We start from the raw sequence: 72,089 nt of genomic DNA, 5'->3' as shown, positions 1-72,089 counted from the left end.
ACATGATGTTGAGAAACCTCTATCTTTTGATGAAGCACATAATTCAAACAATTGGATGGCTGCCATGCAATCTGAATATTATGCACATATAGAAAATGACACATGGACTTTATGTGATTTGATTCCCGGCAAAAAGGGCATTGGTACGAAGTGGGTTTACAAGTTGAAATGCAAGCCAGATGGTGAGATTGATCGCTATAAGGCTCGAATTGTTGCAAAGGGTTATGCACATAAAAAAGGCATAGATTATGAAGAGACTTTTGCTCCCACTTATTGTATGACTACTGTGCGTTTTCTATGTGCGTTGGCAACTCATTTTGGTTGGGATGTACATCAATCAGACATGGTTATTGCTTTCTTAAATGGTGATATATTTGAGAAAGTTTATGTAATGCAGCCTCTCGGTTTTGTCAAGAAAGGAAAAGAGGATAAAGTGTGCAAATGTAACAAAGCTTTGTCGTGCTTAGTATGAGAAGGCTGACACTCATTTGGTCAAACGATGTTTTTGGTGTGGGGCTATTGCATCATTGCCTGGGTATGCAGTTTAAGCAGTGTGATGGTGATATTGCCTTGTGTCAGAAAAGTTACATAGAGACATTGCTATGTAAGTTTGGACTTGAGGATTGCAAACCTATTGCCACTCCCATGGAAACAGGTTTAAAATTGAGTCTTCATGATGCTAGTGATCCTGCAGGTGTCACTTTTTACCAAACTACTGTTGGATTCCTCATTTATGTATGCAACTCGAGGCCAGATATTCAGTTTGTAGTCTCACAGGTTAGTAGATTCATGCATAGCCCAGGGTCTAAGCATTGGCAGGCTGTCAAGAGGATTTTTTGCTACTTAGTGGCACTTTACATCTTGGCTTGCTTTATCCCAAGGGGGGATCATTGCCACCAGATTTGCATGCTTTTTCAGAGTGACACACGAGTGTCCACAACTGGTTTTTGCTTCATGCTTGGCAACTCATGCGTATCATGGTTGAGCAAGAAGCAACCTACTGTGGCCACTTCCAGTTGTGAGGCTTAGTATAGGGCAATCTTCACATCTACGGTTGAATGTGTATGGCTCAGATTCCTTATGGCTGGGTGTTGGGCAGGACACTGCCAACACTATCTACACTGACAGTCAGAGCGCATTGGCAGTTGCGAGGAACCCAATTTTTCATACTCGCACAAAGTACATTGAGGTGCATTACCACTATGTCAGGGAGAGGCTCTCAACATGAGAGATCAACTTGGCTTATGTGCCAACACAGGACAACCCAGCAAATATTTTCACAAGGGCATTGTCTCGTGAGAAGTTCGAAACTTTTCGTAAATCTTTGGGCTTACTCCCCTTTTTGGACTGATCATGTTCTCAGGGCATGGCACTTCCCTTTACTCTATGTGCCAGCTCTCATTCACCGCATCACTTTAGGGGGGTTTAGTTACCATATACATGTGGTAGTGATGTGTGTGAGCACACTTAGGACCGTCGGGGCATTTTTTCCCTCACTAGGAGGTTTTTTCCCATGTGCATTGTATATACGCCCATCACTCTAGGGATAACTTATCTTTCCATTGCACACTAAGTAATACACTCTCTATTGTGTGCCTTGAGCTTCCTTCGTCTTCTCCAAGCTGTGTGTGTTTTCCTGCAACCCTAATTCCAACAGATTCTTCTTTGCCTTTTGGGCATTCATTTTCCCAATCGTCAAGTGCACCACAATTATAATGTCCCCCAAGTTTTTGTGGAGGCGGTTGCTACCTCACCATGTGTGTTCTAGGTCTTTGGTTTGCAATTAAGTAAATCAAAGTCACTTTATGTTGTACATAGTACAAGGGTTTGTACATAGGGATGGGTTGTGATTCGTACCGGTTTTCTTTAGCATTTTGCAAAGAACTAGCCTCTTCATACAAACTCACAGGGATTAATGCATGCTCTTTCACCAATCCCTTACTCTACATGAGATTAATTGGAATAGAATTTGCACTAGGCAATGGAGATTGATGTCCCAATACTGGTTGTAGTCCCTCCATTCCTCCCATTGGTCAAGGTCCTTATGTTGCATTGGGTGGATACCTAAACACACATTATCTAGGTGGATTCATAGGCACATATTGCATATTGCCATCATATTGTGGTCAATAATAGCACTCATGCGTCTTATGGTTAGTCCATTTGCCCTCTGTGGCACACTATTTGTTTTACCTAGGTGTTGTAGGTTGTACAACAGGAGGAACAAGAAGTTTTCCTTGTTGTGGAACTCTAGGTATTTTGTTTTGCAATTGTGTAGGCCTCTATGTGACTGTCTTCAGTATCTCTTCCAAACTAGAGTTTGTTACAAGAGAGACGATACTTACAGGTCCAACTAGAGTTGGTATTGTCGCAATTGTTCGCTCGGGCTACTGGTGTCAGAGTCTTCCTATTCTAGGGATTCATTTCACAATTGTCCCCAAGACTATTGCATCAAGTATGCAAGTCTCTAATGTACCATGTTTCATGATGTATAGGCTAGCATGTAAGTTTTTTTTTAAGATTCCCTCCAAAAAAAAAACTACCGACCTTTCTTACTCAAGGTGTTCTTTTCTAGGGCATCGATCTACATATTGTTCAAATCGATCAGTCCAAGCAAACATTCTTTCACCCAATTTTGGTTTGAAATTATAGATTTGAGCAATAGTAATGTGTCTGATTCCCGCTTTCAAAAATGTTGTAACAAATCTGCTAGCCAATACTGGTAGGACAGTGATTGTACAACTTTCCAAGTTTTGAAATTAGGTTAACGCTTTGCTTTCAAGAGTCAACCCAAAACTTTTGAATCGCGTGTGTGAAATTTGTACACTCTGCTCTGAGAAATTGTGTGAATGTGGCTCAGTGATTGTGGGCATCTCCATTACCATCGTACTTTTTATTCATTGCACGAAATCCGCTAGCCTCACCTACCTTTCTTGAGTTGGTCCTATCCTTCTTGCCATTGGTGGTATCCATGCAAGATCATCAAAAAGGGTTGTTGGACGGCGTGACTCAGTGAGCTCGTGCCTAGTCTTGACCTTATCGTGTTCATATTAGTAGCATTGTGGATCCCCTCTCATTTTGCATGATATCAAACAATCAATGTCGAGCATCCACATTCCCTTTTCTTGGCAAGTAATTTCTTATTGAATATCCCTAATATAGATTTGACTCAATATTCTTCAAGGTCATTGATGTAAACCAGTTATTGTACTTCTCTCAAAATCTAATTACATGCATAGCTCCTTCGTCCTTTTGATAGATGTACATTATCTTTCTAGCTTGAAGGGTTGTAGGTCTTGCAGTCTTTACTCATAATATTTTGTTGGAGTCCACATTTTCCTAAGAATAGACACCCATGTTTCCATTGTCTATATTCAATCTCCTCTTAATCCTTGAGTTGATCAGTTGTAGTCTAATAGCCCAATGGAAGGAGGAGATCTCCAAGCAATATGTGACTCCAATATGTGTGCATTTGTCGCACGTGTCAATGCAAGGGACTTGCCGATACACTGTGTGCGAGACACAAATGGCTCCAAGCACACAACTAGACTAATCTAACAAACTCAACAGAGCAAGGGTGTGTCACTCACCGCCCTATGCTCGCCTTCGTGGAGGATTCCTCGCCGCGAAGAAGAAGGAGCTATCGCCACTGCGCCGTGCTCCATTGCTTCACCGCCATCGTGCCATCGTCGTAATGGTCTCTCTCTCTCTCTCTCTCTCTCTCTCTCTCTCTCTCTCTCTCTCTCTCTCTCTCTCTCTCTCTCTCTGTCGCATACACACACACACACACACACACACACACACAAGGAGATGAAGAAGAAGAAGATGGAGATAGAGCAAGAGCACTCTTCAATTGCACAAATGAAAGAATACATGATTTTTAGGTTTAGGTGACTTTTATATGAGCTCGCTCCATTCACACTTGGGTGCCCATACTTAGCCAACTAACCCTTGAATGTTCCTATTAGAGTGCGTCTCTCATCGGCGATCACTCTTACCCTTTTCCTTTTGGATCGACAAGCCCGGCCCATGACTACTAGAAGTGGACGCCAGTGGTTAACATGACCCCCTTCCTGATGTAGATTCCGTCCTCGGAATATAATAGTGCAGCATCAGGATCCACGATAGAAGTACTTGTGTTAGAAGAAAAACAACATTGTGGAAGCTCAAAGGCAGCATATACATGTATGCAATAGGTGAGATGCATATATGATATCTAGGAAATGCAAAAACAAATTCATGAATTGTAACATTGCCAACTAGAACAAGCGTAGTACCTGAATAAAATGCAATTGAGTTAGGGTCTATTAGTTCAACTCTAAGAGAAGTACACAAGAGCTAGGGCTAAAGTAAGTACTAGATTGACCAATGTTAATTAAAAAATGTCAACTAAAGAGTAGTTAACCTTAGGAATGCTCGTCGGGGTCTAAGGACTAGTGGTCTTGTCACTTATACCACTTAAGTGTGATCCACATAAAATACAAGGAAGTTTGTGCTATTTGCTTTCTCTTTTCTTTCTCTTTTTTCTTTTTTTTTTCTTTTTTTGTTTTTGTCATAGTTGCTACAAGTAGCTGGGGGACTCGAGGTCTCAAATATCAGCAGCTGTGAGACTCAAGGTCTCAAATACCAGCTTGAGCATAAACTAGCCGGGAGACTCGAGGTCTCAAATACCAGCTTAACACATGGGCTTCCATAACACAAGTCACACTTAGGTGGAATAAACTAGAGAGAACTATATCCTCATAGCTTAAAACATTACTAAAGTTACTACAATTAATAGAATATGTAGGAATTAAAGTCAGCAATTAAGTGGCCTAATTTAGCCTAAGGTCCTGATACCTACTTAAAGCGAACTAATAGACCAAACTCAAAGCGAAGAACAAGGTACTAGAAGTTTGAAAAAATTATAGCATCTAAATTGGCAATGTCACAACTTCATAAATTTTATGCATGTTATAATTCATATGACAAGATGCAAACATGTAAATGTGGAAGCATAGATATAAAAAAGTAGTACACATAATATAATGGAGAACATCCGTTGTAACATGTAAACATCCATTGTTGTTGTCCTTCAAAAGCATCCTTATGTAGTCACAAACTGCACAATAGTCACCACCAAACATCCACCTTCCCGAGGCACATCAGTGGGAAAAGGTACCAACACTTATTGAACACAATTAAAAAACATAAGGAACCCTAACCTAATTATTTGCACTCCCCCTAGAGAGTCAAGGGAATAGGATATTGTAGAGATTGGGGGGGAACCCTAAGGCTACACCCCTATCCTGGTCGTCGACAAAACAAAGTCATTATCTGTGAGACCATATGTGCCATCCGTGTAATCATGTATATCTTCTTCTTCATCAGAGGCACCAATGTTTACTAAGAAGGTCACTAGACGCATATAGTCATCTTGGTCAAAAGGGTAGGCTTGTGCAATGGGAGAAATGCTCTCTACTAAGTATGGATTAGTCGTGGTCAAGAGATGTATTAGCCATTCTAACTCCTCGAAATTCCTCTCACATGCTAGTGTACCTACCAAATCCCATTCACAGGCAAGCATCGAAAAGACCATGTGAAACACTTGTGAAGAGTAACGAGGGTACCTCTCACTCAAGGCAGGAGTGGATGACTCTAACGTACTAGCCATATCTGTACACACAGATAGATGATGGTTAGAGTGAAAATATGACAAGGGTCGTGTTCTTATGCATAATGTGTTTTTATGATTTTGTGTTATGTATAGAACTTGTAAGTTTCCATACATTGTTTAGTGGCTCTTGCTCTTTTACTTTTTTATCTTGTTTTTGTGAGTATAAGGCTTTATATATACATTCCCTAGGATTGGGGATTGAGAGGTCAGGGAGGAAGGTTGAAAGGGAAGCAAGTGAATGATGGATGTCAGCAAACACTCCCCCCTTCCTTGGGTAGATCATACTTTTTGGAAGGATGTCATCACCTTTTGAAACCAATTGTTCCAAGCTGTTATGGGTGAAGGCTTTAAGCAATAGTTTTCGACCGCCCTATGCGTTTCATCTAGTTGCAAGGGTGGTAAGGTTCTCTCCCATGATTTTATTTGCAACGTTGTTGTAGGTGGTGAACTTACAATGTGAGGCGCAAACTCTTCCTTGTTTGTATGGATGTGTACAATGCTGGGTGGAGGTTATGTCAAAGCTTCTATCTCCGTATAGGAACTACATGAAGAGCAACAAGCTTCATTTGACTTTCCTGTTCTTGAGCTAGGTGGAACAAATCGTTCTTTCTTCGGTATCCACGATCTTCAATTTGTTTTGGAGCCACAGGATTGGGCTCACATGGGCCAGGTGTCAAGTAAGAGCACAATTTACGTTTTGGCACCCAGATCTGATCATTTCCTTCATAGTAGTCTTGGGCTTCCAATAGTTTTTCAGGAATCCAACGCAATGTTTCTTTACATTTCTTGGGGCGAGTGGGACGTCTCTTACCAGGCTCCCGTCTTTTAGCACTAGCTATGGTCGTTAAAGAAGCTTTAGGGACCCACTTGTATGTTTTCTTTGTTATATTGGGATGGGTCTTGTGTGTCTCAAGCTTTATTTCAACTACATCAGTTGAAGCTCTAGAGAGTTGGGCTATGGGGACATATGGTTCAACCTCTTGGACATGCAATGTTTTGGGTTTTATTTCCTTGAGAGGCAATATCTCAGGGACTACGGCTTGAGTGGCAGGGCTAAGAGTTGGTTTCTGTGTTGTGACACCCCCTATCCCCCAATCAATAGTGCATTTGGTGGCTATCATCCATGTGCGTCCTAGGTTTATATTACCCTCCATAGTTCCAATAGGCATGACCAAAAATTCTTGAGCTACAACCCCATTGTCATAACTGACAGAAGTGTGCCAGATTTCAAAAACCGTAGTTTTTTTCTTGTTGACACCCTTGACTTAGATAATACTCTCAGATAGAGGTGGCTTCCCTAACTGACACCACACCCCATATGATAGCAGATTATATTTAGCACCCATGTCCAATAAGGCGTTATATAGCACTTTTCCATAGGTGTTGTTTAGCTCAATAGGGTATCGTAGAGGTGTGTCAAAGTCCAACCAATCCTCGTTGGTTTCAATGTGGAATGCATGTGTAACTCCAAGGTTAGCCTCTCGTTTTCGTCTTATGCGTTGTTGTCACTCCTTAGCCTCAACTTGAGCTTGTATCTTCTTCAATTCTGTTTGTGCCTTGTTTGCCTTTTTTTTATGGATGGCACGTAGCTCCTCTTGGTTTAAAGGATCATAGTATCTTTTAAATTTGCTCCCATTGAGGAATCCAATGGTTTCAACTCCATCAAGAGTCTCCACACGAATGGTTCCTTGTGGGATGATCTCACATACTCTATATGGTCCTTTTCCCGCATATTTCACTTTTTCTTTTCGTTAAGCATTCCATACATAAGGACTTTATCACCAACATTGATATCTTTGTTCTTTAGATGACGGTCAAACCATTGCTTCCTCCTATCTTTCTCCACAAATGCATTTTGCACAGCTAATTGCCTCTCTTCATCTAGCCTTTCAAGGATATATAATCGCTCAACTAAGGGGTTACCATCCCAACCTTCTTGAGAAGCTACTCGAAGACTAGGAACGACAAACTCCCATGGCATAACCGCTTCTTGGCCATACACCATCTTAAACGGTGTGCAGTTAATGGCAACTTTGTACGCAGTACGATAAGCCCATAGAGCTGATGTAAGCTTTAAATCCCAATTTGTACGATGAGCTTCCACCGTTTTGGTCAAGATAGAGATTAAGGTCTTGTTGGTGCTCTCAGCTTGGCCATTTGCTTGTGGATAATAAAATGTGGACTTATGGCGAGCTATCATAAAGTTCGTAGTGAGTTCTTTTATTACTCCATTTATAAAATGAGTACCATTGTCACTCACAATCTCAAAGGGACAACCAAATCTTGTAATAATGTTCTCAAAGAGAAACTTGGCAATTGACCTCGTATCGGCCTCACGTGTCGCCCTGGCTTCCGCCCACTTTGTCACATAGTCAGTGGCAACGATAATATATCGAGATTGAGTGCTATGAGCTGCTGGACTAATTGGGCCTACAAAGTCCAAACCCCATTTTTCAAATGGTTGAGTCACTTTAACAGGATGTAAGGGCATCTTATCCTTTTGTTGTGTGATCTTGTAACGTTGGCATTCATCAAATCCTTTTGCAAAAAGTGATGTATCCTTGAATAAGGTAGGCCACCAATAGCATGATTGCAACACCTTTCTAGCTGTTAGTTCCCCTGAGAAATGTCCTCCGGCTATACCCATGTGGGCTTCTTGCAGTATGTATAAATACTCAGCCTCACGGGCACAATGTCTAAGAATATCATCCTTCCCTAGCCTGTAGAGAGTTCCTGCAATGAGAGAGTAAGGCTCACATTCTTTTAACAGTTTTCGAGCTATGTCCTTTACGAAGCTCTTTGGGTGGAAAACCATTAACTAGAAAGTTCACAATCTTCTCACTTCATTCAGGTATGGTTTCGACTAGGAATAGAGAAGTATTGGGCTATTCATCATCGACTCAAGTAGGGGCTTCACCATTGGGTATGCGAGACAAATGATCCGCCATGACATGTCTTTTACCAGGTCTTACCACAATGGTAAATTCAAACTCAGGGAGACTTAACAACCATCGTGTAATTCTTCCCATGGAATAAGGTTTATTTACTAGATACAACAAAGCTTGATGATCAACATAGAAAACAAACTTGTTGGCCAGAAGGTAGTAGCGAAATTTCTTCACTGCATAAATCATACCTAAACCTTCTCACTCTGTAGTGGTGTAGTTTCTCTCGGCATCATTCAATTGACGACTTGCAAAGCTAATGGGGTAGTCCAGTTTATGTTCTCCTGGTTGAGCTAGAACACACCCAATAGCAAAGTTCGATGCATCAATATGCACATGGAAAATTACATTCCAATCGGGCACTCATAGAATAGGAGCGCTAGTCAAGGTCTTTTTCAATGACTCATAAGCATGGTCACACTCCACGGTCCATTGGAACTCAATAAGAAGCTTGTACAAAGGACGAGCTATCTTGGCAAAGTGTAAAATAAACTATCGGTAATAACCAACATGGCCCATGAACCTTTGAACTCCTTTATGGTTTGTAGGTGTTGGCAATTCAACAATGGCTTTAATTTTACTCTCATATGTGGAAATCCCATTTTTGGACACTATATGCCCTAAAATGACTCCATGTTTAACCCAAAATTGGCATTTGAAAGGGTTTAAGGAGATGTGATACAATCTGCACTTCTCAAACACTTTTCGTAAGCATGATAGATGTTATTTTCAAGAGGAATAAACACAAAGATCATCTAAGAAAGCTTCACAAAACTCCCTCAAATATTCTCTAAAAGCAGTGTTTATTAATCTTTGAAAGGTAGCAGGGGCATTGGTTAAGCCAAAAGCCATAACACAAAGAGTACCCATCTAAAAAGCTATAAACTTCCTTCCCTGTAACTCTTTCAAGCACATGTTCTAAATATGGCAAGGGGTAATGGTCCCTCCTAGTGGCGGCATTGACCTTCTTGCGATCCACACACACTCTGAGTTTCCCATTCTTTTTTGGCACAATCACTATTAGGGACACCCATTCTGAGTGCTCAATATGGTATATGAATCCGCATTTCACAAGCTTTTCAATCTCTTCTTGAACGATTTTTGCATATTTAGGATTTATTGAGTAGGCTCGTTTGTTGAACTGGTTTAGCCATGCTATTCATGGGGATTGTGTGTTGCACCACGGAAGGTGGAACACCTTTCATATCATGATATGTCCAAGCAAATATATCCCTGAACTTCCTTGACAATTTCTTTAAGTACACATTCCTTAGTCTCTGTCAGATCTTAGGCAATGAAAACAGGTTTGGACTCTTCTCTTGGGTCTGCTAACTCTAGTTCCTTAACTATCATTGGACCGTTATAGACTCCATTCCTCCCATCGATAAGTTTTCTTTGAGCCTTTGTACACACAACCTTACGTTCCTCTGTGGTATAGGATTTGAAATGTTCAGGTGCATGATATAAGTTTGTGGGGTCTTGTTGTTCTGTGGACTGCGATTTCACTTTCGATTCCTTTTGTTGTTGAGCTAACTCTCGATTTTGTCGTCTCCTTACGGTACGGCTCAACTTTGTCTTCTCTGTAGCTTCTAGTTATGCGATGTCAATGGGTTGTGGGCTACACCACATAACGCTTTGAAGGTATTCACCCCAGTTATCTACCAACTTCCGATGAGCATCACATGTCCCTATATAATTAAGCCATTCTGCGGTAGATTTCTTTTCATTTATTCTAGCACGCACATTTTCTCGATATCGTCGCCTCTTATATCTCTTCCTCTTCTTGTCTAATTTTTTATTATGGCCAATCTCTAATGAAGAGTCACTAGATGAATTACTACTTGTGTCTTCTGCTCCCTTGGATAGATTGTCATCTAGGGTACCACTGGGCCCTGAATGGTTTGTCCCCACATTTGCACTAAGATTCAACTCAGATTCTTCGTCCTCAAAGTCAATTTCAATTGATGATTTTGACCCCAAATCGTGTGGGCTATAGTCTTGTGAGGCGCTACTGGTTCCAATGCCAGTCAAACCTTCATCTTGTAGGTCATCGGAAGCTATATGCATTGCTTCTAGCATATTTAAGGGTACGAGTGGTGGCATTTCATCCCCCTCAGATGTTACCCAGGTCATCCCCCTATTTCCCCAAGTGTCTATGGTTGCTGCTAGGTGGACCCAATCCACATTGTCCGACTCAATGCCATGTAGTACATCCATATAAGAAGAATATTCCCCAACATCAGTGTCTGCTTTACACGTGTAACAATACTGCAATGGGGCCGAGTGAACTATGGTGTCAGATCTATGATCAATTATAAACCTGTTTCCTATGGGATGTGCTTGACCAGTTACAAGATCCACTCGAATGACAAAATCTTGGAACTGCAGGTAGACATGATTCTTAGACCAGTCATGCACCATTTTTGCTTCCCTCATAAAAGGACATCCTATATCATCACCGATGACATAGTGTGCTCGGAGGAATCCATAACAATGAGGGTAATTCTTATTTTATGTCCAAAGACCTTGATCTTGAGATCTTCTAGCATCCCAATAAGTTTAACAATAGACCCATTGGCCATCTTCACTACTATGGTTGTGGTCGCAAGGTGAGGTCTTCCCATAGTTTCCCAACAATTTTTAGTCACAATGCTAACCCCAGCGCCACCATAAAGGATTCCCTTCACAGTTAATCCCTTAGTAGTGATTGGTATGGTCGCATTGGATTCATCACCCTCAAAGTATTGTCCCAACTTGCTAACATGTGTTTTTATAACAAGTTTCTCATCTAGGTTGGGTTGTGGATCTAAGTGTTCCTCCTCTATTGGCATCTTCCCAACTCCATTCATCTGTGTAAATTGTGGTAGCCCAAACTTCAGTTCTCCGTTGAGAAAGGCTCGAAGAGTTGAGACTAGCTCAGGGTCTTTATATAGTTTGGACATGATGGTGGTTCTAACTTTTGAAGACATGAAATCCATCAATTTGGCAATGTTTAAAGGCACCTTTTAGGCTTTAGTCCCTTGACGTGGGGAAGATGGGATCTCCATTTCTTCTATAGGATCAGGTAGTCCCTCTGTAAACATTCTTTCCATCAAGAAGTGAGTACGCCCACTTTCCCATGACTTTAAGTCACTTTCTTCTTGGATGACACTAGGTATGGCTAAGGGTCTATGGACTTGGTGAGCTTGTTGTTGCAGAGGGAACACTGTGTTTGTAATCTGGATCTGCCTAGGTGCTGGTTCTAGATCCCTTTGGGTATCTTCTACCAAACTCCTTAATTGCTTGACTCGCTCAATCTCCTCTATAGGGTTTGGATAAGTTCCTATCTTCTTCTTGGATCCTGGCCATTGTGGCTCATGAAGATCTTCCTTGTTGGTTTCTATTTTAGTGGTCATTTTGGTCTCCATGGTTTCTCCTGAATCAGAATCCTCTTCAGCGTCGTTCATATATACGAGGTCGTCACCAGTCCCTATGTTGGTCTTTGAACTGGGGTCTGACTTCGCTGCTTTTTGTGATCTCTTCCTTCGTGTTTTCTTCTTTTTTTGAGATTGGACAATTGATGCCGTGTCTCTTTCCTCAAGAATATAATTTTGTTTTTGGAGCATCGATCGTGTGAGTACGTTTACTGGTACCACAGGTGTACTTTGTGATGGCTCCTCGGTAACCTCAATCAAGTTTAATGACGTGATCTTCGGTGCATTTGGATTATTTGGACATTGGGCAATCAAATGATCTATGCCACATCGATTACACATGAGTATCGGCATTGTAGACGTGCTCGCTTGATTGGTTTGCATTAGTGTGGCGTTCTTTTGTAGCTTAATAGGACACTCGACCACACGATGTGGACCTCCACACTCATAGCATTGAAGAGGTGGTCTCTTGGCACTGTAATTGATATTTTGGCCTCTTGCAGCAAGAGCAGCTACTTGATAGACATGTTTGACTTGTCCCTAATAGTCCTCCATGTAGTATTGTGGACTTTCGTCAAGCGCATCCATCCCATAGGCAATATTAGGGTCTATATCTTCCTCACAACCTTCGAAACAAGCAATGGATGACTCACAAACCACTTGATTCACAAAAGTGATTCTTGGATGTGGTGGTTGCGGTCCTAGCACTGGAGGTGGTAATGGTGTTGTTTGAACAACATTTTGGGCCCTAGGGACCATGTGTTGTGACGTTTGTTCAAGAGGTGGAGCCGGCATCAATGCAGGCACTCGAGGTGTGTCTGTCCATACTAAAGTTGGTCTATTGGCCATTGCGCGCTTAAATACTATGCAATCCTTAGCTTGATGACCATACCTCCCACATGCATTGCAGTTCCCATTGAATTTTACCCTAAAAGTAGGGCATTCACTGGTACTATGCGGTCCATAGCATACTGAGCACCATTGTTGCTCCCTTCTTGGATACATATGATTGTTTTGCGGAGCACGATTGTCTCTACAACTCTCTTGAATGGCCTTGGTGACATCTGCTAAAGTCATCTCAGATATCTTTGGCTCCTTAGCAATAGGCTTTAGGGTCATTGGCTGATGCCCCGATGCTTGCGAACTAATAGATTTAGGCTCAACAGACACTCTTTCTCCTTGAATCATTAAATTATCCTCCAATTGGATCGCATTGGTGGTAACCGCTTCCCAGGTGGTGATACCTCTAATGACTAGGCCATTGTAGATATCCTCATGTCGTATTCCCCTAATGAATCTATCAAACAATTGATTATTATTGAAGCACTCATTTGGATTACAATGAGAATTCAAATGCTTCAAGCGACTAATAAAGTCTCTCACCGACTCTCCTTCCTCTCGTTGGGATTTCTGGAGCTGAGAGGCTACACCCCAAAGCACTCCCTCTCATATGTATTTTTTTAAGAACAGTCTCCTAAGAGTAGGGTAAATCGTTTTTTCTTCTACCCTTAGGGTTCTATACCAATCCCCAGCCTTCCCACTTAAGGTTAGGCTTAAAGCATTACTCTTATGCAGGTCATTGTGCTCTCCTAGAGAATTGCATATTTGTTCAAACACTTCGATATGCTTTCTCACATCCTGGTCTCCACTAAATTTTTGTGTGAGCTTGGCTATTTGTACTGCCTTACTTCTAGGTTCTCTATCAGGCGTATTACGCATATTCTCAGCAATAGATCGATCGTCGATATCTTGAGCAAATGTTGCCAAGTCGCCTAAGTGAGCAGGCACCGTGGGTAAAGGCATTCCAGAGACTACATGTGGAGTAGGTATCGGCATTGGTCTTAGCACATAGGAAGCCCGTGGGTTCCACGTTTGATACAATGTGGTGCCATATGGCGGCCAGAAGTTCATATGTGTGGCGCTAGGCATAGCAGACATTGGATGTGACATGCTAATGCTAGCCGCTATGGTCCCATGGAAATAAGAGCTTGGGTGTTGTGGTTTTGGAGCATAGGTTGTTGAAACAATGGGAGGGGTAAGGGCTACATGAGTGCGAGGACCCATAGGTGCATACGATTGATACACACTTGTAGGGGCTGTTGTCGGCATTGAGCTACCATATAGCGGTGCTTTACTAACGAATGAGGTCCATGGCGTGTTTCTTGGCATGCCCGTCATTGGAGTAGGCATGGTAGCCGTGGTGTCATCAAGAGAAAGATGAGCTAGACTTGGAAAAGTAAAGCTATCATTTGTGGGCTCAGATTGCAGTGAGACCCCTGGCGAAACAACATATGGAGGATCCATCGGACTTACCGAGGGAGTCTCCATTTGCGATAAGGTCAGTTGTTTAGCCTTCCCTGTATCCAAGAATCTCATGAGACCCGTTGAAGGCATGTGGATCCCCTTGTTCTGTCTCTCTAGCTCAATAACCCTATGGATGACCTCACAAACTCTTTGTTGTTGATCCTCCACACTAGTAGCACCCGTTGTGGATTGTAGGACATCTAACCAACCCACGTGATAGGTGTGACCTGTGTATAGGTTAGTTAGAGTTTCCGTTTGTAGTTCGTACTCACAGTTCTCATTTAGGAATGCTTCATCTAAGCTTGAGGTGCTAGGGGTGTCCTTTGAACTAGATGCAATGTGGCTCTCTATGGGTTGACCCTTAATGGTCGCTAATTCAGGAAGACTCGATTGCTCTCCTAGCAAAGATATTAACATAGGAGCTTTCGCTTTTAACTCTCTTCGTTGCTCCGCCTTGCGTAAGCTCTCGATTTCCTTTTCCCTAGCCGCAATGATACATCGCTCAACCTCTTGCACTTCGGCAAGGCTTCTACCATAAGGTAATATAACCTCAAAGGGGAATAGTTCTGAAGAGTCAGGGGGTGTAGTGAATGGAGTATTCACATGCACATTCTCTAAGGGCATAGGGTCTATGTTGGTCATGAATGGAGAATTTACTTCCCCAACCCCCTCATTTACATTGTTAGTTCCATGTTTGGAGCGAGTGGCTATACTAAAGGTTTCCTTCAAGCGGGTAAGAACGCTCGGCCCGGATTGCGGGCCCGTGGCATGCATGTCTTGGCTTGAGCTATCAGGATTAGGCATTGGGTAACCCTCCATAACGTCGTACTCAGAGGAAGAGTCACTAGATGCTATATTCGGGTCCTCAATGGTACTACCTTGGGTTCCTGTTGAAGGCCTAGAGCCTAAGGTAGAGGAATAATGAGTGCCCGCGTAAATGGAAACGCTCTCGATGTGCTTGTCCTCTAGCACACACCCAGAGCGTAGGTGCATGTGACCTCGACACTCTAGAGGTGTTGGTGAGTGCCTCTGGAGGCCGCTCACCTAGTTTTTTTTTTAGGTGTTTACAACCTATTATTTTTTTTGTATTTTTGGTTCCTTTTTTTAACCGAGCCATAGAATATGGCCTGCGATAGCTCAAAAACGAGCATCTTGGCTAGAGGGACGTGCCGTGCTTTACAGCCCCCGGTTCGGTTACGTACAGCCCTCAGAATCCTAAAACTAGTCTTTTCCTAGGTGAGGAGAGGGCTAGAATTAGTAAGTCCAAAGGGTGAGTGTGAAGGGGATGGTGGAGGACTTGAGGAACTTATCCCACATGCCCTCATTCCCTCTTGTGGAGGTAGGGTATAGATATAAGAGTGAGTTTAGTATATATCATAAGACTGAGGATTGAGGCCTGGGCCTGGGCTTGGGCTTGGGAAAATGATCCCGATCCAAATTTTTTGTAGAACACACTCACGCCTCACGCTTAAATATTTCCGGTTTTTTTGTTTTTGTTTTTGTTTTTTTTTGTGCCGCCGCGCGCACGGTTTCGTTGGCCTTTTTGGGCCACACACACAAAACTTTTTGCCTACTCTCCTCACTAACCTAACCTTATCTCTTCTACAGCTAACTACTCTGCTAACTAAGCTTAACTACTTTGCTAATTACTAACTGACAATGAACAGTGAATCTACCTACTCTACTAATTGTTTACTCATTCACTATCTAACACACTAACTATGCAAACAAATAAACAAGCTATCTATACTAACTCTGTAAAAAACTGTGCAAGCAGACATTGACAGAAAACACTCATTCACTACTAACACACTAACTACTAATTGTGCAAGCAGGCATTGATAAAAAACAGAGATTATGCAGGAAATAAAAACTTGCACAAAATAACTTCTTCTTCTTCCTCTTCCTTCCTAACTCAAAGACTCACAGAAGAAGCACAGAGTGTCTCTTGAGCTTAGTGCAAGGCGATTCCCCGACAATGGCGCCAAAAATGTGCACGTCTGTCGCACATGTCAATGCAAGGGACTTGTCGATACACTGTGTGCGAGCCACAAATGGCTCCAAGCACACAACTAGACTAATCTAGCAAGCTCAAGAGAGCAAGGGTGTGTCACTCACCGCCCTATGCTCACCTTCGTGGAGGATTCCTCGCCGCGAAGAAGAAGGATCTACCGCCGTTGCGCCGCGCTCCACCGCTTCATTGCCGTCGTGCCATCGTCGCAATGCTCGATCACACACTCTCTCTCTCTCTCTCTCTCACGCATACACACACACCACAAGGGGATGAAGAAGAAGAAGAAGATGGAGATGGAGCAAGAGCACTCTTCAATTGCACAAATGAAAGAATGCATGATTTTTAGGTTTAGGTGACTTTTATATGAGCTCGCACCATTCACACTTGGGCGCCCATACTTAGCCAACTAACCCTTGAATGTTCCTGTTAGAGTGCATTTCTCATCGGCGATCACTCTTACCCTTTTCCTATTGGACCAACAAGCCCGGCCCTTGACTACTAGAAGTGGACGCCAGTGGTTAACACAATATAATCAACAGGGTTTGTTTTCTCACAATTAATTTACTCACTCCTCAATCTGGATAAGGCTCAAGGTTTGACTGGCCCCTTGGCACACTTTTTAGCTATTAAGCACGCTTGATAAGCCATCCCCTAACTAAGTGAGAATTTGGTCAAGGTTTGGTCTCTCCCAGGTATGAATTATAAAATGCTCACCCGCCTTGATTTTCACAGTGCTTGGATTTCATATCTTAATTTTAGAACAAATTTTGCAAAATGTGGCAGTCTTCTAGCAGTTTTAACACTTTTTCATAGTTTTTTAATCCAAACAACTTGACAAGCTATCTCAAAATATCAATCGTAAACTGATGGTAACTCAAAACGATAAAAATATCAATTATGGGATGGAGTTCACTAATTAGCACACTTAATAGCAGGAATAGCCAAAATTGACATTTTTGCCATTTTAAGGTTAGCCATAGCTTATGCACACTCAATAAAACCCATATATGCAATGATACCAAACTTGGTTCAATTTTGACCACCATTCAATCTCCACATGTTCATTTTCGTTGAAACTTTGTATACTTCGTGTACACATGCGAACTATCAAGTGACACCCATTTTTTGAACTTCAAAAGTGCTACTTTTGCTAACACGCTGCTTAACAGTGATGCATTAGTTTTATGAAGCCAATTTACAAATTAACCTGAATACAATCCTTGTGATCGTTTGAGACATTCCATGAGTTTCAAATGTAGAGGGTATTGATTGAAGTTGGAGTCTACTATCAAGAGCACTTAATAGTGACATTACCTGATCTCTACAATTTTGCTCAATTTGTAGGTGTAGATGCACTATTGACTATTTTTTACTTACCCTATTCTTGCTGAAAGTAAAAGAACATTCAGAATGGAGAGAGTCCCAATGATTTTGTAATATCTACCTTTCCTACTTTGGTGTTGACCTTGCAAGTTTCAAGCATCAACCACAAGAATCACTTCTAATTAGGCTACAAGTACAAGGTCCTCGGCAAGCATTCCCACTATTAAGTATCCTACACAGTTAGTAGATCACTCCCGACCCATGTAAACTCAAGTAATTAAATACTATGGAGTAACATAGAGGAAGTAATAAACTCTAGTTGTGATTTTAAGGGTTTCCCTAGTCTAAGTTGCTTCGTCTTTGGCACCAAATGTCGCAGACTACCAAGCCTCACTCAATCATGTAGAGCATAGCGAGAACCATGAACAATCCATAGAATGTAGCTAATTTGACTAGTGCTTGGAGACTACAAGAGGTTGCAAAACTCTTGAAAAACCTAGTCATACTCTCTAATCTTAGTTGCCAATCTCAAATGCGTGTCAAGCATCAAAAGCTAGTCTCCTCACCGCAAGCCTAAAGTGATGACTTTCTCGAGCTAAGAGTCTTCGAATGTATCCAAGCTTACTACAAGAGTAGAAAAGACTCTAATAAGCATCCCTATGGATTCATATTTCAATTTTAACATCTTGCAAAAATCACACTTATTAGCAACAACTTAATTATAACAAGTTGGTTTCGACACCGAAAGCATGCCATAGCTCCATATAATAGAGTTCTATCTACATCTATGCTTGGAATTTGAAACAAATGTATAAATTGGACGCAATGAGCAAAAACAAGTCGTAGACAGACACACCTAAAAACAAGAAATCATCGTGAGAAACTTACGTTGACATAGAGGACTTTCACTTGTTATCGCACAACAAGTCTCGAAATTGCGACGTCACACCAAAAGAGGGAGATAAGAGCAAGAAAAGGAAGAAAGTAGACAAGAGAATAGTACACCCCCTTTCATTATCCAATATGCTTGGAGATTTTTCACAAAACTTGCCTTTTTAAACCTTAGCCAAAGGTTTTAACAAGACTTCACACTCAATTTCTAGGTAAAATTTGCCTTTTAAACCTTAGCCAAAGGTTTTAACAAGACTTCACACTCAATTTTTCACAAAACTTGCCTTCGTTGCTGCCTTCATCGAGGCTTACATTTGTTGCATACCAGGGAACTGATGGCAAACTGCAGGAGGGAGTTTCTTCTTGTGCAAAGTGGCGAAGGGCATGGCCTGCGGATACGCATAAAGAAGAGGCTTGTCGCCCCTGCAGAGAGAGAGAGAGAGAGAGAGAGAGAGAGAGAGAGAGAGAGAGAGAGAGAGAGAGAGAGAGAGAGAGAGAGAGAGAGACCCTGTCTTGCACCGACCCGGCTTCGCTTTCCCTGTCCTCCAACTGCCTCTGAGTTCGCTCATGCTCGCATGACGATCACCTACACCCTAGAGAAAGAGACAGAGGTGTCACCAACTCGCCTGGGCGCTGAACCCCAAACATCCTCAGATCTCTCTCGCTCCACCATGTGCCAACTACAAGCAATACGAACACCCACTCACTGCGCGAGGCAAAAAAATTTGTTTGCACGTTGGAACTTCCTCTTGACATACCCAATTTCCCTAACAAAAGAAAATAAGAAATTCTCACGCTTTTTCATTTCAACCTCCAAGGTATCACCAAGATACCTCTTAAAACAAGTGACAAAAAGATCGTAGGGACGTATTTGGGAGCTTTTAGCCTCATTCATCTCGAATGACTAGCCGGAAGAACAAAAAATTACATAGGTTTTGGACTTAAGAGGCTTTGCACTTCCACTAAAAAAAGGATATTTCACAAAGATGTCACATGGGTTGTTTTTTGATGGCCTAGTTAGCTCAGTAGCTAACAATTCATCCCTAAGAGGGCAATCTAATATGAAAGAGACCCAAGACCCTACGGGGGATAATAAAGGTTGGGTGGTGAGTTGCAAATCATGCCATTGACTTGTGGGCTTTGCGAGAAGGTAGTGGAAGGATTTGCAGAAGGGGAGTTTGAGCCATGGAAGCATGAGCAAGGAGGCAAGGAAAACGGAGCCCCATATAGTGCAACGAAAGGGAAAAAGTTGCTTACATCCACCTCAAAATGTCATGCAACAAATCCATGCCCTAGGAGGATTAAAATCGGGTCCTGGCCCTTATGTGCACCTGTTAGTCACACCCTCCCTAATACTCCCACTCAGCTATATGAAAAAAAGGGCAATGACAATCTTGTGGGACTTCCATGACCATTTTTACTATTGCAATTTTTGTCCTCTTCTCTAAAGCAATTCCATCTTTAAAAAAAAAGGTATGTTTATAGTGTGTTTTCAAGTACATAAAAATATATGGTAATGTAATCTAAGAAATGGCAAAGTTTGATCAATGCTCATTGTTTAAAGTTTAGCCAAATACTTTACGAGGAAAGCTTTAACTTAAGGCCAATTTTCTCATATCCTGGATGCTACAGATACACTATGAGTTGGCAAGCTGAGATGTTCCCATGCGCAATTCCCAATTAGGTTTGTCGGTCCTGGATTGGCCTCCTCAGGCAACACAAGCGACAAAGGGCTTTTTGAGGTTAAAATTAGTCGGGTTAGTGTAATCTTGTCCTTTTTCTCACAACATGGGAATAAAAAACATCGTGGTTGCGGTTCACAACGAAAACACGCGAACAAACGAGACCCTATGAGGCTGGTTTTTGTAAGCACATATTTGTCTACACCTATCAGTGGCGATCAACACGTAAACAGACCCTATCACTAAGGGCGTCATGAGTCATGACCTCAGGTATCTTTGGCGTGGTTTTAACAATTTGAGGCTTCAAGAGATTGTACGTAGGTAGGTCATCCATCGGGACTAAGTGGCACGGGCATGGGAGGGTGGGATCTACGGCCGGGGGATTGTGGGTCGTAGATTTGGAATACCTATGACCTCACCCATGAGAGGCGCATACCTTAAGCACTAGGCCATGCGCGCGTTTTGAAACGTGGAGGCCTTAATTTACTCAAAACATGTATGCACAATGGCAACCGCCAAAAGTAATCTAAGGTACCTTAGATTACTTTTTGTAAAAAAAAAATTCTAAGGTACCCTAGATTACATTCGGCGCTACCATTGGGACCTACGGTCCACAATGTCCCACCCTCTGATGTCCGTGCCACTTACTCCCGCCTAGGATTGCCTCGTCACTATATGGCACGGCTCTGACCAAGGGGAATCTAGGGCCCAAATTTGGGGACGCGAGACGGGTTTGATCTCAGCCGTCGGATCTCGCAGTGAACTGAGGGTGAACTAGGGCAAAGATGCCACCTGAGTTCACTCCTAGTTTATCTACCTCGCGAGGTGTGGATCGAACCTGGGACGTCTCAATTGCCACACGAATGTCTTACCACCACGTTAGCGCGCGTCGCTATTCATGTTGGCATGGCACATTATCATACTCTAGTTTAAGCGCCTCTAGTTCACACCCAATTCACCCACTTGAAGCTTACCCGCCCCTAGCCTAGTTCATCCTTAGTTCACCCAAAGTTCACTGCGTGATCCGACGACGACGGAGATTAAAACCGCCTCGCGCCCCCAAATTTGGGCCCAGAGCCGTGCCATATAGTTTTACCATCGTCTTCCATGCGAGCAGAAATGTAGATTCGAATGCTTAGGTGCTGACGCTGAAGCTCCCTTTGCTGCCTCCATAGCCCGAGACGTTCAGTGGTCCCGTGAAACCATCTTTCTTGCGTCCTGCCTTCCAGGCAAAACTATCATCCATGGATTCTTGAACTTTCCATAGCGGCCAGTTGCAGAAGCTTTCCGCATTCTTAAGCAGGGTAATGTCATTTAACAGTCTTTGCAGTGTTTACCCTCTGGGGAAAGAGACATCTTCATCCTCAAAACCTCACTTAGAAGAGTGTGTTACCTTGAAGAAGGGACCATGGACTGAGGAGGAGGATAAAATACTTCTAGCATATGTGAAGAGGCACGGTGAGGGCAACTGGAATTTTGTGAGGAAGTATTCTGGGCTTTTTCGTTGTGCGAAGAGCTGCCGCTTGCGCTGGATCAATCATCTTCGTCCAGATCTCAGAAGGGGGCCTTTGCAACCTCATGAAGAGCGCCTCCTCATTGAACAGCATGAGACCCTCAGGAACAGTTGGTCTCGCATTGCAGCTATGGTGAGTAAGTGTGCCAAGTTTACTGGGTGACCGGTCTCTGGTATTGTCCTTGGAAGTGTTTTTATAAAACTGTGGGCCATTGCATGATAGCACAACTGCAAGGTATGTTTTGTATTCTAGCCCGAGAGTGTCACAGTGTCAGATTGAAGTCTCTAAACTTACAGCATTTTTTTTTTCCACAATCATGGGTTACTCTAGTAGAGTGTTCTGTTATATCGAGGTTTGCCGTCCTTGCAGTAGTCTAGGGGATACTTTAGATCATGGTAGTGTGTGAAATAATCTATTTTACTTTGAGTTTTTGTGAAAACTATGGTGTCACTGTCTAATAATGCCTGTTATTGAATGATTATGTTCTAAAGATCAAGGACACATGTGAATCCCTTTCATCTATTGGCGTTACCATTGACTTGATGACAAGGTGGAAGCCTGCGTGAGGTTTAGGGCCAACGTCCAAGTAGTTTAAGACTTCTAATTTTATGCTACTACGCCTTGACTTTTTGATATTTGAAGGATTCAAACTTAGCTCAAAGCATGTTATTATCAAACTTCCTTATTTTCTCATTTGGTCTAGTTTTGATTGAATCAGTGATGCTTCTCTCTAAGATTTGTACATTGGTCATTTTGACGTGTCAATCCATTCGTGTTGTTTATGATAAGATGATCAGATGACTGTCCAAGATACTTAGTTCATGATGAACACATGGTTTTACCGTGGTCCGTTTTAAAGGTGTCAGCATTAGTGGCAAAGTTGTCTTGTGTGACAGTGGTAGCTATAGACTATAATATAGAAGTGGAAATTTGCACAAGTGTACAGTAAATGAGCCTTATTTTCAAACGATTGATCCAAGATATATTTTAACAGACGGCATGCCGATATTAGTCTGAAGAGAAGTTGTAACCAGCCATTTATGATGCATGCAATACTGTTTTCTATTATAGGTTTGCCTTATTTGACATCTCCATATGTCTTGTCTGCTTTCTGGTAGCTTCCTGGTCGAGCAGACAATGAGATAAAGACCTTCTGGAACATCCGCTGGAAGAGGCTTTTAAGGGCTCGTCTGCCTCTATACTCGCCTCCTGAAGCTGTAGAGGAGACAGTGGAAGATGTGGGAGAGGACATTTGCGCAACTTGTGGCCCATCAAACTGCAATCTGGCTAGCTTAAGAGCTGTTGGTAGCCCAAGCGACAATGGGTTTAATTTATTGAATTGGAGCTGCTCAGCAGTGAATGTAGCAGAAATGATAAAAATGCGCAAAAGAAATGTGTCTTCAGGCAAGAAATTGTCTGCAATTGATTTCTCTGATGTTACAGTGATGCAACCATTGTGTAAGCGTAGATGTGTAGAACCTCACGGTGGGATTATTTTGGATCCTGTGGATTCGTGTGATTCAAGTCCAAACACTGTCTGTGATAGCTTTCCAGGGTGTAAGGTTAGCTGTGGCATCGAGTGTGGCTACAGCGCTAGCAACACAACAAATAACTACTTCGCTACTATCAGGCTCGACAAAGGTTTGCCTGGCCTGAAAGTGGAGCTCCATTCAGTCCAACGGCATGAGTCTGCAGACAGCAGCTCTGCCCTCTCTAGTTCGCTTGCATCTGCACAAGTGCGGCAATATTCAGATTTTGAAACTTTGAACTTTATCTGTAACACACCTGTTAACAATAACGGTGGTGATTTGTTGGATGTTGTCTATCAGCCAAAGAAACCAGGGCATGAGCAGCTGACATCTGTTGTGGGGGATGAGTCCTTTGCAGTCCCTGTCATGGATGTCCCTGCCAGCGCTGTGGGTCCGCGTGCTGAGGATGCGACACAGACAGCAAATGACAACCTCCTCCCCCCCCTGAGTGGTTTCTCTCTGGTTCCTTTTGAAGATGACTTCAGTTCTGGTGCCCTGCAATCAGATTCTGGTTCCTACTTGTCAGTTGAGTTGCCAGCAGGTAAGATATCTTTCTCGTCTTCCTTGTTTGCTTAAACTTTCTTGAAACTGTTGCTCCTTAAACCATAAATTTTCTGCTCAGAGTGTTGTCTTTAGCTCTGATCCTTTGAAAGTTTTAGTCAATGCTTCGTCCTTGCATGTACACCTTTCCATCGCAGAATTTGTCTTACTTTTGATGAAAATGTAGGCGTCTGAAAAGGCATGGCTAGGGAAAGACAGTCAAAGAGATTTTATGGTCGGGAAAAATTACCGAAATGCCCCTGAAATTTGTCAAAATTCCCATAATACCCCTTTCCTAACATACCCTTATCTTATGTGGTTAAAACTTACCAAAATGCCCTCTAATTTTATCAAAATGCCCAAGCGATCTCTTATTTATCCTGTAAACATCTCTCAAGACATTATGCAACTCGTCATGGAAAGATTGGTTGTCCATCGTCAGATAATATTTGGAGTATGATTTGTGAACATAGTGTGGGCTCTCAAAATCAATTAGTCATTATTTGTAGACACAAATGATGCTATTTCTCAGCATATTGGTGAAAATGTTTGTCTAAGGCACTCAAGGATAGATCTCTATTAAAAGGTATGTGAATACTGAAATTTGAAGCAATCCATCATAAACCTGCAAACAACTCTTGGGCATCGATCAAGTGAGTAGCTATTGGTCCTGATTATAGGCTTTGTCTTCTGGTACACCCACTTTTGTTTCTTTGGGGGAGGTGAGTGAAAGGGAAGGGGCATTTTGTTACTTTTGTTTGAACATAAGGAACATTGTGAGCAGCTGATAATGTGTTAATCCTTTCTATCTATTTCATGCTATGCCCTATCAACTACCTTATTATTGTATTAACTTTTCTTGTTTAATGCTTCATTGTGGATGACTCTGCCTTGCATCTTTAGAGTTATGACAAAATCTCAGTATGCAGATCTGTGTGTTGATGTGTGCGTGCGTTCGTGTGTTGTGAGCATACATTGGTACATAGTTCTACATCCACTATTGGGCGTTTGTAAGTGGGGGATGTCACAGTTTTAGTCAATACTACCAGGAGTCTATACCTTGCACTTCCCTCTAAAGGTGAATTTGAGCTTAACCGGGATGCATCTAGGTGTATATAAATGGAGTGACCCATTGGTTTTGATTGTAGGTGATTGTGATGAAAGTTTTCCTTAGTACCTACTTATGGCTAGCCGGCTTGAGTATTTCAGATTTGTGTGAGAATAGTACTTGGACAATGCCCTTGCTCTACCAAGAGGACGTAATTGCGAGCACAAAGAGCATCCAATGTGGCCGATGGAGGGTACTGGGGACAGCCCTTGGGATCTTAGCTCTAGTGTGTGGAGCAACATGGCTGGTATTTCACAGGTTAGAACTCAGGTTTTGAAAAAGATAGTTGAAATTATTTTGTTCTTATATGTGGTTTGAAGTTCTTTTTAGGGAAAATCACAGAAATATGTCCGAAATTTTTGGAAATTCCAAAATAGCCCTCAATTTTAAAAATTCTCAAAATAGCATTCATATTTTGCACAAAATTCCCAAAATTCTATAAGTTTTTCCAAAATACTTTAGTTAATCTTGCAAACATCTCAAAAGACTCTTTTCTTTGCAACTCATCATAGGAATAGAGATTCTCTTTCTAATGAAGATAATAGAAGTAGTACTACTGAGGGCATTGTGGGTCTGAAATGGTTAAGTATTGGTGAACACAAATGCCTCCATTTGTGATTTAGTGGCAAAGATTTTTGTCTAGGACAATTAAAGATAGATCTCCTGTAACAGACTTGGACACCCAAGTCGAGAATCCGGTACAACACACGAGAAAATCACTTAAAATACTTCACAACTTTGAAATTTAAGTCGACTTGGCCTGACGTAGTTCCGTGTCCATCGGTGTTAGCCCCAAAACTTGGCGTTCCTTTCGGTATTTCTTTATTTGATTAATGCTTGAGCAAAGTACAACACTTGAGGGGTCCTCTGCTCTCAGACTCTGCGTCTAGATGCTCTGAAGAGTGAGGCCTCGAAGGGTCTATTTATTCTTACAAGGGTTGCCCCCAAAAGCTTCTAACTTAGAAGCAATTATAGTCCCAAAAGGATCTGGTCAAAAACCTGTCCATAAAGCAAGCAGCGCAATTTTTGAAATTTCGCACAATAGCCACGTTAGCATGTCAACGCAATATTCGAAAATATGTACTGTTGTCATGTGGCATCTGTCTGTATGAAATTCGGGCCTAGTTTGTACAGTATTCTACTTCGTCATTCTACTTTGTTTGCGGGTGGTCATGCCACATCATCGTTTTGTGACATACGTGCCTCTTGAAAGAATTGTAATCGCCCTCAATTACGCCTGCAAAATCAGACATAAGCCATGAACCAGTTTAGTAGACACTGACTCTTAAGTATCGACGCACTAAACGACACAAATTCAGCACTTGTACAAGGACGATAGTCACATCACAATCAGACTATATCACATAGAGTCTAGGACCGTGATTCTTGGCAACGTATTTAGCATCTCATCTAGATCCGCACCGAACTTCACTGATGTCGGATTTATTTATCCCATATTGGGATCATGTCCATAGATTTCGTTATGATCTAGGACCATGATTCCTGGCAACGTATTTAGTAATCGCATCTAGTTCCATCTTGAATCTCACTGATGTCGGATTAACTAATCCCATTTTGCGATCATGTCCATAGATTTCTCGAGATTGAAATGCTAGTCATTTTGTCAATCATTCCATCTGCACTCAAGCACTGTCATGTTCGAGTAATCATTTCCGGAGATCCCAATTTATAATACACTTAGTTCATATTGAACATAGTGGTTCAATCATTCAGTTCTAGCTGTGTGGCCATCTCATCCCGTAGAAACTCTTGATGCGCTCAGGACAGTTCCATTGAATCATTCATGATTCTTTTCGTTATCAGGTTCATTTAGGAGCTGTCATTGCTTCAAAATCATCTCATTCTCGATCATGTTATTTGTTTACAAGTAGTAAGATCTTCCATAAAACATTAGTTTTATACTTAAATCAAAATCATCTTTAAAAAGTCCTATTTCATTCATAAAATAATGCTAGTTCATCCACAATTTTCTATCTAATATTTGAGTATCTCCTCGTCCCGTTGAATTTTAAATATGTTTGTCATCCTTATTCTTGTGCCTTTTTGGGGCACCGTGCAAAGATATGTCCTTGTTCTCCACATTCAAAACACTTCCCCGCTTTGAAATATTCATCTCTCTATTCTTTAGTCAATCGAGATCGTGTCTCTCTCCGTCGTCTGCTTTCGTTTTGACTTGTCGAAGGTTCATGTGGTGTAAGGTGCAGCGGAAGTGAATGTTGAACTTTGCTCAAGATGAGTGCTCCGAACTGTGCTCAAGGGTTTGTAACAGACTTGGACACTCCAAGTCAAGAATCGACCGCGACAACACCAAATAACCACTTCAAAACAGTTCACAGTTCACAATAATTTACACTTGCCCGGTGGAGTTCCATGCTTAGAGATATTGGCCCCAAAGACTAGCGCCCCTTTCGGTATTTCTTTTTGAATTAATCTGAGTTCAAAGTACAAGAGTGGTTGAGTCTCACTCTCAGACTCTGCGTCTAGATGCTCTGCAGAGTGGGAGCCCAAACCACTTACTTATTTACAAGGGATGCCAAAAGCAGAGCCCCAAAAGCTTAAAATTAAAAGCCTAAAAATAAAGCGAAGGCTCTTTCTCTCACAAGCTCTCTTGAGCCAATCAAAATAAAGCAAAAGCTTCTTCTCTCTCTCCCATCCTTTGCATAGAAAAAAAGGATCGCTGCTGTTGCCCTGCCGTAATTAGCGCCGCAAAAAACGAGTTTCCGTACAATTGGCAGGATTTTCGCGTTTTTCGGGGCAGCCATGCCACGTCAACATTTCAGCCTGTAGCCATTTAGGGTTAGGACAGAGTTAGGGTTAGGGTTTCAGCAATCGGGCAATTAGGAGCAGCCACGTCATCACTTTGTGACATACCCCCCTCTTGAAAGCATTGTAATCGCCCTCGATTACACCTGCAAAACAGACAAAGGCCATAAACTATCTTAGCAGACATTGACTGTTAGTACCTACATACTAGGAACACACATCTAGCACATGTACCAATCGACAATCACATCACACGACATCATGCGACATTACAGGACATCACGTGACATTCAATATTCATTCGGATCTTAGATCATGATTTATCGGCAATGTAGCTAGCAATCGCATCTAGATCAAGTTGGGACCTCATCGATGTCTGATTGACTAACCCCTATTGCAACCATGTCTATTCGAGATCAAGTAGATCAAAATGCTGCAGCCATTTCGTCTATCAGTTCCTGCACTTAAAAAGAAGTCTAGAACAAATCAGTTTCATGTTCAGGATTTCCATTTCATAAAGCTATACAGTAGAATACTGTCAGCTCTTAGTATCCCTGAAGCTCAAAGAGACATCAGTGACTCTAGAATCAAAATTGAGGCATCTGTTGACAAAGGAGCTAAGTAACTCCCCTCTTGTGCATCCCACTGCACCAGATCTCCGGCCAAGCTGAATTCTGGGTTCCTTTTGGAGTAGACTATGCTAAACCAAAAGCTTTGAGGTAAAGTTTCACAATCTGAGGAGTATCTGCTAGGTCCTTCTCCTCCATCCACTTCGCATCCAATGCAGGATAGTTCTTGAACTTAACCAAGAACCGCCTTCGGACTTTACCTTTATTCTTCGTCTCCTTATGTGCCAAAATCTGTTCAGGAACAAGGATCTCCTCGTTTTCTTCCACTTCGAGTTGCTCATCAGGCTCCCCATCATCAGGCACATCACCTTTGAAAGGTTTCAAGAGACTCACATGAAATGCATTGTGAATCCTCCAAGTGTCAGGCAGTTTTAGTCGGAAGGAGACATCATTTATCTTTTCAGAGATCTGGAAAGGTCCACAGTATCGCATAGTAAGCTTTGGAAAAAGCCTCTCCTTTTCCTTTTTCTTTCTCAGGGGTGCCTTCTCAAAACGTAAGAGCACCCAATCATCCTCCTTCAATTTCAAATCGTGACGATGGTGATCCGCTGCCTTTTTCTCTCGTTCTTGAGATTTCTGCAAAGCCTCGTGGACCTTCGCAAAAGCCGTGTCTAAGTCGCGCTTATACTCGTCCGCTTCAAAAATCTTATCTTTTGTGCTTAGGAAGGGTGGATGTCACGTGACACATCCAACCGTATGTATCTGTGGACAAGCTACAGCATGACCAGGGTTCAATTCAGTCAAGTCAGTCTAGAATAGGACTTTTGTGAGTTTGTTCGCAGACCGTGCATGTCCAGACACTTAGATTAGATGCATATCCTCTGGTTGCACACAACATGACCATCGAATTCCCATCTGATCCCATCAGTAGCATTTTTACAGTGCATAGGCCTATTTTCCCTATTTTTGACATTTTTCACTTATTTTTGTTAGAAAGTAGGTAGGGCAATTTTGCTAAGTTAATATATAAGCAAACCAGAGTTAGCACCTTTCTGGCAGAAGAGGCAGCAGGAGCACTCGCTCAACAGGCAACTTCTCAGCAGAACCCCAAGCCCTAGCGTTTTTGCTTCACAACATAAAGCTAGCGTTTTTGGATCAGATCAGCCCTGGCGTTTTGGTGCACAGCAGATCAGCCCGGGCGCCATCACGACACAGCAGATGAGCCTAGCATTTTGCATTTGCAAAACAACCGGCGACAGATTTGCAGATTTTCAGCCCTAGCGTTTTTGCATCTGCATCACACCTTAGCGTTTTGCAGATTCTCCGCGACGGAACTTCAAGAAACCCCAGCGTTTTCAGTTTTCAGCCCTTAGACATCGCAGATCAAGTCCCGAACCTCGCAGATCTCACCTTCCCGCAGCAGTTCCTCGCTGCACGGTCAGTTTCCGCAAAATTTTCAGTTTCAGCCAGGAAAACGCAGATTTCAGCATCTGTGTTTTCAGCGCGTCGTCTTCGCATCGTTGCCATCGACATCGTCATCGACATAGAGTGAGAAGCAGATAAAGATTTGCAGATTTCAGTCCTTAGCGTTTTTAGATTTTAGCCCGTCTCGTCGTCGTTCTCGTCGTCGACATCGTCAGCAAGTCCAAGCATTGTAGAGATTTGTGCAATCATAAGTAGACCGCTCTCGCCATAGAGAGTGGGGCCTTCAGAGGAGGGTTTTACAACGTCTCTGGTGTCGTATTCTCTTCTCTCTCTATCTCTCAGTCTCATACACTTGCACGCACAGTGTCCATTCACTATGTTTGTGATCATTGCACTCTCTCATTAAGAACGGAAGGCTCTCCCTTCCATAAGAACAAAAGGAACCTTGAGCACAGTTCGGAGCACTCATCTTGAGCAAAGTTCAACATTCATTCCGTTACACCTTACAGTGGAACCTTCGCACCACCTTCAACAATCTCAAATGGCGCCTTCCTCGTCGAAGAGTGTATCGTGTTATTGTAGGCAAATTCCACCAAAGGTAAGTACTTTTGTGGGTGGAACGATGACGAGAACTGCAACCGCGTGTCAATGTTCTCCCAAATTGCCTTCCAAAACACACTCGTAAATCTGGGTCCCTGTCGGAGACAATCGTCTCAGGCATGCCATGTAATCTGAAGATCTGGGCCACAAATAGTCTCGCTAAGTGATTCGGCTTGACTGTTTTCGTCACTGGAATGAAATGAGCTTGTTTGCTAAATCTGTCAATAACAGTCAAGATACCATCGTGACCACTCTGTGTTCTCGAGAGATCAAAAATGATATTTATTGCAATAGTTTCCCAGGGGCGGGTGGGTATGCGCAAATGCTGTAACAAACCCTGTGCTTTATGTCTGTCAAACTTGACCTTCTGGCATACCAAGCAACTACGCACAAACTCTGCCACATCCTTCTTGAGTCTCGGCCAAAAGAAGTATCTGTCTACCCCTTTCATGGTGGTAGCAATGCCGCGAATACCCGTAAAAGGTGGACAATGGGCATTCGGTCATAACCTTTTCCCTCAACGGCTGTGTAACGCACAACATGGCTTTTCTCATCAAGTAGCCATCCCAAATGGAATATCCCCTACCGTCTTCCCATTCCGTATCCGTGTGAAAACGTCTGCAAAATCTGTATCTGTGGCATACTGGTCGACCATATCCTCGAAGCTCCTATGATGTATCGCGGAAATAGCGAGAACCAATGGCTTCCGAGACAAAGCATCTGCCACCACACTCTTCTGTCTCTGCGCATGGACAATTTGGAAGTGAAACTGTGACGAAATGTTCACCCACCGCATCTGCTTTTCCGATAGCTGCTTCTGTGACAAGAAGTAGCGCAAACTCTGATGGTCTGTAAAGACTGTAAAATCCGCTAGTAGGTAATGTCACCACTGAGTAAGAGCATGGATAACCGCCAAAAGCTCTTTCTTATAAATCTGTGTTGTCATTTCCGGCCTTGAGAACAATCGGCTCCCGTAAGCAATGACATGGCCTTCCTGCATTAAGACCGCACCCAGACTACGACCACAAGCATCACAATATACTTCAAATGACTTCTGCAAGTCCGGCAAAGTCAAAACTGGTTCCGTAGTCAATTTCTCTTTCAATGTCTGAAAGGCAGTCACCTCTGTGGGTCCGCACGAGAAAGGGACTCCTTTCTGTGTTAAGATATGCAAAGGGGAAGCAACCTCTGCAAACTTTTGAATGAACTGCCTGTAGTACGAACACAGTCCCAAGAAGCTTCTAACTTTATGGACATTCTTCAAATCGGGCCAATCACGAACAGTCTCTATCTTGGCCGGATCCATTTGCACTCACGTTGCTTATACAATGTGTCCCAAAAAGTGTACCTCTGGTAGGAAAAATTCACTTTTCTTTGCATTAATCACTAACTTGTGATCTTGTAATGCCTGAAAGAGCTGAAGCAGATGATCTCTGCGTTCTGTCTCATTATTGGAGAAAACAATGATATCGTCAAAGAAAGTGCCAACAAATAGCCTGTACTCTCGAAAAATCCTGTCCATCATTCGGTTAAATGTCGCAGGAGCATTGGTTAAGCCAAAAGGCATCACCAAAAACTCAAATAACCCAAAAGTCGTTCGAAAAGCTGTCTTGTAGACGTCTCCCAGCGCGATTCTGATTTGATGTGTAAGGTGCAGCGGAAGTGAATGTTAAAACTTTGCTCAAGATGAGTGCTCCGAACTGTGCTCAAGGGTTTCTTTTACTTACGGAAGGGAGAGCCTTCCGTTTCTTAAGTGAGAGAGTGCAATGGACACAAACAAAGTGGATGAACACTGTGAGTGAAGGTGCTGAGACTGAGAGATAGAGATAAGAGAATACGACACCAGAATGTTGTCAAACCCTCCTCTGAAGGCCCCACTTTCTATGGCGAGAGCGGTCTACTCATGATTGCACAAATCTCTACAATGCTTGGACTTGCCGATGATGTCGACGACGAGACGGGCTGAAGTCTGAAAATGCTAACGGCTGAAATCTGCAAATATTTATCTGCTAAATCTTGACTCTATTTTGGTGACGATGTCGATGACGACGATGCAACAACGACGCATTGAAAATGCAGATGCTGAAAACGCAAAATCTGCAAACTACGATGGATCTGACCGTGCGGCGAGGAACTGTTGCGGGAAGGTGAGATCTGCGATGTCTGACTGCTGAAAACTGAAAACGTTGACCTTATGGGGACTCCGTCGCGAAGATTTGTAAAAACGTTGTATGGTCTTGCATATGCAAAAACGCTAGGACTGAAAATTGTCCTGCTGCTGCCAGTTGTCTTGCAAATGCAAAACGCTAGGCTTCTTAGTCTGTCTTGCTGCTGCCGGGGCTGATCTGCTGTGCACAAAACACCAGGCTGCATGTGGATGAAAATGCTAGGTCCTTGCAGATGCAAAAACGCTAGCTCTGCTGATGTGGGGGGTCTTGCTAAGAAGTTGCTTGTTGAGCAAGGTGCTCATCTGCCAGAAAGTACTAACTTTGGTTTGCTTATATATTATCTTAGCAAAATTGCCCTACCTAGTTCCCAACAAAAGTCACTTAATAAATAAGTGAAAAATGTCAAAAATAGGGAAAATAGGTTTAATGCACTGGAAAATTTCCTGATGGATTCTGATGGGAATACTAATGATCATGCTGTGTGCAACCAGAGGATATGCATCTAATCCAAGTGATTGGTCATGCACGGTCTGCGAACAGACTCACAAAAGTGCCAGATCACTTCCTATCTTAGACTGACTTGATTGACTGAACCCTGGTCATACTGTAGCTTGTCCACGGACACACAGGGTTGGATGTGTCACATGACATGATGATATCCACTCTTCAAATCAATCTTGCTAAAGCACGAGGATCCTTGTAATCTGTCGAGTATATCATCGATCCTAGGAATCGGAAATCTGTTCTTGATGGTGATTTTGTTGAGAGCTCTATAATCGATGCACATTCTCCAAGATCTGTCTTTCTTCAAAACCAACAACACTGGAGAGCAATACAGTGAAGTACTAGGCTGGACAAGACCCTTTTCCAAGAGGTCTTTCACTTGGTTTATAATCTCTTTATTCTGTGCTCGGCTCACACCGTAAGGTGGCCGATTCGGTGGTGTGCTTCTAGGTATCAGATCAATGGTATGATCTTCAGGACGAGCAGGTGGTAACTCGCCTGGTAGGCCCTCTAAGAAGCAATCGGCGTGAGAGTGGAGAAAATCTTGGCGTTCTTTATCAAGTTTAGATATATTTGTCCTATCCTCATCACTCAATTCTTTCATAAAGATCGCGTAAACAAAGAGACTGGATTTCATTAATTTAGAAATGGCCGAAGACGATACAATAGGGACAGACTCGCCCTTCAGTTTAATGTCAAGTACAATGGTTCTGCCCTTCTCTGTAGTCAATGTCGCTTTCCTCGCCCGATAATCGACCACGGCGTTGTTCTTGTGGTACCAGGGAATTCCCAAGAGAACATCACAACCTTCCAAAGGCATTATGTAAAAGTCCTCATGCCCCAAATACCCCTGACAATGCAACCCAAGTTTGCCAATGACAGGTGTAATGGCTACGTCCTTGCCGGGTGCTGCTAGAACAGCCTCCGCAAGTGGTCCCATCGGATCGGGAGTGATCTCGAGTAGCGTCGCCAATTCCGGTGAAATGAAGTTGGCCTTGGCTCCTCCATCAAAGAAGATCAAGGCCTCTTGGTCTTTCACTTTGCCCCAAGCTCAGCAAAGTTCTTTACTCTCGTCCATGATGTTGGGATCGGTACCCACAGAATCTGGAACCAGTCCTGTTTTCATCTTGCCTTTTCTTCCACGTTCCTCAATTGCTCTCTAACTCTCAGGCCTTTCGTCGTCCTTGTCATTCTGTTCTTTCTGTGCCTTTTTAGGGCACTTCACGGAGATATGTCCATGTTCCCCGCATCCAAAGCACTTCCCCTCCTTGATGAAGCGAGCTCTCTCCTGAGCAGTAAGCTTGGGTCGTGCATCCTTCTTTTCTGGGTTACTCTTTCTCTTTCTACTTTCATTCGCTGAAGTCTGTTCGGCTCGTTGTGTCATGACCACATGGGTGGGGTATGTCAGACTGCCAGAGTAAATGGCAAAACCCGGTTTCGCACGACTCATCAACTCTTGAATAGAAGCCGACTTCTGTTCCAAGTAGTGATCTTGGATCTCTGTAGGTAGACCCAAGGTAAACCGCTCAATCTGTTCTCTGAACGAGATTTTATAAAGAGCTCCAAAATTACTTGCAATAAGCGTCCACTATATCTTTCTTGGTCATCCGAAGATGGTTCCAAGCAGCTCGTATATCGCGTTCATACTCTTGAGTCAGCGAAGAAGAAATAAAGAGCTTCTTAAATTTCAGCCATTTAACTGGTGCAGTCTTGTTTAAAAGAAGCGTGGACCACCAAGTTAGAGCATTTCCCTTAAAATAAGAGGTAGCTCTTTGAATCTGAGTGCTTTGAGTAGCGTCCTCCGCGAAAGCGATGTCAAACTGTTGTCTTGTATAAAAGACAAAGCCTTCGAAGCATCTTCATATCCTGAAAAAGTGTCAAATTTAATTGTCTGTCCACCTTCCTTAAACTCTCGGACTTTCTTGCTTTTATCTCCTAGAAAGTCATACTGGTTGGCTTTATAAAAATTCTTCTTGTTTGCATAAAAGTTGCCGTCATCAGAGTGTGAACTGTCCGTAGACAAGTCCTCTGTAGAACTGTCACTCATTGGGTGAGATTTAGACTTCTTTGCCTTTTTCTTGCCCTTTCCGAAGCGTTGTTTGTTGCTTCGCTTTTTGCCTTTTCTGTCTTCTTCGCTCGAGTCAGAAGAGCTAGAAGAACTGTCAGAAGAAGAAGAAGAAGAAGAAGAACTGGGTACTCCTTCAAATCGAACACGCTTCTTCTGTTTCTTTGCCTTGTCAAAAGTCGACTGGCGACCCAAATATCCCGGGAAGTCAGTGCCTTTCTTCTGCTTTTTGCCGTGCTTTTTAGCTTTGTTCTGCGCGTCAAAAAGCTGAGCAATCCGTGCATCAACCACCTCTTCTAATTCCTTCTCTGAATATTTCTTGTGAATAGAAGGTTTCTTGAGAGCGGGTTTCGGGGGTGGTGTTGTGGTTTTCTGCCATTGCTCGTGCACTTCCTGAAAAGAAGTCTCGCTCATATATTTTGCAAATTTTGGGTCCTTCGCAAAATTGAGCATCATCTTTGTTGCATCGCCGAGCAATTGACGATGCTCCATCTCTCGTCGCTCCCCCTGAGTAGGCCAAGGCGGGCCATACTCTCTGCCGGAATCTTCGCTGTAATCCCTTGCCGCATCTCCGGATGCAGAGGGAGTCGACTGATCCTTGCGTGAAGCCATAGGTGCCGTGGAAAAAAAATTGGTATCGGATTTCCCTTAGAAGAGAAATCGGCTGTGCTTTGATACCACTGTAACAAACTTGGACACTCCAAGTCAAGAATCGATCGCGACAGGACCATATAACCACTTCAAATCAGTTCACAGTCACAATAAACACGAGTTTCGTGCGTAGAGATATTGGCCCCAAAGACTGGCGTCCCTTTCGGTATTTCTTTTTGAATTAATCTGAGTTCAAAGTACAAGAGTGGTTGAGTCTCACTCTGAGACTCTACGTCCAGATGCTCTGCAGAGTGGGAGCCCAAACCACTTATTTATTTACAAGGGTTGCCAAAAGCAAAGCCCCAAAAGCTTAAAATCAAAAGCCTAAAAATAAAGCAAAGGCTCTTTCTCTCACAAGCTCTCTTGAGCCAATCAAAATAAAGCAAAAACTTCTTCTCTCTCTCTCCCATCCTTTGCATAGAAAAAAAGCATTGTTGCTGTTGTCCTTCCATAATTAGCGCCGCAAAAAGCGGGTTTCTGTACAGGTGCCGGATTTTTCGCGTTTTCCGGGGCAGCCATGCCACGTCAGCATTTCAGCCTGCAGCCATTTAGGGTTAGGGCAGAGTTAGGGTTAGGGTTAGGGCAGAATTAGGGTTAGGGTTTTTGCAGATTAGGATTAGGGTTTCAGCAGTCGGGCAATTAGGAGCAGCCACGTATCACTTTGTGCCAGGGTTCCTTTTTCTTACGGAAGGGAGAGCCTTCTGTTCCTTCAGTGAGAGAGTGCAACGGACACAAACAAAGTGGATAAACACTGTGAATGAAGGTGCTGAGACTGAGAGATAGAGAGAGAAGAATACGACACCATAATGTTGTCAAAACCCTCCTCTGAAGGCCCCACTCTCTATGGCGAGAGCGGTCTACTATTGATTGCACAAATCTCTACAATGCTTGGACTTGCCGACGACGATGAGACGGGCTGAAATCTGAGAATGCTAAGGGCTGAAATCTGCAAATCTTTATCTGCTGAATTTTGACTCTATGTCGGTGACGACGGTACGACGACGACGCGCTGAAAACGCAGATGCTGAAATCTGCGTTTTCCGGGCTGAACTGTAAACCTTGATGAATCTCACCGTGCGGCGAGGATCTGCTGCGGGAAGGTGAGATCTGCGAGGTTTGGGGGTTCTATTGCGATGCTTGATTGCTGAAAACTGAAAACGCTGGTCTACTTGTTGATCTTGTCACGATGGAACTTGCAAAACGCTAAGGTCTGAACTGCAATCCAAAACTGCTAGGGCTGAATGTCTTCCTGCGGTGGAAATCTGCTAACGCTGGGCTGATCTGCTGTGTGGCTGTGGAATCTGCTATCTTTTGTTGTCGCCGGGGCTGATTTGCTCTACAAAACGCAACGGCTGATTTGTCTTGTAAAAACGCTAGCTTCTGAGATGGGCTGAAAACGCTAGGTCTGTTGTGGGGGTTGGTCTTGTTGAGAAGTTGCCTGTTGAGCAAGTGCTCCTGTTGCCTCTTTTGCCAGAAAGTGCTAGCGCTAAGTTTCTATATATACAAACTTATGAAATTTGCCCTACCTAGTTCCCAACAAAAATCACTTAAAAATAATAAGTGAAAAATGTCAAAAATAGGGAAAATAGTTTTATGCATTGCAAAAATGCCAATGATGATAATGTTGTGTGCAACCAAAGGATATGCATCTAATCTAAGTGTCTGGACATGCACGGTCTACGAACAGACTCACAAAAGTGCCAGATTACTCCTAATCTAATTGAATTGAACCCATGTCATGAAGTAGCTTGTCCACGTACACATAGGGTTAGATGTGCACGTGACATGTGGTGGTAATTACCTGAATGCATAGTGAATCCCCACTATGCATGTCCCATCAATTGTTGTGTGGACTCGAACTTCTGCTAAAGACAGTAGTCTCGGATCTCTTTGGGAAGTCCACAGCAAAACCACTCGATTTGCTGCTTGAAACTGATGTTCTTAAAGGATGAAGCAGGTAAGAAAACATTCCAAAATATCTCACAGTAAGTATCCAAAGGTTCTGCTTTGACCATCCGAAGATGATTTCAGTCAGTCCCATTTATATTCGTGAGTGAGCCACAAAGAGTCTCTTAAACTTTAGCCACTTTTGTTTGTTCTTCTTTTTGTCACAAAGTGATGACATGGCGGACATCAGAAACCCTAATTTTTGCCAGAAACCCTAATTTCCGGAAATAGCGAAGGCTATTATTTTTTTTTTTTGGAAAATGATGAGCGATGCAAATTTTTCTTTTTCTCTACCTAAAGAGAAAGAGAGAGAGAATGCTTTTGCTTTCAAGTTTTGACTCTTTGTGAGAGAGAGAGAGAGAGAGAGAGAGAGAGAGAGAGAGAGAGAGAGAGAGCAATTGCTTTTGATTTGAAGCTTTTGGGGCTCTACTTTTGGGCATCCCTTATAACCTTTAAATTAGTGGTGAGGGCCTCACTTCTCAGAGCATCTGGACGCAGAGTTTGAGAGTGAAACCCTAACCGCTCTCTTGTACTTAGATGATTGATTAATATAAAAAGAAATACGAAAGGGGTGCCAATCTTTGGGGCCAATATCTCTAGGCACGAAACTCCGCCGGGCCAGTGCAAATCTATTGTGATCTGTGAATTGTTTTGAAGTGGTTATTTGGTGCTGTTGCGATTGATTCTTGACTTGGAGTGTCCAAGTCTGTTACAGTGGTATCAGAGCACGCCGAATTCTCTTCTATGGGAAATCCGATCCCTGAATTATTTTTTCCGCGGCACCTATGGCTTCAGGCAATGATCAGTCGACTCCCTCTGCATCTGGAGATGCGGACAGGGATCACAACGAAGATTCCGACAGAGAGTATGGCCCGCCTTGGCCTACTTAGGCGGAGCGGCGAGAGATGGAGCGTCGCCAGAGTTGATCGGCGATGCAACAAAGATGATGCTCAATTTTGCCAAGGACCCGAAGATGGCAAAATATATGAACCAGACCTCTTTGGAAGAGGTACAGACGGAGTGGTAGAGAACCACAACACCACTCCCGAAACCCGCTCTCAAGAAACCTTTTGCCTCCAAGAAATATACGAAGAAGGAACTAGAGAACGTGGTTGATGCACGGATTGCTCAGCTTTTTGACGCGCAAAAGAAAGCCAAAAAGCACGGTAAAAAGCAGAAGAAAAGCATTGACTTTCCAGGTTATTTGGGTCGTCAGTCGACTTTTGACAAGGCAAAGAAACAGAAGAAGCGTGTTCGATTTGAAGGAGTACCCAGTTTTTCTTCTTCTTCTTCTTCTGATAGTTCTTCTAGCTCCTCGGATTCGAGCGAAGAAGATAGAAAAGGTAAAAAGCGAAGTAAGAAACAAAGCTTCGGAAAGGGCAAGACAAAGGCAAAGAAGGCTACATCTCGCCCAGAGACTGACAGTTCTACTGAGGACTCGTCTACAGACAGCTCAAATTCCGATGACGGAAACTTTTATGCGAACAAGAAGATTTTTTTTTACAAAGCTAACCAATATGACTTTCTCGAAGATAAAAGCAAGAAAGTCCGAGAGTTTAAGGAAGGTGGCCACTCGATCAAGTTTGCTACTTTTTCAGGATACTCAGATGCTTCGAAGGCTTTGTCTTTTATACAGCAGTTTGACATCGCTTTCGCGGGAGGACGCTATTCAGAGCACTCCAAGATTCGGAGAGCTACCTCTTACTTTAAGGGGAACGCTCGTACTTGGTGGTCCACTCTTCTTTTAAACAAGACTGCGCCAGTTAAATGGTTGAAATTTAAGAGGCTTTTTATTTCTTCTTGGTTGACTCAAGAGTTTGAGCGAGATATACGAGCTGCTTGGAACCATCTCCGGATGACCAAGAGCGATACAGTGAATTCTTACTGTGAAAGATTCTGGAGCTCTTTTCTACCCGCCTCTTCATTCAAGAAGATCTCGTTCAGAGAACAGATTGAGCGGTTTACCTTGGGTCTACCTATAGAGATCCGAGATCACTGCTTGGAACAGAAGTCAGCTTCTATTCAGGAGTTGATGAGTCATGCGAAGCGGGGCTTTGCCATTCACTCTGGCAGTCTGACCTACCCCACAGATGAGGCCATGACACAACGAGCCGAACAGACTTCTGGGAATGAAAGTGGAAAGAAAAAGAGCAACCCAACAAAAAATGATGCATGACCCAAGCTTACTCCTCAGGAGAGAGTTCGCTTCATCAGAGAGGGGAAGTGCTTTGGATGCGGGGAATAGGGACATATCTCCGCGAAGTGCCCTAATAAGGCACAAAAAGAATAGAATGATGAAGACGACGACAGGTCTGAGAGTTCGAGAGCAGCTGAGGAATGTGGCAGAAAAGGCAGATAGAAAAGCAGAACTGGTACCACATGGTGTGGGACCTGCACCGAATCTAATGAATGAAAGTACAAACTTTGCCGCTTTTGGGGCAAAGTGAAGGATCAGGAAGCTCTTTTGAAGGAGCCAAGGCCAACTTCTTTTCACTTGGAATTGGCGGCTCGATTTGGAATTACGCTCGACAGACTGACGCCACAGGCAGAGGTAGTTCGACTGACACCCGGATGGGATGTTGCCATTACACCGAGCATTGGCAAACTTTGTTTGCAATGACAGGGGTGTTTAGGGCACGCGAGTGACGTTCTACTCAAGATCCCTTGGTACCACAAGAACTACGCCGTGGTTGACTATCGGGCCGAGAAAGCGACTTTGATAAATGAAGGGCTTAGAGATTGTACTTGATGAACTTCAGTTTCTTACTCATTCTTTTGGGAGAGAACTGAACGCTGGATAGAGGTTGAATATGTTTTGACCTGATCAAAAGGACGCCAAGATTTTTCTCCAGACTCATGTCGATTGCTTTTTAGAGGGCCCGAAGATCAAACCATTGATCTGATACCTGGAAGCACGCCACCGAATCGGCCACCTTATCGTGTGAGCCGAGTACAAAATGAAAAGATTACGAACCCAGTGAAAGACCTCTTGGTAAAGGGTCTTGTCGAGCCTAGTACTTCACCGTATTGCTCTCCAGCGTTGTTGGTTTTGAAGAAAGACGGATCTTGGAGAATGTGCATCGATTATAGAGCTCGCAACAAAATCACCATCAAGAACAGATTTCCGATTCCTAGGATCGATGATATACTCGACAGGTTACAGGGATCCTCGTGCTTTAGCACGATTGACTTGAAGAGTGGATATCATCAGATCAGGATCGCGTCGGGAGATGTCTACAAGACAGCTTTTCGGACGACTTTTGGGTTATTTGAGTTTTTGGTGATGCCTTTTTATAGAGCTGGCAACAAAATCACCATCAAGAACAGATTTCCGATTCCTAGGATCGATGATATACTCGATAGGTTACAGGGATCCTCGTGCTTTAGCACGATTGACTTGAAGAGTGGATATCATCAGATCAGGATCGCGCCAGGAGATGTCTACAAGACAGCTTTTCGGACGACTTTTGGGTTATTTGAGTTTTTGGTGATGCCTTTTGGCTTAACCAATGCTCCTGCGACATTTAACCGGATGATGGACAGGATTTTTCGAGAGTACAAGCTATTTGTTGGCACTTTCTTTGACGACATCATTGTTTTCTCCAAGAATGAGGCAGAACGCAGAGATCATTTGCTTCAAGTCTTTCAGGCATTACGAGATCACACGTTAGTGATCAATGCAAAGAAAAGTGAATTTTTCCTACCAGAGATACACTTTTTGGGACACATTGTGTCAGCAGCAGGAGTGTAAATGGACCCGGCCAAGATAGAGACTATCCGTGATTGGCCCGATTTGAGGAATGTTCATGAAGTTAGAAGCTTCTTGGGACTGTGTTCGTACTACAGGCGATTTATACGAAAGTTTGCAGAGGTTGCTTCCCCTTTGCATACCTTGACACAGAAAGGAGTACTTTTTTTGTGGGGACCCATAGAGGTGACTTCCTTTCGGACATTGAAAGAGAAATTGACTACGGGACCTATTTTGACTTTGCCAGACTTGCAGAAGTCATTTGAAGTATATTGTGATGCTTGTGGTCGTAGTCTGGGTGCGGTCTTGATGCAAGAAGGCCATGTCATAGCTTACGAGAGCCGTTTGTTCTCTAGGCCGGAGATGACAGCACAGATCTATGAGAAAGAGCTTTTGGCGGTTCTCCATGCTCTTACTCAGTGGCGGCATTACCTACTCGGAGCGGATTTTACTGTCTTTTATAGATCATTAGAGTTTGCGCTACTTCTTGTCACAGAAGCAGCTTTCGAAAAAGCAGATGCGGTGGGTGAACATCTTGTCACAGTGCCACTTCCAGATTGTCCATGTGAGGGACAGAAGAATGTGGTGGCAGATGCTTTGTCTCGGAAACCGTTGGTTCTGGCTATTTCCGCGATTCATCATAAGAGCTTCGAGGATATGGTCGATCAGTATGCCACGAATACAGATTTTGCAGATATTTTCACACGGAGACGGGATGAGGAGGCAATAGCTGGATACTCCCTTCGGGAAGGCTACTTGATGAAAAAGACTATGTTGTGCGTTACACAGCCATTGAGGGAAAAGGTTATGATGACTGAATGCCACTGTCCACCTTTTACGGGTCACCGCGGCATTGCTACCACCATGAAAGGGGTAGAGAGATATTTCTTTTGGCGGAGACTCAAGAAGGATGTGGAAGAGTTTGTGCGCAGTTGCTTGGTATGCCAGAAGGTCAAGTTTGATAGGCATAAGGCACAGGGATTGTTACAGCCTTTACCCATACCCACCCGCCCCTGGGAAAATATTGAAATGGATTTCATTTTTTGATCTCCCGAGAACACAGAATGATCACGATGATTTTCCGATTACATGGCACGTCTGAGACGATTGTCTCCGACAGAGACCCCAGATTTATGAGTTTGTTTTGGAAGGCAATTTGGAGAACATTGGCACGCGGTTGCAGTTCTCGTCATCGTTCCACTTGCAAACCGACGGGCAATTTGAGATTGCCAATTCAATGATTTTAGATTTATTGAAGTCTTGTATCTCGGATCAGAAGACTCAATGGGAAAAGAACTTACCTTTGGTGGAATTTTCCTACAATAACACGATACACTCTTCGACGGGGAAGACGCCATGTGAGATTGTTGAAAGTGCTGCGAAGGCTCCATCCTTCCTGAGCACGAAAGATTAGATATTTGAAGCGGATGAATATTCGCGAGATTTGGATACGGCTTTTGCCAAGGTTCGCGAGACTTTGCAGGATTCTCAAGAACGACAGAAAAAGGCAGTGGATTGCCATCGTCGCGACTTGAAATTGAAGGAGGATGATTGGGTGCTCTTACTTTTGAGAAGGCACACCTACGAAAGAAAAAGGGAAAGGAGAGGCTTTTTCCAAAGCTTAGTATGCGATACTACGGACCTTTCCAGATCACTGACAAGATAAATGATGTCTCCTTCCGATTGAAACTGCCAGATACTTGGAGGATTCATAATGCATTGCATGTGAGTCTCTTGAACCCTGTTAAGGGTGATGTGCCTGATGATGGGGAGCCTGATGAGCAACCCGAAGTGGAAGAAAACGAGGAGATCCTTGTTCCTGAACAGATTTTGGCACATAACGATACGAAGAAAGGTAAAGTTCGAAGGCGGTTCTTGGTTGAGTTCAAGAACTTTCCTGCATTTGATGCGAAGTGGATGGAGAAGGAGGACCTAGCAGATACTCCTCGGATTGTGAAACTTTACCTCGGATTGTGAATTGTTTTGAAGTGGTTATTTGGTGCTGTCGTGATTGATTCTTGACTTGGAGTGTCCAAGTCTGTTACACTTTTCTTAACAAAAGAGTGGATCACCATGCTCGTGCATTGGCTTTAAAAAGAGATGTTGCCTGTCTAATCTTCGAGTGCTGTATAGTGGCCTCCAGAAAATGCTATATCAAATTGTTGGATAAAGCTTAAAGCCTTGGGTGTCACGTGACACATCCCAACCCTACGTGTCCGTGGACAAGCTACACCACAGCAGGGTTCAGTCAATCCGATCAAGTTAGATTAGCAGTGATCTGACACTTTTGTGAGTCTATTCGTAGACCGTGCATGCCCAGTCACTTAGCATAGATGCATATCCTCCAGTTGCACACAGCATGATCATCGGAATTCGCATCAGAATCCATTAGCATCAGTTAGGGGAATTTTCCAGTGCATTTAGCCTATTTTCCTATTTATTGGTTATTTTCACTTATTATTTTTAAGTGACTTTCCAACAAAAGTAGGTAGGGCAATTTTGCTAAGTTTCTATATAAGCAAACCCAAGTTAGCACTAAATGGCAGAAGCGGCAACAGGAGCTCCCCGCTCAACAGGCAACTTCTCAGCAAGACCAACCCCCCCGACTACTGTGGCGTTTTTGCATCAGATCAGCCTTGGCGATTTGTGCACAGCAAATCAGCCCCGGCGTCATCACGACACAACAGATCAGCCTAGCGTTTTTGCATTTGCAGAACCCCGGCGACAGAAGGACCAATTTCAATCCCTAGCGTTTTTGGATTTCAGCAGCAAATTAAGACCGGCATCATTCACCTAAAGTGTAGCAGATTCAGCTCGTAAAGACCATTAGTTTTCAGCCCTAAGAAACCTCATTTTTCAGCCAAGAAAACGCAGCCAAAACAGTCATTTTCAGCCACCGAAACAGTCCTGAAATTCAGCGATTAGAAGATCTCAGATTTCAGCCATCAAGTCGTCGTCGTCACCACCGTTGTCGTCATCGGCATAGTCTCATTGCATCAGTCCATTGCATTCGCATTGTACACCCTTGTGCAATCAAAGTAGACCACTCTCGCTGACGAGAGTGGGGCCTTCGGAGGAGGGTTTTACAACCTCTTGGGTGTCGTATCTCTTCTCTCTCCTTCTCTCAGTCTCATTCACTTGCACGCACAATCCACTCACTTTGTTCGTGACCACAACACTCTACAAGACGGAAAGCTCTCTCTTTCCCTAAAGCATAGTTACCCGGAACGCGGAACGGGAACGGCAACGGGATCCCCGCGGAACGGGGGAACGGCTAGGGGTCCGGAACGAGAACGTCGCGGAATGGGAGGTATAAAAAACACCCAAATAGTGCAATGTTTAGCTCCTTGTGTTTAAATACAAGGAGTATTAGAGTGCTTTGACTCTAATACTCACAAAAAACTCGTTTTGAAGACCATTCAACCTTGCTATGACTAGATGATGAGAGAGAGAGAGAGAGAGAGAGAGAGAGAGAGAGAGAGAGAGAGAGAGAGAGAGAGAGAGAGAGTGAGATGGAGAGGGAGAGATTTGAGAGAGTGGGAGGGAGAGGAAGAGAGCTTGAAGGCTTGAAGCCTTTAGCCTTGAGAGAGTGAGTCTTGAGAGGGAGAGATCTTGAGAGTGAGAGATCTTGAGAGTGAGAGGGAGAGAGCTTGAGCCTTGAGGATTAGCTTGTGAAGAGAAAGGGGGAGGGGGGTGCATTTTATGAGTCCTTGAGGCCTTGCACACTTTCAAAAGAAGCCCAAACATTTACTTCAATTTTTTCAATTTTTGCCAAATTTGTTTGTAGCCGTTGGCCGTTCCAGGGGCATTCCGGAACGGTCCGGGGGCGTTTCGGAACGTTCCGGAACGGCCGTTCCGGTTTGCATTGGCCACCCGGAACGTCAGACATTCCGGGACGTTCCGGAACGTTCGGGAAGGGAACTGTCCCCCGGAACTCCGGAACGGGGGCTAGGGGGCGTTCCCCGGTAACTATGCCCTAAAGAACTAAAAGGAACCTTGAGCAATAAAGATCACTAATCTTGAGAAAATACAACATTCATTCCGCTGCACCTAACATTGGTATCAGAGCTTTGGAAGTGTTCTGCGTTACTCAAGGAAAGAACCACAAGAATTTTTTTGCTTCTTGTGATCGCACGAACCCAAGTTTACTTGGGCGTGGCGATTCCTAATCGTGTTTTGTTGAAGAGTGACAAGAATCCCAAGAGGGCTTGTCCAGCCTCCCCTTGTGTCTCTTTTCACTCATTGAGAGCGGACCAGGCACTTAGCGGCCGGCCACTCGACGTGACGTGGGAAAAAGCAACCTTGGTGTGAGTGCAAGGCCGCCAAGGGGTGCGCCCGCAGAAAAGGGTAGAACTCGGGTGAAGAGAAGATCCTTCTCCAACGTGATTTGCAAGCGAAAGAACACCTCAAGAACCCTAGATTCTCACGAATCAAGGACCTCAAGAACCTCAAGAACCCAAGTTCCTCGTGAACTTAAGAACCCAAGACCCCCAAGAACCCACAAGAACCCACGATTGCAGAATGGTCGTCACCCGAAGTAGAATGGATACTTCGCTTGGAGGTGATGAGCATGAGAGAGGCGAAGAAGAATTTTCCACACCAAGAGGTTTTTCCAACCCTTCCCCTTCACCATCTACCTCAAGGATTGCACTAGCTCCTATGGAGGCTTTGAACCAGATGTTTATGGAAAGGAAGTTAGAACGCGAAGCAAGAAATGCAGAAAGAATGACAACATTTGATCGTGAATGCAAAGAAAGAAAAGCAGAAATGGAACGCAGACACGTAGAAAGAAAAGCAGAAATGGATCGCAGGCACGCAAAAGACAAAGCAGAAAGAGAAGCAGAAAGAAAAGCAATACAAGAACAAAGCGACCGACAAAACAAACAGTTTCAGCGACTCTATTCTCAAGTTCAAGCACAGATGCAAGAGATTTGGGGAAAGGAGACTCTCTTAGTCTATTCTTCTCCAAAGCATGACACACAGGATTTGCATGATTGTGTGAAGCATGATGATGATTTGATTGACAATGACTTGCATGATGTTTTGATTGACAATGATAAGCACAATGATTTGCATGATGAATTGGATGCCAATGATAAGCATGATGATTTGAATGATAAAGACAAGCATGATGATTTGCATGATGATCAAGATGTGATTTCTCACAAGTATGATGAGTTGCATGAAGAAGATGTGATTGTTCACAAGGATGATGTGTTAGTTGATGCTTTTTCTAGCGAAGCTAACCTCGTTGTAGATTCGATCAATCACGAAAAAGCGATCTTGGCTTTCGAGTCGAGGTCCAAAGAACCCCCACAGGACGATTCGATCATTCAAGACGAACCGATCTCGGCTCTCGAGCCTTGGTCCAAAGAACCATCACAGGAAGTATTATGTGTTTGCATGATTGATACGCACACATTGTTCGAGTGTTTCATTCGTGAAGGTTTCCTGTATTTTAGTCAGCATCGTTATGTGATCCCTTTTACTAGGCATGACATACTGTATGTTGAGCACGTTTCTCTCATGGATGAGCACGAATGTATGCGGATTGTTCAAGAAAAGTTGAAAAGTTTGTATGTCAGGAAGTCACATTCCATGTCTCTTCCTTGGCATGACACAATTTCCGAAAGAGCACATGATAGTATGAGCACCAAGCATGGGCACTTCCATAGTGATTTGCCACAGTTGATTGATTTCGATCAAACAGAAAAGATTCAACCTCATTGTTTGCATGTGTTTGATGAACGGGTTGTCACTCCGTCTCTATGTTCGTCTACATTGCATACACAGTCTTTAGAGAAGACAAGATTTATTTTCTTCACTTTACATGGAATAGGTATGTTCATGGTTTTGTGTTGGAGATTGTTTCAAGAATTTTCAGCCATGGAGATTCTTGAAGACGAAAGAAGCAGGACTCTAGACGAAGTTGAAGCAAGAAAGGAGATTCAGAAGACTTTGTGTCGCTTTCGGCGCGGCCCAAAGAAGCAAGCGTTGCAGACTTTTATGAAGTTCAAGTACCGCATGACCCACCCATCAGAGTGGGCTGGCGAAGAGTCCCTTCCAGGATTCTGGATGCTGTTGGCGATCTCCCTCGACGCCATACAGTTCGGTACCAGTATCTCACTTTGAAAAGGAGGGAATGTCACGTGACACATCCCAACCCTATGTGTCCGTGGACAAGCTACACCACAGCAGGGTTCAGTCAGTCCGATCAAGTTAGATTAGCAGTGATCTGGCACTTTTGTGAGTCTATTCGTAGTCCGTGCATGCCCAGTTACTTAGCATAGATGCATATCCTCCGGTTGCACACAACATGATCATCGGAATTCCCATCAGAATCCATTAGCATCAATTAGGGGAATTTTCCAGTGCATTTAGCCTATTTTCCTATTTATTGGTTATTTTCACTTATTATTTTTAAGTGACTTTCCAACAAAAGTAGGTAGGGCAATTTTGCTAAGTTTCTATATAAGCAAACCCAAGTTAGCACTAAATGGTAGAAGAGGCAGCAGGAGCTCCCCACTCAACAGACAACTTCTCAGCAAGACCAACCCCCGCGACTACTCTGGCGTTTTCTCCACAGAAGACCTAGCGTTTTTGCATCAGATCAGCCTTGGCGATTTGTGCACAGCAGATCAGCCCCGGCGTCCCGGCGTCATCACGACACAGTAGATCAGCCTAGCGTTTTTGCATTTGCAGAACCCCGGCGACAGAAGGACCAATTTCAGCCCCTGGCGTTTTTGGATTTCAGCAGCAAATTAAGACCGGCATCATTCACCTAAAGTGTAGCAGATTCAGCCCGTAAAGACCATCAGTTTTCAGCCCTAAGAAACCTCATTTTTCAGCCAAGAAAACGCAGCCAAAACAGTCATTTTCAGCCACCGAAACAGTCCCGAAATTCAACGATTAGAAGATCTCAGATTTCAGCCATCAAGTCGTCGTCGTCACCACCGTCGTCGTCATCGGCATAGTCTCATTGCATCAGTCCATTGCATTCGCATTGTACACCCTTGTGCAATCAAAGTAGACCACTCTCGCCGACGAGAGTGGGGCCTTCGGAGGAGGGTTTTACAACCTCTCGGGTGTCGTATCTCTTCTCTCTCCTTCTCTCAGTCTCATTCACTTGCACGCACAATCCACTCACTTTGTTCGTGACCACAGCACTCTACAAGACGGAAAGCTCTCTCTTTCCCTAAAGAACTAAAAGGAACCTTGATCAATAAAGATCACTAATCTTGAGAAAATACAACATTCATTCCGCTGCACCTAACATTGGGAGCATCTCGAAACCTTTAAAAGTACTCAAACTTTAATGCCTGTCCACCCTCTTCCTTGGTCTTTTTGCCTTTGTCGTCAAGAAAATCATACTGGTTGGCTCTGCCAAAGTGCTTCCTTTTTGAATAAAATGTATGGTCCTTTCATCGTTTCTTGCCCTTTTTGTCCTCATCACTCGAGTCAGAAGAGGATGAGCTGTCCGAGTTGTCAGTAAAAGATGAGGTTGAACTGGACAATCCTTCGAAACGAACACGCTTCTTCTGTTTTCTTGCATTCTTAAAAGAGGATTTTTGGCCCAAGTAACCAGGGAAGTCAGTTCCCTTGTTGTGTTCATTCGGTTGCTTCTTCTTTACCCCCAACAGATGGTTGGCTCGTCTTTCAACCACGTCCTCAAGTTCATCTTCAATAAACATTCGTAGGACAGGAGGGGTTGACTTTATGGGGGAATCGATGGCGTTCTACCAATGGGTATGCACCTCGTCAATGTGGTGTCGAGTCAAAAATTTGGGATATTGGGACGTGTTGTTGACGTTGCATCTCCATGAATTGATATACCATAGGCCGAGGTGGCCCGTTCCTGGATCTGTTGATCCGTTTGGATTTCCCGTGCTCTCCTGTTTTTGAAGTGTTAGGAGGGTTTGTTTGATTCTTGCGGGATTCGTTGTTTGATTCCATGTGTGTCACGGTAAGAGGATTGGACTTCTTGGTAGAAGAGAAATCGGCCGTGATCTAACACCACTGTAACAGACTTGGACACCCTAAGTCGAGAATCTCGCATGACACACCAAAAGAATCACTTAAAATACTCCATAACTTTAGAATTTAAGTCGACACGGCTCAGCGTAGTTACGTGCCTAGAGGTGTTGGCCCAAAACTTGGCGCCCCTTTCTTTATTATATTAATGCTTGAGCCAGGGTAGTTTTCGTACGTCGAACGGAACCTCTCGTTCTGTCCGGCCGGACCCGTCCCGTCCCGTGCGTTCCGTTCGTTCCGTCCGGTGACTTTTTTCGGCAGTTTATGACCGTTGGCAGCTTTTTGACCGTTTTGCAACGTCCATTTTGTAGTCCTTTTGGAGCCGTTTGCGGGCAGTTTTGAAGCCAAATTCCATGCTTATTGCCCATGGGCCATTGGCACATTGCCATGCTTATTGCCCAAGGGCCAATGCCCATTGCTCAAATGTCAAGCCTCACATGCTCTTCCTCTCCTATTTAAGCAACCCTTCCCCTTTGTTATCCAACACAACCTACAACTACAAGCTACAAGCTTTAGCCCTAAGCCTCTCAATGCTCTACCCTCTCATTTCCATGTGCTTCCATTGAAGCTTCAAGCTCTCAAGCTCTCGAGTCTCCATTGGGTCTACCATCTCTCTCCTTCAAGCTCCCTTGGGTGACACCGTGACGGGTCTCTCCTTCAAGCTTCCTTGGGTCTCTCTCTCTCTCTCTCTCTCTCTCTCTCTCTCTCTCTAATCTATTGATACATCATACATCATACTAGTAGCTACTAGCTACATACTACATAATGCCGCCTCCTCTTCATGAAGCCTTTGAGAAGCATTGCCGATATTTTGAGCGGGTGGGGGGCAAGCAAAACTCTTGCAAGTGGTGGTGCAAATATTGCCCAAAAGCTATGACCTCTTCCGTCACCCGTCTCATCATCCACTTGACAAAGATGGGAGGACAAGCGGGGCCATGTCCTAATATCCCCGAAGATATCCTTGCGGAATGCAAGAGAAAGTATCTTCCATTGAAGACACGCAAGGGTAGAGTCACCTCGGATGAGTTCGTGTCGCCGGATGTTGATAGCTCCGATTCGGAGGAAGAGGCCTCTCCAACTATGTCCATGGCTACCGGTGCCACCGCGGCCTCATGTGATGGTAGTGCCTCCTCCAAGAAGTCCAAGAAGTCGAAGGAGTCTTCAAGTGATGGTGGCCGGCCTCCGAAGATGGCAAAGCAAACTTCTCTTGCGAAATCGATGGGTGGATGCTCCGGCTCCTTGTCTTTCCTCAAGGAGAGACAAAGAATCGCGGAAATAGAGATTGCCCGCACGGTGATTGAATGCAATCTCTCCTTCAACATTCTTCGGTTGGAGCGATGGAAGAGGATGTTCATAGCAATTGCGGCGGTTGGTCCATGCGAAGGGTGGACGGGTGTGTCATACCATGACATGAGAACAAAGAAGCTTGATGAAGAGAGGGCAAGGATTGACAAGTCACTTGAGCCCGTACGTGCGGGTTGGGCAAAGTATGGATGCTCTATCCTCTCCGACGGATGGAGCGACCGCAAGAAGAGGGGCATCATCAACATTCTTGTTTCTTGTCCTCTTGGCACGTACTTCTTACGGGCGGTGGATGCGGGTTCGAGAGGGAAGAAAGTGACCGGGGCATTCGTTTGGAAGCACATCCGCCAAGCCATTCTTGAGGTAAAACCGTAAATCGAGCCTTTATGTCTTGAGCAATTGCCAATGAGTCCTATGTTTTAATTTTTAAGTTTTAACTCTTCTTGTCACAAATGCCTCTTGTGTAGGTTGCTGCGGAGCATGTCGTGCAAGTGATTACCGACAATGCTTCAAATTGCAAGGCAACGAGTAAGAGGCTAGAGAAGGAATTTCCATCCATAGTATGGACTCCATGTGCCTCTCATTGCCTTGACCTTCTCTTTGAAGACATAGGGGAGCTAGGTTGGGTGAAAGATATCCTCAACCAAGCACTCTCCATCATCAATTTCATCAACGGCAAAGTGAGGGTGCTTGCCATTTACCGCACCTACTCCGACCTTGAGTTGAAGAAGCCATCGGCCACTCGCTTTGCCGCCATGTGGCTACTTCTAGAGCGGCTCTATGATGTGCAAAACAAAATACAAAAGACCATGGTCTCCGATGAGTTTAAGGAGTGGATGAATGGAGAGTCCGCCGCTTTCCAACAAGATGCAAAAGCCATCCAACGGCTTTGCTTGCGGGAGGAGTTTTGGCAAGAAATTAAGGGTCTTGTCGTTGCGATCTTGCCCTTGTACAAGGCTCTCCGCATGACCGGCATGGAAGGGGTAACTATTGGGTTTCTATGGCACTTCATGGAGGAAGCTTACAAGGAGATTGAGAAGTCTACAATCCTAGATGGGGCTCCCGATGGAACACGGTATAACTACATATTTATTATTACATATGTCATTCTCTATATATTTAAATTCTACATGCTTGTTTCTCTACTTAGTACATTTCCTCTCTCTTCTTGTAGTGATTACCTCGAGGACTCTCCCAAGAGAGACGACATTCTCTTCCTAATCACAAAGCGGTGGGATTGGATGAAGAGACCTATCCATTACTTTGCGGCTCTCTTGCATCCGGCTTACAAGAAGCCCGAACTCTTTGCAAATCAAGAGCTTATTGAGGAGCGCAACAATTACCTCTTTAAGGTGCTAAAAGAAGAGGACATTGGAGCATTTCTCCAAGAGGTAATCAACTATAGCGACCAACGAGGCACCGCATTTACTTCCAACTTGTGTTGGAAGCGGCAATCCTTGGTGAAGCCTTTATTTTGGTGGGAGAGCTTTGGCTATCAATTGCCTACTCTCAAACGACTTGCTTTGAGGGTTCTTGGCCAAGTAAGCGACAAGCCTCAACCTTTTACATTTTATGCTTAATCTCTTCAACTATAGTCTCTTTTAGCTTATGCCTCTCTTGATGTGTTTTAGGATTGCTCATCGGGAGCATGTGAGCGTAATTGGTCCGCATACTCCCTCATCCACACCAAAATCCGAAACAAGCTCTCAACGAAGCAATTAGAGCGACTTATCTATTGTCGCTCCAATTTACGCATGTTGCGCTCTATGCATGAGATGCTTATGGCTCGACAGGTATAAATTATAAATTGTAATCACTACTCACTCCATTTTCTATACTCTAGAGTCTAGTCTTTAATTAGTTTGAATATACTAATTATGTTTTCATTGTCCAATGTTGTAAATGTCAAATAGGTCAACGTGGATGAGCTCACACTTACGATTGATACTTTAAAGAGTGTCAATAAAGAGCAAGACCCTGAGGAGCAAATGATTTTTCGTAAGCTCTACTTGGAGCTTGAGGAGATTGATCGCCGGGTTTCTCGCACACGATCACGCAAGAAGGTCGTCATCCATGGAGTTACATCGGTTACAAGAGGCAGAGGTGCCAGGGCTACAAGAGGTAGAGGCAAAGCATCAACAACACCCACGGAGGCTCCTAGGACCTATGTGCGGCGAGGCTCCGGAAGCGGCTCTTGTGCGGCGGCCATCACTTCCGAGGATAGAGAGCCTCGAGAGCCAGAGTATGATGATGAAGGCAACCTCATTAGTGATGGAGATTATGAGCCGTCATCCTTTGACTCTTGTGAGGAAGAGGATGATGTTGATGAGCAAGGCTCAGAAGAGGAAGATGAGGAAGATGATGAGAGCACTAGTGACTAGTGACTTTACTATTTAGTCTCTCTATTATGGTGTGCCACTTTTTGAGTACTTTGTAGCCCTTGCCACTTGGTCCCCCCACTTTTTTGTATCCCTTGCCACTTTTTGAGTACTTTGTAGCCCTTGCCACTTGGTCTCTACTTATCAAATTTCAATGATCATTTTGGTTTATGTAATGCTCATTCTCTTTAGTCTTTGAGTCTTGACTCTTTACATTGTACTATGTACTATGTAGTATTGTAACTACTAACTTGTAATCTATACAAATGTCAAGTTTCTATAAGTAAGTATTAAGGCCTAAGCCTTAGGCCCTTAGACTTGAGAATTGTTTGTTTTTTAAAATTTGAACGTACATAACGTCATCGTACATCATAATTTTTTTTAGTTCGTTTAGTACCGCACATCATTGTACGCGTACAAAACGTACGGGACCGTACGAGACTACTATGGCTTGAGCAGAGCACAACACTCGAGGGGTCCTCTGCTCTCAGACTTTGCGTCCAGATGCTCTGAAGAGTGAGGCCCCAAAGGGTCTATTTATTCTTACAAGGGTTGCCCCAAAAGCAGAGCCCCAAAAGCATCTAACTCAAAAGCAAAATAGTCCCAAAAGCATTTGGTAAAAAATTTGCCCAAAAAGCAAGCAGCGCAATTCCTGGAATTCCCTACAGCAGCCACATCAGCATGTCAGCGCGATATGAGAAAATCCGTACTGCTGCCAGAAATTCAAGCCTTGCCTATCCGAACAGTTTTCTGCCACGTCATCTTACTCTTGTCTGCCGGTGATCATGCCACGCCATTATTTTGTGACATCTGTATTGTCAAAAAGAATAAACTGTGCAAAAAATGGAACAAATTGGTATAAAGTTGGTACAAGGGTATTTTGGTAATATTTGAAATTTGGGGGTATTTTGGGAGCTTCCACAAATTTCAGGGGTATGTTGCTAATTTTCCCTTGTTTATAAAGTAAGGTGAATTGTATTGTCAAAAAAGAATAAACTATGCAAAAAATGGAGCAAATTGGTTTGGAGTATACTTGAAATTTGAGGGGTATTTTTGGAGTTTCCACAAATTTTAGGGGTATTTTGGCAATTTTTTCCTTCTTTTCAAATAAGGTTAGGTCTTGTTTGACAATGGTTGAAAAATGTTCTGTAGGCTTACCCCGCTCCAGTAAGCGAGGATCACCAATGAGGCTATTCTACATCCTCTCAGGGGAGACTTTCTGTGCGCCTTGACTTCGTTGATTAGCTGTGTCTTTTATAAGGGTTCTTGTTCTAATGGCTTTTGGCCATTTCCCAGGATTGTTGGATTTCATTTCATTGTACCTTTGCTTACAAGTCTGCAAGTCACTCTTCAGATTGTGTGTAAGGTCAACTGTGTTTTGAGTGAAAATTATGCTTTTGGATTGCATCATTTTGGATTATAGTAAAACTAGCTTTGCAAGGGTGATATTTTTTGTGCCATATGCTTCAGTAGGCAGGTGCACTACGTGCATGTGCGCGTGCACACATAGAGAAAGGAAAAATAAAGAATGATTTTCTTAATGTCTCTGAAAGGTTGAACTCGGTCTATGAGACAAATCAATGTACATGTGATGTATTTCTGTCATCCCAAGAAAAAGGCAAAGCTGCATTGAAAAGGTATTGAGAGAGAGAGAGAGAGAGAGAGAGAGAGAGAGAGAGAGAGGCCCATTTCCTTGATTTTTGACCTATCCCTCAGATGGTGTTTGCCTTTATTATCTCGCTAAAAGGTGACAAGGTTCTTTGTATGAATACGGCAGCAGATTGAGTCTCTTTGTAAATGCCTTAAACTAGTCTTGCTTGGTGGGCGTTACATTTGATACTATTCAATAAATAAAAAAGAGAGGACACTATAATGACGAACAATTGAATGGATGTGGAATTGAGGACAAGTGAGGAAAACTTGTAGCTTAACTAAGCCAAAAGAATCATTGATGAACTCTCAAAATACAAAAAACATCGAGGAAACCTAAAAATTGAAGTGCACTATGGACTTGCTAATTGTGTAAGGGCGTGTTCCGATTGTGCAATGTAGAGGGCGATGTTTGGTGTCAAGCTATAGAAAAGCAATTTGAATAGTTCAAACATTTCGTGTTGCTGTGAGGCAACGAGTGAAATTGCTAAATATAGAGTTTGTCTCTCTAAAAATTGTAAGAAATGGAAGCTGTGCCTTGCCCATAGTTTGTATGTGTGGACCAAGCAAATGCATAGGCATAGGCAATTGGGGACAGATAACGAACTTTACAGTTTTGTCGAGGTGGAGTCGTGCTTGTGTACTCGAAATATCCACTATTGCAAATTTATATGCTTTTTGTGACACACATCACAAGAGTTAACACAAATATAAAAGTAGAGACATTTAAACTTAACGTAATGGGGGAGAAAAGTTTTTTTTTGTTTTTGTGAGAATTGAATCATAATAACTTAGAATATGAGGAGAGTTTTTTTAATGTGGTAATAAATTAGAATATGAAGCAAGAAAATATCTCTAATGTGGAAATTTTCTTTTTAGCTCCAAGTCAAGATTGAATTTATGAAACTCATCATATACAGCCAAAACCATAAATTTTGGAGGGCTAACAATATAGTCTATTTTTAAAAACTTTTGACTAAGATTTAATTGAAAGGGACTTGTGTTTTTTGGGATAAAGGTTTTTCTTAACATGGGGTCTTTGTCTTGGTAACCAAGACTCCTTACCTAATAACCAAGACTCTTGTAGCTCTCAACTATCAAGGCAAGTCTAGCGATTCATTCATCACTTGTTTTATCGCAAAATAAATGGGAAATGGTAAATGAGAAACCTGGTTAGCATAGTAGAAGCCATGGAAGCTTGATATTATAATGCTTGCATTTGCCTCTTTGTTACAAGCCTCTCTACATTGATTTTAAGCTTTGCATGCCTACTTAATAGCTGAAAGCTTCAAATGGTTCCCTTTCGTTAGAAAAATTTTGCTCTTTTTTGGTTGGCTTGTGCATGTAGAAAATATGTGCAAATGATGGCAATAATGATTAAAATCTCTTGCTTGTAACTAAAGCCCTAGCTAGCAAGTAGCTCTTTCATAAAAGAGGTAACAAATAACGAGTCTTGCTTGGTGGGCGTTGCCATAGAATCTAAAAGGAGATACATCGATTGACATCAAGCATCTAGCAATGAAGTAAACAAAGTACAAAACGCATTGACGAATTTTTATTTTTTATTTTTTGTATATGATGACTAATTTCTTCTATAGCTGTCTGTAAAATGGTCCATTTTCATGGCATTGACGTTTAAGAAAGCAATTCATGTCTATTGGTTCTCCAAATCAAACATAGTTAATTTTCTCTTATTTCTCATGGAACTTGGGAGAGAGAGAGAGAGAGAGAGAGAGAGAGAGAGAGAGAGAGTTATGTGTTGCAATTGAAGGGCGCAAGGAGTCTTGGTTGTCGATCACACAACCTAGTGCAAAGACTTGTCCTCGTGCTACTGAACGGTTTAGCAAAGGAGAACGTTGGGTTGCAATATATAAGATGCATTGCTAAACAAGGACGTATGTGGATTCACATCAACCACCTAGGAATAAACTAAACCTGTGCAAAGTGCATTGAGTACTGTAATATATAACTTGAATTACCGAACTGTGAGAGAACAACTGCGTATCTATTTGATATATAGAGTCAATGATCGAGATTGAGCATGCACTAGCGAGGAAAACATGTGGCTGAACTATACTAAAGAAAGCATTGACAAACTCAAAAGATACAAAAATCATCAACATACTAAAAATTGAAATGTACTATCGAATTGGTAATTGGGTATGGGTGTCGTCCAATTGTGCAAGTCGGAGGACGATGTTTAATTTCAGCTACATAAAAGCAACGTGAATAGCTAAATACATTGTTTTGGAGTTAGACACAAGGTGAAAATGGTAAATATAGAGCGTACGTCATGCACAAGTGTCATACAAAAGGACGGTGGAGAGTTGGCACTGTGGTCTCTCAAAAAATTACAAGAATCAGAAGTCGTATCCTGTCCCGTTGAATTTTATGTATTGTGCCAAGCAAATATATAGGTATAGAGAATTGGATACAGATAATGGACCTTTTGAGTTGGAGTCGTTGTTGAGTAGTCGAAACGTCCACTGTTGTGAATATATGTCCTCCACTTCAAAAACCTAAGACTACTTCGTTTTCAACCCTTGCTAAAGGGTATGCTTGTAGAAAAGAAAAGTGTGCACCAACTTGCACCCACACTCACCAAATCCACTCAACAAGAACGCATAAGCTTGCAGATTGAGTGGTTGGCATGCATAACAAGCTCACTAGAACGTTCAAATACAACTATGGAAGCACACACATGGAGTGCTCAAACATAATCATGCACACACAACAATTAATAAAGAGGGAAAGCATTAGAGAAGGGAAAATAAGACATTGTTTCCTCTCCTTGAAGCTCATAACTTGTGCAGCCATTTACCCCCATGGTATTGCAATATTGGTGGTACTCATTAAACTTGCTGCTCTTGGGTGATTTTCTTATAACCTCAGAAATGAATTCTCGCATCGTATTGCAAAACGGCTTTTGGAGCGATTATTGACATTGTCATATGCAAAATAAAATACTTTACTTTTTCTAAACACACACACACACACACACACACACACACACACACATAATGTGGAAAACTCACTAGCTCATTGCTATTTAAAGGGGGTCTTGTGCTGCAGAACTTCGCTCCTGAAGCATTCAAACACCATTACCTTCTACGCATATTATTGCCCTACTTAAAGATGTGTGTGTTCTGAGCTCTACAAGCACTCAATTGCTATGCACTCATTTCCATTTTGAAGTATTAATTTGAAGCTCTTATTTGCTCGGAAGCCTTGGAAGGGGCATACATTCATTGTTTTCTTCTTACTAGCCAACATATTGGTGTTTACTGAAAAAGCTCCGCACACCGTGTGACTCACCTAAAGGAACTACAAGCTTGATGATTATCTTTTGACATTCTCCTTCAACGACGGATTTCATGGCGGAAAAACATGGAGAGATTGAAGCCATCAACTCGCCCTCCTCCTCCTCCTCTCATGTGTGTGTGTGTGTGTGTGTGTGTGTGTGTGTGTGTGTGTGTGTGTGTGTGTGTGGTTGATTCTTAATTTGCAAGATAGACTTTTGCCCCTCAAAGGAATGCCTTTTGCATTGGGGGGTTTCATCGGTAAATTCATAAGCAATTGTTGCAAAGCCGCCTCCACACTCATCTGGGGTGAGGATAGTAGATACTAAAAATACTCGGCTCTACATTGGTCTTCTTGGGGCCTCATTTTGCAAGGTTTTGCTCTGGATAGTCATTGCAACAAGATTGCAAGACAACCAATCTAGCAGCACAACTCCAATCTAGGAGTCCATCACATAGCTCTAGTCCAATACTCTGCAAAAAAAATCCATTACCACGCCTTCATTGTTTGTCCTCCTCCACTCCTAATTCTTCATCTTTGAATTTGCTACCTGCACCATCTCGGTGCTATTGTTGCTATGGTTGTTGTCATAGCCTTCTCATGGACTTTATTGAGCAATGCTAAATAACACTAATGTGAAACAAAAAACTAATGTTAATGCTCCTCCCCTTGAAGTGAGCTTTCTAATCTCCCAATCCCTTATGGTGAAATGGCACAGTCTTAGCATTTGGGTTTTATCACAAAGCTCGTGTCTGAACTCCGTACAATTATACATGTCAATATCCTTAATGATGGATGTGTAAATATACATGGAAATATTGTGCTTGGATGCAAACATTCATCTTTGAAATTCCCTCGAGAGACTATCTAAGACCTGATTGACAAGGGCACCAGTATATTGCTTTGATTTCTCCTCTTAGTTTGTCTTCATAGATTTGAGTAGTTTTTGTAGATATTCCATATTTAGTGTAAGATTTCCTTTGAGATCAACAATGTCTACTAAAGATTGGTATATATAAATTTTCTATGACTGTTTGTTTCAAAGTGTGGTGAGAGGCCATCAATGACTTCAGAGCAAACCTTTTCTCTTCTAACATACCCTGCATCTCAGTTATGGCTTCCTCACCAAACAGTTCTCATCCATCAACCAATCAAAATGGAATGAGCTGAACACTTCCAGTCATCTATTCTAGATTGGTAGTTAGTGTTATGGATAAGGGAATTTAGGATTTGTATCCTGTGTACCTTGTAGACTAAGGCTGTGTAGTAGGCATTGCTCTAGCATTGTTAGATAGTAGATAAGCTAAGTGTAGGCGAATATATCACATTTTATGTACATTTATTACTCAAGTGCTCATTACCAGCTATGGCCATTTATGCCCGTCCGGCCAATGTGTATTCATTTTTTAGCATTGAAGAATCTATAAATAAAATACGTGCAAAAGGGAAATGCTCACTCTTGCACGGGGAGATTGTACCCAGTGCATGTGTGTTTCTTCTCTCCTCTCCCCTCTTCTCTCTCGTCGTGCCGGTGTAGCATTCGGCTCTAGGAGGTGCACCTTCACGTGCTCCCTCACTCTCTCCCTCTCTTTGTCTCTCTCTAGTCGTATGAAGTCTTGATTATGTGCTATGGGATTTGCCAGATATGTAGATTTATCATTTTATGGTATGTATTGTGCTATTTTGAGTATTTTGCAGGGCCACCTTGCCTCCATTTGTAGTAGTGGTATCAAAGCCGAGGCTACGCTCACATGGCTATGGATTTTTTAAAAATCTACAACCAACAAAGCTAAGTCTTGTTTCTCCTACCTATTTATTTTCTTCTTTTTTTCTTTATGGCCTGACTAATTGGTTTTCATCAAAAGATCATAGATGCACCTCTGAGAAACATATTGGTGTGCTTTGCTTCTTTGTAGATGATAACAATAGAAGCTAATAAGGATCAAGGCTTAGATTAAGAAAAGTTAATTATTGTATAGATTAGAGAGTTTTTAACCATTGAGGAAGAGGAGGAGGAGAATAAGAAGAAGGTTTAGAGAAATTTTAATATCATAGGGAATATTACAAAAGACCTCCAAAATATGTCCGACAAGGCTCAAACTAAAAAGCTATAGTTCAAGAGGGAACTCAAATCAGGAATCGACACACAAATTATGCAAGAGATGGGGGGGACTCTTAGAGCATAAGAACCAACCACAAGTACCCGCATAACTTTCCTTCCTTACGAATGCCAACTTTACTCGCATGCAACTTTGGCGCATAACATTTCAATGTCATATCAAAATGAGCAAAAACAGTTGTGGCTGGCCGAATGGTAGCAATGACATGCTCTCAGTAGCCAAAAAAAAAAAGCTCACAATAGCATGCGCTAACAATGGGAGTGGCCACTACACAGGTTCAATCCTTGATGAAGACCGTTCCCTGTTGTCAACAATAGCACACTCAGTCAGCAAAGGGCGTTTAAATCATGCATGGTGTGCCGTATCCCAATTTTGCATGCAACAAAAAAAAGCAAAAAAAGGTGACTGCTTTACAATTATTCAATGCCTGTTATCTTTTGGAAATTAAAAGAAAAGAAAAAGGCAACTAGATATGGCGTACATCCACACTGCACACATGACGACCCTTCTGTCTTTTTCCTTTTATTATTATTTTTCTCTCTACCACACAAGTCAGAGTTTATGGCCCTTTGTTCGTGCAACTATAGCCCTCCTTGAGGGTTGCATGTGCTTGATTCAACTCCGATTATAGGCAAGCTGCTTCCAACCTCTCCTCCTCCTCTCGAGTCCCGTCCCATTAGCGGCCGCCTACCATGCAATTCGTGACTCTCTCTCACCCAACTACCATAAGCTACACAAATGTAGACCACAATCAATGCTAATCATTCTCTCTCTCTCTCTCTCAGCCGCCCACCATCACCCTTGCTCTTGCCTGCGAGATCGCTCACTCCCACTTGGTGCTTGCCATGCAAACAACCTCTCCACTCCACTCATCGTACGGCCTCTGCCAACCAATTCTCTCTCATCCAAGCAACCGTAGCCTAATCAAATATTCTTTTTCGTCTCTCTCACGTGCCCATGACTATCCAGTGACAATGTGGTACGTCAGCGTCACTCTCTTTCTATCTTTACCTCGTCAACAAGCAGACACCACCTGCAAGATTACCACCAACCTGCAGCAGTTGCAAGCTAACACTCTCCCTCGTTGCTCATGGCACCCTCACGCTCTCTTTCTCTCTCTCTGTCTCTCTCTCTCTCTCTCTCTCTCTCTCTCTCACACACACACACACACACACACACACACACACACACACACACACACACACACACACACACACACACAGATACACCCCCCCCCCCCCCTCCTATGGTGCAGCTACTGCCCACACAACAGTGCCCCCCCGGTGACTACCTAATGAGATGGACTGCAATCTCTCTCTCTCTCTCTCTCTATCTCTCTCTCTCTCTCTCTCTCTCTCTCTCTCTCTCTCTCTCTCTCTCTCTCTCTCTCTCCCCCCCCCCCCCCAATACGACTGCCTTCAAAGGCAGACATTGACAAAGCTTTTCCGCGACGGGTGGATGCTCCTCGCTATCTTTCTCTCCCTCTCGACTATCTATGAGACCAGAGTGAGAACAATTTACAATTTAAGCTCTCTTGGGATAGTTTCCCACGATGTTAAACTATCCTTTTTCTTCGCTCTCTCCCAGCACAGCTACTTGCAGATTCGGACATTGATGAAGCTCCTTCGGACTGATGCAATACTTTCTGCGACAATACCCACCGCAGAGCATCCACGGGAATTACCGACAATGTTGATGGTGATTTTAGTATAATGCTTTTAGGCTTTTAGTTTTTCACTTTACTTCATTTTATTTTGTACCCAAACATTGTATTAGATCCATAAGGATTGTATGGGTTTGGTCCCATATGCATTTTACAAACGGTTAATATAACATTTCATTTTATTTTGCTATCTCTCTTCCCCTCCCACTATGAATCCTTACAGCGGCAGACATTGAGGAAGCTCTTCAGCAACCACTGCAATACTTTCTTAGACAAACGGCCGATGCCGGGCATCCACGGGAATTGACGACGTCGAAGATGATTTTAGTGTATTTTTCTACCCAGAGACTGTATTAGATACACAAGGATTGTCTCACTTTGTTTTTGTATAGGTAATTTTGGCATTTTAAAGACAGTTACAATAAGATTTCATTTCATTTCTCTCTCTCTCTCTCTCTTCATAACCCTCGCCACCCCCTATTGTTATGTTTTGGTAATTGACGTCAATCATGTTATATTTTTGACAATTATGCAATGTATAATAACCCACTAATTACCTTACTAAGAGAAAGGTGATATATGTCCACAGGCCTTGAAGTTAGTGGTACTTAAAATCTTGAATAATTCTAGAGTTTGTCATGAATATAGATGTTACATACTGCAGTGGGTTGTGATTTTTAACTCTACCCGACTCAATGTAAGCAATATTTTCTTGAAATTGTCACTAATGTACGAGTGGTTCTTTTTAATATTTCCCTTTTAGTAGTGGTTTATACTTTTTAGGTGCACATGTCTAAGGGTCCTCATTTCTTTTTGCGTATTGGGTGAAACTATAACCAAGTAATATATAAATTTTTTAACAAAATATTTATCAAGATTTATTTGTTGTAAAGTGACAATCCTCTCACCAAGCACACCCTCATCTCACAGAAACCCTTGGTCACATTACCCAACACACTAGTTGAGACAATGTACATTTTACTGGCAAAGATCTTATGGGTTGAACTGAATTGGAATGAAAAAAATTCTACACATGTTAGAGCTCTTACTCCTCAAGAGGGTAGGACTCTCCGCTCCACCCCTTGTTATGGAAACTTCTGGTTATTGACAGTGTATTAGAGTACCTACACCTCGTGAGGTAGGACTCTCCGCTTTGCAATAACGTTGTGAGTTTATGGATGTCGATACATGTATACTAGAGTGCCTACGCCTGGTACAACATGACTCTCCGTGGTTATATTATATGTGGAACTGGCCCACCACATTTGGTATGGATTGATATGAATGGATATGATGAATTGGTATGGAAAGGTGGAAGGGTGATAGATGGTGGTCTACTTGGAACAACATTTCTGACCAATGTTGCACTCCACACCATACACATGTTACATATTTTTGCACTTTTAAATTTCTTCCTACTAGTCATTGCTACTATTTTGGTTTTTAGCTACTCATTGTGCTATGCAAGCATATATCCAGCGTCTTGTACCTTGCATTGGACCTCACCATTTATGTACCTTGGGCAGTTGCTTTCCCAACCCTGGAGTATGTTATGGATAAGGGAATATAGGATTTGTATCCTGTGTACCTTGTAGACTAAGGTTGTGTAGTAGGCATTGCTCTAGCACCGTTAGATAGTAGATAAGCTAAGTCTAGGCGAAGATATCCCATTTTATGTACATTTATTACTCAAGTGCTCATTACGAGCTATGACCATTTATGCATGGCCGGCCGATGTGTATTCATTTTCTAGCATTGAAGAATCTATAAAATACGTGCAAGAGGGAAATGCTCACTCTTGCACGGGGGGAGATTGTACCCAGTGCTTATGCGTTTCTTCTCTCCTCTCCTCTCCTCTCTTCTCTCTTGCCGTGCTGGTGTAGCACTCCGCTCTAGGAGGTGCACCTTCACGCGCTCCGTTGCTCTCTCATGCTCTTTGTCTCTCTCTGGTCATGTGAAGTCTTGATTATGTGCTATGGGATTTGCCAGGTATGTAGATATATCATTTTATGATATGTATTGTGCTATTTTGAGTATTTTGCAGGGCCACCTTGCCTCCATTTGTAGCAGTTAGAGTTAGTTCAGACCAGTCAAGACTTCAGTTCAGACAAGACACACTAGAAGACAAAACTGAAACCGAAAATGATAATCGACAAGACTGAAACTAGAAATGATATTGATAATGGGAATTGAAACTAAGATTATGTATTCATATGAGAATAAGTACAATGTTGAGATGTAAGCTCAATGTGGTTGAATTATAAGAGCATGTAGCTCCAAGAAGTAAGATACAAAGGAACGAAACGAATCCAAGATTGAAAGTCCCATTAAAAGTCCTAGAAGTCCCCAAAATCATGTAATGGCCCCCTATTTATAGGCTTTTGATTGGGCTCTGACTACCTACGCACAATCTCAGCTATTGTGGTAACTGCCTATAATTACTATCTCTGGAACTTCCAATCAAGCCGCTTGTCTAGCCGCCTACTAAGGGTCATTGTGCCATCTATATCATTCCCACCTTTCTTGAATTTAGGTGTAGACCAAAATTTTAGAAAATATTAAGCCTTTATTTTTTATCAGTCCATCTAAACCTGTACCTTTTCTTGCACCTTCTTCTTTTGGAGGTCTGTGTAGAACTCTGAATGGTTTGAGGTGCTTGGACCAGGACCAGTGTTCTGTGTGTGGATTAGGTGGTACAATGCCTCTTGATCTAGCTAGTATTTTTTGGCTAAATTCATTTTGACTTCCTACGATGTCAGTGAGTTCGTGGTTTTAGTGTCATGGTCATAAAGTGTGCGTTTGCCCCTGGTAATCTTAGCTCTAGCCAGCTTGTGACAGTAGGATATAGTATGCATCCATCCTTGAGGTATAGGTTGATTGCGTTTGATTTTGGCCTCAAACATAATTTTAGACATCTCTCTAAACTGGGGTTCAAAGGATGTTTTGTTGGCCAATTCCTTCTCAAGAATCTTAGAGGCTTCCATTGTTAGCTGTAGGAGTTGGTTTGTAATTTTGATCAGTCAAAAAAGACTCTTTAGGTTGATTTTTTGCTCTCTTCAGGTTATCCAAGTCTTTGGTCCTCTAATACTAGTGACATTATTCTCAAGTAAAGCTTTTACTCTCTGATCCAACACTTCTCTAGAATGCTGCATCTGGATTAACCTCTCTTTGATCTGAATTTAGATGTCTTTTATACACTAGTATGTGGGTTTAGTGCCGAGCTACATTTCCACAGTTGCAAACTTAATGATTCAAATCGACAAAGCTCTACAGAATTGGATTTACTACCACATCATCAGTGGTTACACACCACTCTGGGACCTTTTCCAGTACCTGTATATAGCTTGGATGTGGAGGCAGTTTACTTACTAGTTGACTCTGTAATTCATTGTCTTCCAGCCAGTACCGTCCTCGTGGCACCCACATACGACATTTGAAATCTCTCCAGGTTCGAATAGACAGTCTCATCATCTAAAGATTCCTAGATTTGGAGAGCCTTTCGCTTCCTTAGTCTCTTGTTAAGCGTAATCAGCTTGAAAAAATTCAGATGATTAGACTTAGAGTCAGATCATAGAATAACACACTTTCCTTTGATGTCTGTCTACTGATAACTATGAGCCGTCTATTGTCGAGCCTACTATTGGTTGGTTGGTGGATTTTGCTGTTGAGAGTCGGCACCTTCACATGGCTCTTGATCTTCACTGTGGCCATCCTTTGTCTGGTATGAGCTCTGGCCTCCAGTGGGTGTTGAGCCTCTTGTAGCTAAGCTTAGAGCATCATCATCGTCATCCTCATGACCGGATCGTATGTCCTCCCTCTGGTTTTGGTCGTCCTCTTGGTCTTCTTCATCTTCATCAATGTCTTGATTCTTAATGTATTTTACTAAGACCTGGTTGACAAGGGCACCAATATATTGCTCTGATTTCTCCTCTAAGTTTGACTTCATAGATTCAAGTAGATTTTGCAAATCTTCCATATTTAGTGTAATATTTCCTTCGGGATCAACAATCTCTACTAAAGATTAGTGTATATACTTTTATGTGCTTGTTTTAGAGTGTCGTGATTGGCCATTAATGAATTCAGAGCAAACCTTTTCTCTTCTAACCTGCCCTGCACCTCCGTTGTGGCTTCCTCAACAAAATGTTTCTCCTCCATCAAGCTCTATCTGTCTTTCTGAAGTTTGTTGATGTTGTTGAGCGGCCATGTTTCTGGCATCATTATTATGTTCAATAGCCATCGACAACATCTTCTATCTGAGCTCGGTCCACTCATTCTTGGCCTTTTCTAGCTCTAGCTTGCTCTCATGAAGCTCCGTCTAAAGAGCCATAACTGCAAATCTTGGAGCTTTCTGTTGGGCTTTAAATAGTTGTCCTATAGCATAAACAAATGTGTTCCAATCAAACATCATAGTGGCAACACAACCATCTATTGTGGTATCCAGATCTGTTTGTGATGTTTCATAGGCAATAAAAGGGGTAGGGTAAGGCATAATTTCCTTATGTGTTTGTTGCACTAGCATCTTGCCATGCAATATGTAATGGAAATGGCCTATGAACTTTGAGAATAGCGGAATTAAGAGAATTCAAGTGAGCATTTTTGTGAGATTAATTTGAGAATATAGAGGGTGAACTTAATTGATCGTAGCAACATAAACATAGTACGTAATTAACTTGGCATGAACAATACTTTTGCAAGAGAGAGAGTATTAGAGAACATGATAATAGATGAGGACGATTTACTTGGAGCCGCCCCCCCCTCCAAAAGGCATTTGTATTATAGATTCTCCCATCAAGAGAGACTTTGTTACAATACAATCTTTGTGTTCCTTGTGACCTTGGTGATGTTATGAAGATGGAAAGCTTCATGCATCACGAACTTAACATAAACTTTTCAAAAAGCATTAACTATCCCAAGCCTCAGTCCCAAGGCCTCAAACACCTTTGAAGGTGGAGAAAGCTAGCGGGGAATGAGGGTAGGGAAGAGGAAGAAGAAACATTCCATAGGAGAAAGAAATAGTTATCTTATCATCACTCTTCTTGCTTAGCATAGCATAATAGCATAGTAATGAAGATGGAAAGCTTAAGCATTGAAGCATGGCTCTTGGTTGGATTTGCATTCCATAGCCAAGAGTGTTGGTGTAGGCTCTCCACTTCTTAACAAACTTGGAGAAGGAGATGGAGCTCTTGCATTTTGCACTCCACACAATGAGAGAATGTGTGTGTGTGTGTGTGTGTGTAGGAGAGTATACCCCCCCCTCTCATGCTTGGTTCACACCTCTCTCTCTCCCTCTCTCTTGTATTATTTTATTATTTTCTTTTGACATGTGTCCTCTTTTTTCTCTTTGAGAGAAAGAATTTATTTATTTAATTTTATGTATCTAAATTCTCATTGGACCCCTTTAAAACATATCCAATAGCATTCAAACAGGTCATGAGGGCCACATGTGGAGGCTCATTTGAACATGTGTCTTTTATGCTTATTAAGTCATTTGGTTGAATGGAATACTTCAAGGACTTATTCAATCAAGCATGGCCCGTTAATGTCTCTTGAGAGTTATCTTTGAATTGAATACTTCAAGAACCTTTATTATTTAAGCATGTGAGAAACACCTCAAGCTTTTGGATAAAGTTCCCACTAAAACTTAGCAAGCCAACAAGCACCTCTTGCTTGGGTAGGATTTCCACCTCAAGGTCAGCCCTATCTTGCCTATGGTCAAAGGACTTTTGAACACTAACTTTTGGAGGTCCTTAATGAAGCTAACCCTATGGTCTTTAAGCTCCATTAGGTAGCATTGCTCTTTGACAGACCATCTCTCGTTTGGACCCCTTTACCATTGGCCCCGTGATGAGATAGATCCGTAAGCACATGTCTATATTCTAACCCTTGTTCCCGTTTATTATCCCACATTAAATGATCAGTTTAATATGAGAAAATTGTTTGGGTTGGTTAGATATTAGATTTTATGACATTACCTCTCTCTTGAAATCATAGTCATCCTTGACTATGAGATAAAAGAGATAAAGAGATATCATCGATGTGAACACATCTTGGAATCCTTTTAGAAAGTTAAACAAGTCTAACTCTTCTTGATTCCTAACATTTTCACTTGATAAACCATTAGCATCACTAGTGGATTCTTTGACAAAAATCCTGTACGCAAAAATCGAGCTTTTCATTGACTTATCAAAAGCTAGTGGATTTACAAGTGGTATAGTATGATCAGACTCATTAGCATCTATATACATGTTATTTCCCCTATAGGTGAAGTAGATTCTCCTTTCAAGGAACTTCATGTTGGCAGCCATGCGATCAAACCATGGTGCCCCTAGGATAGCGTCCTCATGTTGGAGAGGGCAGATGAAAAATTCTTCTTTGTCGACATAGCTTTGGACATAAAGCCTCAAATTCCCAATCAAGGGAGTAACGGAGGCTTGCTGTCCCTTGAAAGCTGTGTCAGCCGTTACAATATCTCCCATCTCGAAAGCTTGAATGCCCAACTTGGTGGCCAACTTCATTGATATGAAGTTGTGAGTAGAGCCTGGGTCAAACAAGATGAAGGCATCATGTTCCCTTACCTTTCCCCAAGCATAGGAGAGAGGTGATCCTTTGCAATGAGCATCCTCTTTTGGAGCTTCCATAGTGGAAGCTCTAGGAGTCTCATTGCGAGCATTTCTTTTGACACAAAAACGATAACCATCTCCATGCTCCCCACACTTAAAACATTTGTGATCCTTGCGAAAAGTTTCAAGCTCTTCAGGAGAGAGTTTATTTTTACCTTTGTAAACTCCTTTCTCCTTGGACCGATTGTTGTTGTTGTTGTTGGAATGGCCTTGGGAAGAATTTTGGGCATTAATTTTTCCTCTAGCCCCTTGTTGGAAATTGATGCGCGAAGCAACCATGGTATTGTGGATTACTTCCTGATAGAACTAGGCCGTTGAGAGTTGACATACTCGGCCATCTCTTCAGATAATCCCGTACAGAATTGTTGCTTTTTCTCGGTGAAGTCTATCTTTTGAAAGACAGTAGCCTTGAGATGTAAATCCCAAAACTTGTCCACATATTTGTGAATAGACTCATGAGAGAGAAGCCTCAAACTCCGCCATTCGGTGAGCACTTTGTCCTTTGCATCGCTTGCAAGGAATTGCTTCATGATGGAAACTCGTAGAGTTTTCCATGTCTTTGGGGCTTCACCGTTGCCACGAAGGCTAGCCCACCATTGACGAACCGCTTTTTGGAAGTGCATAGCTACATGGTGTAGCTTGGAGGACTCTGTGAAGCCCTCGTCTCCAAAGGCTGCATCAAATTGTTGGATGAAGGCCAATACTCTGTCAGTAGCATCAAAGGTGCCATCATAGGTGAGAAAAGAGATACTCTTTCCTCCCTCTTTGAACTTCTTTAGCTTTTGTGACCTTCGCCATGCAGGGTAAGATTTGCGATGTCCTCTCCTCTTGTATTCTCTAGGAGAATAGCCATAGCTTTCATCGATAGAGGAGGAAGGTGAAGAAGAAGAAGAAGAAGAAGAAGAAGAGGGTGCCCTCTTTCTTGCCCTTTCTTTCTTTGTTTCCTCTCTTCCCTTTTGGAGTGACGAGGAGCAGGACTAGGAGAATAGCCATAGCTTTCATCGATAGAGGAGGAAGGTGAAGAAGAAGAAGAAGAGGGTGCCCTCTTTCTTGCCCTTTTCTTTCTTTGTTTCCTCTCTTCCCTTTTGGAGTGACGAGGAGCAGGACTATGGGTTAACCGTTTCCTCTTGAAGGAGTTGGTGATTGTTTAGTCTGCCTTCTTCATGGAGCCACATCTTTGGAGGAACTTAGGGATTCATTACTTTCTTGATCTTTGGATTCCTCCTCTCGTATGGGAGGAGTCTTCTTTTGGGGGTCTCATCAAGAGGCCTCCTAAGCTCTCTCTCTTCTTGAAGAGGAAAGGAAATCCCATAAGCATGAAGTTGTTGAGTAACTTTGGCTTGCAAAGCGGGGTTGCCCATAGCTTGTTGCAACCTAGTAACAAGATAATTAACAAACATGGGGGCATCATCATTAGCACCTTCATGTGCAAAATCAAAGTTGTCAATGTTCATTCTACTGTCTTGGTTATTGTCAGCCATGTTAATTAAAATTATGTGTTTCCTTAGTGTATGCTTTGGCAATTCAAAACCTTAGTTGCTACTCCTCTTAGCCTTTGAAAATAGGCACTTAAGTATCTACACCCACGGCTCAAATTGGTTAATTATAGAGAGTAATGGAATGGGTCTAACATAGAGAAGTTGCCAAGGGATAGTTCCTTTTGGACTTCTTATGGCTCAATAATGGTAAAGCCGTAGGCAAGTCTGAGAAGACTCCATTATTAAGACCAAAGCTCATGAGGTGTGCACCATATCCCACATAGTGGACTCAACAAAACCGATAATAGATCCCAATCCCACTTACCCTAATATAACTAGCAAAATCAACTATTAATAGGTTACTTAAGGACCTCTCTTCTTAAGTAAGAAAAGAGAAACCAGATGCTCTAATACCAATGTAATGGAAAATGGCCTATGAACTTTGAGAATAGAGGAATTAAGAGAATTAGAGTGAGCGTTTTTGTGAGATTACTTTGAGAATATGGAGGGTGAACTTAATTGATGGTAGCAACATAAACATGGTACGTAATTAACTTGGCATGAAAATAATTTTGCAAGAGAGAGAGTATTAGAGAACATGACAATAGATGAGGACCGGATTTACTTGGAGCCGGTCCCCCCTCCAAAAGGCATTTGTATTATAGATTCTCCCATCAAGAGAGACTTTGTTACAATACAATCTTTGTGTTCCTTGTGACCTTGATGATGCTATGAAGATGGAAAGCTTCATGCATCACTAGCTTAACATAAACTTTGCAAAAAGCATTAACTATCCCAAGCCTCAGTCCCAAGGCCTCAAACACCTTCGAAGGTGGAGAGAGCTAGCGGGGAATGAGGGTAGAGAAGAGGAAGAAGAAACATTCCATAGGAGAAAAAAATAGTTCCTCACTTATCATCACTCTTCTTGCTTAACATAGCATAATAGCATAGTAATGAAGATGGCAAGCTTAAGCATTGAAGCATGGCTCTTGGTTGGATTTGCATTCCATAGCCAAGAGTGTTGGTGTAGGCTCTGCACTTCTCAACAAACTTGGAGAAGGAGATAGATCTCTTGCATTTGGTACTCCACACAATGAGAGAATGTGTGTGTGTGTGTGGGAGAGTATACCCCCCCTCTCATGCTTGGTCCACCTCTCTCTCCCTCTCTCTCTCTCTCATATTCTTTTATTCTTTCCTTTGGACATGTGTCCTCTTTTTTCTCTTTGCGATTTTTTTTTAATGTATCTAAATTCTCATTGGACCCCTTTAGAACCTATCCAATAGCATTCGAACACATCATGAGGGCCACATGTGGAGGATCATATGAACATGTGTCTTTTATGCTTATTAAGTCATTTGGTTGAATGGAATACTTCAAGGACTTATTCAATCAAGCATGGCACGTTCATGTCTCTTGAGAGCTATCTTTGAATTGAATACTTCAAGAACTTTAATCATTTAAGCATGTGAGAAACACCTCAAGCTTTTGGGTAAAGTTCCCACTAAAACTTAGCAAGCTAACAAGCACCTCATGCTTGGGTAGGATTCCCACCTCAAGGTCAACCCTAGCTTGCCTAAGGTCAAAGGAATTTTGAACACTAACTTTTGGAGGTCCTTAATGAAGCTAACCCTACGGTATTTAAGCTCCATTAGGTATCATTGCTCTTTGACATACCATCTCTCATTTGGACCCCTTTACCATTGGCCCCGTGTTGAGATAGATCCGTAAGCACATGTCTATATTCTAACCCTTGTTCTCGTTTATTATCCCACATTAAATGATCAGTTTAATATGAGAAAATCATTTGGGTTGGTTAGATATTAGATTTTATGACACAATAGCTTTTGTTGAAGATATTATAGTCGATCTGGTTGCTCGAGCTGGATTGGAGGTGCTTGAAGCACCAATTGCATCTGAGGCACACCTAGCCCTTGTGTATCCACTAATGGGGCTTGATGTGTTTCAATGGTTTGCTGGCATGTCTTGTGTGGGTGGGGTTGAGGCTAGGTCAATGGGTTTATCTGTAGATGTCATAATAACTAATATCTAATTCTCCTAAATGATTTTCTCATGTTAAGTGCCAGGGGAGAAAAGGCTAGAATATTGGTTGAGCTGGCAGACAGGCCATAGTAGGGATCCAAAGGAGGGAAAATAGGTGTCCTAAGG

General features: G+C 42.7%; 2 protein-coding genes across 5 annotated transcripts; both read left to right on the top strand.

Moving 5' to 3' along the window:
• Positions 1-21,216: 21,216 nt before the first annotated feature.
• On the top strand, positions 21,217-54,501 carry LOC147440899 (uncharacterized). 3 transcript variants are annotated; one of them, XM_086482704.1, is made up of 4 exons: positions 21,223-21,874; positions 22,861-23,812; positions 25,021-25,177; positions 54,244-54,501. In XM_086482704.1, exons 1-4 carry the CDS (start codon positions 21,536-21,538, stop codon positions 54,260-54,262), a joined length of 1,467 nt encoding a protein of 488 aa, XP_086338830.1. In that variant the 5' UTR covers positions 21,223-21,535; the 3' UTR covers positions 54,263-54,501. The 3 variants fall into 3 exon arrangements, with proteins under 3 accessions (XP_086338831.1, XP_086338832.1, XP_086338830.1); XM_086482705.1 differs by lacking the exon at positions 25,021-25,177 and having other exon boundaries at positions 21,217-21,874; XM_086482706.1 differs by lacking the exon at positions 54,244-54,501 and having other exon boundaries at positions 21,217-21,874; positions 24,960-25,097.
• LOC147440900 (uncharacterized) lies at positions 50,101-53,290 on the top strand. Of its 2 annotated transcripts, XM_086482703.1 has the most exons (5): positions 50,102-51,076; positions 51,181-51,788; positions 51,888-52,254; positions 52,345-52,506; positions 52,627-53,290. In XM_086482703.1, exons 1-5 carry the CDS (start codon positions 50,177-50,179, stop codon positions 53,092-53,094), a joined length of 2,505 nt encoding a protein of 834 aa, XP_086338829.1. In that variant the 5' UTR covers positions 50,102-50,176; the 3' UTR covers positions 53,095-53,290. The 2 variants fall into 2 exon arrangements, with proteins under 2 accessions (XP_086338828.1, XP_086338829.1); XM_086482702.1 differs by having other exon boundaries at positions 50,101-51,076; positions 51,181-52,254.
• Positions 54,502-72,089: the final 17,588 nt, after the last annotated feature.

Source organism: Adiantum capillus-veneris, chromosome 15 (genome assembly GCF_014529385.1).
Source record: "Adiantum capillus-veneris isolate H3 chromosome 15, ASM1452938v2, whole genome shotgun sequence".
Lineage (NCBI taxonomy): Eukaryota > Viridiplantae > Streptophyta > Polypodiopsida > Polypodiales > Pteridaceae > Adiantum > Adiantum capillus-veneris.
The sequence above is the reverse complement of the archived record's forward strand: the minus strand, read 5'-3'. Positions and strand labels throughout refer to the sequence as shown.

Bases quoted from the DNA above. Each gene is read 5' to 3' on its own strand.
- LOC147440899 (XM_086482704.1), top strand. From the start codon at position 21,536: ATGTCATTTAACAGTCTTTGCAGTGTTTACCCTCTGGGGAAAGAGACA. The intron at 21,875-22,860 runs GTGAGTAAGTGT...GCTTTCTGGTAG, and splicing joins GGTCTCGCATTGCAGCTATG to CTTCCTGGTCGAGCAGACAA. The intron at 23,813-25,020 runs GTAAGATATCTT...TGAGTATTTCAG, and splicing joins GTCAGTTGAGTTGCCAGCAG to ATTTGTGTGAGAATAGTACT.
- LOC147440900 (XM_086482702.1), top strand. From the start codon at position 50,177: ATGCCGCCTCCTCTTCATGAAGCCTTTGAGAAGCATTGCCGATATTTT. The intron at 51,077-51,180 runs GTAAAACCGTAA...CCTCTTGTGTAG, and splicing joins TCCGCCAAGCCATTCTTGAG to GTTGCTGCGGAGCATGTCGT. The intron at 52,507-52,626 runs GTATAAATTATA...AATGTCAAATAG, and splicing joins AGATGCTTATGGCTCGACAG to GTCAACGTGGATGAGCTCAC.